This window comes from Manihot esculenta, chromosome 12 (genome assembly GCF_001659605.2).
Source record: "Manihot esculenta cultivar AM560-2 chromosome 12, M.esculenta_v8, whole genome shotgun sequence".
Lineage (NCBI taxonomy): Eukaryota > Viridiplantae > Streptophyta > Magnoliopsida > Malpighiales > Euphorbiaceae > Manihot > Manihot esculenta.
This window is the reverse complement of record NC_035172.2, coordinates 8,571,530-8,633,946: the sequence shown is the minus strand read 5'-3', so window position 1 is coordinate 8,633,946 and position 62,417 is coordinate 8,571,530. Positions and strand designations below refer to the sequence as shown.

Sequence of the window (62,417 nt, the reverse complement as noted above, 5' to 3'; positions counted from 1 at the left end):
ATGTATGTTTATGTGATGTTATGTTGAAGGTTTAAGCTAGTTTATGCATGTGGGAGAGTGTATGCATGATTGGGAGAGAGCAAGTGAGGTGTTGTGTAGTTTTGATGGTTTTGGCTTATGAGGGTCATAAGCTCTCTATGCATGCTCTATGATGTTCTTTGTTGGAGTTTAAGTTTGTTTAAGCTCCTTTGTGTATGGTTAAGGGTTTATGCATGTTTTTAGGAAGTTGGGTGCTTCTTTGGGGTGTTTGGAAGGTTTGGGAGGCTTGAATGCATAAGAGGCTGAGTTCTGGATGAACTCAGGTTCGGCCGCCGAAGGTAGTTTCGGCCGTCGAACCTGCCTATGGATGCATGGATTGGCCGCTTAACCTTGCCCCCGAAAGTTGAGTTTTTGGCTTGAAAGCAGACTTTCGGCCGCCGAAGGAAGGTTCGGCTGCCGAAAGTGCCTGACTTTCGTCTCTGGAGAGGGACTTTCGGCCGCCGAAAGTGCCCGAGTTTCGTCTTTGGAGAGAGGGTTCGGCCGCCGAAGGTGCCGCCGAAAGTGCCCTGTCCAGCCTTTTCATGGTTGTTTTCTATGCATGTTTAAGTGATGTTTTAGGGGGTTTTTAGGCAGTTGCTTATGAGTTGTTTAGAGTGTGTTTGGCACCTCATTCGAGTCCACCTGTGTAGGATCGGACCCGAGGGACCGAGGAGGCCATCAGTGTTAGCTGTTGCAGAGTCAGTTCAGCATCTACTAGAAGTGAGTAGAACTAAACTTAATCTTTTATTTTACGAAAATCAAATGCCTAAAGCATGTTCATGCATCATATTTATATGTAATAGGTTGATTGCACTAGTTATACGAATATGACGCATTGCATTATTTACTGTTGGTGTGGATGGACCAAGGCGACCCCAATAACCCTAGATATGTTATGTTAATGAAGTCCTGAGGAGCCCGAAGGGCCGGGCATAATGAAGTCCTGAGGAGCCCGAAGGGCCGGGCACCATGTTATGTTACAGTCAGAAGGAGTTTTGGTGGTCATGTCCATCCGTTATGTGAAATGTTTGTGCTGTGACGCATTTCATGAAAGCATGTAATTAATGAACTGTTTTCTTTGTTTCTACTCACTGGACTTTTTAGCTCACCTCTCTCCCTAAACTCCAGTGTTGCAGGTAGAAGGTCGATCAGGAAGTCTCAAGAGTTAAGACTTTGCTTATGTAATAGATTAGAGTTGTGTGGACATGTAATGTAAATTAAGATAATGTAATGTAATGTGAAGTAAGTAGAGTTATGTTTATGGATTAGTACTGTGCTTGGCCCTAAGACTTGGTTAGTCCCTATTTAATACATGATGTATGTATGGTTTTATGTTGAGTTGTGTTTGAACTAATCTTGTGGCATGTGTTGGTTACCACGCTAGAGTTTGATGAGGACCCTAGTGGAGGTCTTATGTTTGTGGTTTGATGCATGCACAGGTTAGGTTCTAGTTCTTTGGATGTGACTCCGGCTTGATGTATGTTGTGTTAACCCAGCTAGAGTTTTGATGAGGGCTCTAGTAGGGGGTTCTTTTATATTTTCAGTTATGTTGCATATAGGTCAAGCTCGGTATATACATCAGATGTTTAAGTTTTTTATGTTAAAGTGTTGATCATGTATGAGATTTGACCAGGTGATAGGAGGTATGTTTGGCTTGCTACGAGTCCCGGCGGCCTTAAGCCGATCTGGATCCTAGCGCCGGTGGCAGTTCGGACCGTTACAGAGGGGTATCGGTTTCCGAGTCATTCCAAAAATTGTATTAGATTAACAACTTTATTGTCAATTAAAACTAATATTTCAGTCCAATATACATAAAAATACGATATTATATTTATTGGAAATGTCACTTTTTTTTAATTTAATAATTTTAACGAAATTATTACTTTAAAATATATATATCATTTATAATTTATAAAAACACAAATATCATTAAGTTTAATTTTCTTTTAAATTTTATAAATGGTATTCCGGTTTATATATATATTATTTTGAATTTTTTTATTTTTTTATTAATATATGATATCACATAAAATTTAATTTGATTTTATAATAAAATAATTATTACTTTTATATTTTATAATTTTTCATTTTTTAATTGTTTCAAAATATTTCTATTTTCTTTTTAATATATAAACTGATTATTATAATTTTATTTTATTTTTAAATAATATTTTATTAATTGTTAATTTTTGAATTAATATTTAAAATATTTTAATATTTAATAAAATTTAATATATTTTAAATAAATAAATTATTTTTTAAATTGAAATAAAAATTATGAGATGATGAAAATAATACAATATTCTATTAAAGAAAAAAAAAAAGGCCGAGATATGATGGCGTGGAAAGAGAGGGTCAAAGGTGGAAACTGATGGGAGAGTTGGGGTTTATCTTTTATTCCACAGAAATTGATGCCCTAACTCATTCATTTGTTGAAATGGAATCAAAGTCAACCTCAACTTTTATGAATAAGACAAATACAGGTGGTTGTTTCATTTCCCCTATTTATTACCTCCCTCTCCTCCTCATTTCTCATGCATGCTCAGACCTCTTTACGGTTCGATTTAGATAGTAAATCAAATTGATTAGATTCAGAATTATATTAATCAATTGGTTTTAATTTTTAAATCTGATTAAAATTTTATACTAAGTGGATTATTTACGGGCTTCCGAATTAATAATTTGGTTCGATTTTAAATTTTTAAAATATAAAATCTAATAAAATTATTGTACTTAAAATTGATATATAAATAAATTAATTATTAAATAATTAAAATTAAGTTTTTTATTTTAAAAATATTATTTTATTTTTTTATGTACAATTTGCTTATTTATACAATTAGCAATTCTATAATACTCAATATTTCTATTTTTTTTTAATTCAATTTTATCTAAATTTTTTACTTTCAAACTTTTTCAGATTAAAATTGAATTGCTCATATAAAATTTGAATTTAATTAAAATTGGAATTGAAATAATAAAAAATTATAATTATAATTGTAATTGCTTTAAAACTAAACTGAAACAAACAGTAAAATTCTTCAAAATTGTAATTATAATCATTTATCTCATCCAAACTCTAATCTCAATAATTCTCTTTTCTTTAATCTATCAATAAAAGATGGAATAAAGAAGAGAGAGAAAAAAGCAAATAATAAGATAGATTTAAGAAATTATATAAATAATTATTGTGTTTAAGATAAAAGTAAAAGTAAAAAAATAATTAATACTCTTTAATATTCATAAAACGATCAATAATTATGAATAAATAAAATTTTTAAAAATAACAAATAAAAGTAGATGAAGGAAATATTAAATTAAAATATTAACATTCATAGAAGATTTATAAAAAAATAATTAAAATATGTATTAATTTAAATGTATAAATACAAAATTTAAATGTTCAATTTAAAAATGGTTAATTAAGTGTATTTTTTTTATATATATATTCTATTGCTCCGCTTCATAATTTAAAGGTTAAAACTTTGTGCGTACATACCACTCTCTTCTCAACAAATTATAAATTTAAAAATTATTTAAATCAATTAAGATTTAATTATAAATTTTAAAATTATTTATGGAGCTAAAAATAATTATATTTTTATAAATATTATATATTAAATTTTATAAATAAAAAATTATGTTGCCAATTAATTTTCTATAGGCTAAATATATGTTTTACACTCAGATTTATGATAAAGTCTTCTTTTTATGGAAAATAGTATCCATTAAAAAATCGACTACAATCAAATTATAAAATAGTTTAAATATCGTAAAACATAGAAAATTAAGATTCAAAGCTTGAAGAATAAAAAAAAAAAAAGAAAAGATAAGAATCCAGATTTAAAACCTTAGATCCGTAATAAAACTTAATTCAGTGCTTAATTTGTTAGAAAACTCAAACTTCGTTGTTGCTTCTCTATCAAGAAATGTTGGTCACACCCCAGAGACTTGAAGAAAATCTAAATAGTAAGCAAAAAATCATAGAAAACTCACTAAAGCTCGAAAGAAATAGATCCAACTCAAGCAACTTGCAAATCTAAGGAGATGAGAACAGAGGAGGCTCCAAGAACCACATGCAACCTTAAGATCAAAGCTTATCATTGTTGGAAGAAAAACCTATCTTTCAAAGACCTCTAGGCGAGCATTCTTTTCTGAGTAAGGAACTTTGAAACTCGGAAAAAAAAAAGGTAAGACCAAAGACAAAAGCCATGGAGGGAGCAGGCAAGACCTCTGACAAAAGAGTTTAGGATCTTAATTAAGATTTAATTTCAATTAATCAAATTGGTTATGTGATAAAAATAATTACATCGTCTAAATTAATTTAAATCCAATTAAAATTAATTTAAAAAGTTATTACAATTATAATAAATTTAAAAATTAAGATTTTTTATTTAAAATTAAAAATTTAAATAATAAATATAAAAATTCATAAAATTGATATGTTTTTCGATTAATAAGCTAAAAAAAATTATAGATATGTTGAGTGTGGAGTAATTTATATGAATGGTACAATAATTTAAAAATTATAATAGTAAATTACATAACTTTGTTTTATAACAAAGAATCCTTTCAATTTGTATATAATAAGACAAAAATCTCATTTCACTTACAACAATAGATTTCTAGATTATTTTACTTATATAGTACTTATTAAATTAAAAATATACATATTTTTCTCTCTCATTTTTAATATTTAATTATTTTAAGTAAAAAACAAATTATTTGATTTTTTAAAAAAATTAAAAATTAAATAAATATTATATATTTGAATATATATATATAATAAGTGTTATATCAGCAAAATAATTTAAAAATCTTTTTTTATAAGTAAAGTGTTATTTTTATATTGATTAAAATAAAAATCAAAGATGTTTTATATTACAAAATAAAATATTTATATGTTATTATTATTCCAATTTGCGGTTGTGGGGAAAATGGGTCCACGTTAATTAATTCGCGGCTGTGATGAGAGAACTTTTTTCTCTCTCTAATTTGTGCAACGCAGCGTTTGACTTTGGTGCTCAAACTCAAACATCTAAATATCCCACACGCACGTACATTTTCCTCCATCTGCTGCACGCGCTCCCATGAAATAGCAATCCTCTTTAGCATGGCATCTCATGACATCAAGGTGTGGGACCGCAAATTTTTCACACCCCTTATGGAAAGTCACGCACACTCGCATCAGCGGAGCGTGACATGCGCAGGCCCTACAAGAGTAAGGAGCGAGTGAGGCATGAACGCAGTTAATGGTGTTTGCCATGCATAGCCTGAAATGCCAAAGTCTTATTTAATGCTGCATTGAGAGATAGGACCTGTTTGGCCCACCCATAACACTTGTTATCCCTTTCTATAAACCCTAGCCTTCAAGCAATTGCATTTATCGTCCATTATCCACCTTCCCAAGTCACATCTAGTTCATCATTTTTCAATTTCTCTTTTTTTTTTTTTTCATTTTTATAAAAAAATTCATTTAATTTAGCGATTAAATATAATTAATAATTGATAAATATCTAAATAATTAAATAAAATATTTTATAAGATTTAAAAAAAAAACTTATAATTTATAGACAATTTATATAAGAAATATCAATTGTTTTTGAACTAATTCTAAAATCAGATTATTTCTTATTAGCAGGTAATTGTTTTAACTTTATTTTTTTATTTAGATCATATTATTTTTTTAATTTATTAATTATATTTTTAAATTAAATTTTCACATTAATAAATTATTTAAAATTACAAAATATAATAAATAAATTAAAACTATAATAAATGATAATTGAACAAGTAATAATTTTTATTTTTTAACTTATAATACCTACTATTATATTATAACAATTAAATATATGCATGAAAAATAATTATATTTTAAATTTTTATTTTCAATTGTTACATATGTGATATATTTATTTTATTTTTTTTAATATAATAAATTGATATATTATCTTATTAATCATGTTAAATATCAATAATAATTACACATGATTATAAATTATACATCAAACATATTAGTTATAATTAGTTATCAGTTATAATCAACCATCTTTTTGCTATCTATTAATTATTAGCTATTAACAGCTATCAGTTATATCAAACACTTAATTCAAACAGACTCTTAGTCCATCAATTAGTAGTGATATTTATATATTTTCTCTTAAAAATTTATATTGTACAGCGTGAAAATAATAACCGCATTATTAATTTTTTTTATAATTTTAACATTTCGACACGGAATATTAATAAGAAATGTTGAGAATCTTATCACACGAACCGTTTAAATTTTCTCACACCGATATTGTATATAAATTAATATATATATAAAACTGTAAAAAATAAAATTTTATTAAAAAATTCAATCCAACAAATCAAATTATACCGATTCAATTTAAATTTTTTTTTTTTTTAACTATCGCTCCAATTCGGGTTAACTCCTATCCACTAAATTTGTCTTTGAAAAAAAAAATTGCTATAATATCTAGAAATATGGTAAGTGTAACTGAAATTAGGTAAGAATTTTTCTATAAAATTTTTTTGAATTTTATATTCTCATCTATTAAAATAATATAAAATTTAAATATACCATCACCACATAAAATTAGACCAGATAAAGTTAAAAAAATAAAAAATAAAAAAAATCATATAATTAGATTTAGCGAAATAACCTTTTTGGGAATATAAGGAATGTCTAAATGGACATATTACCTTTCCTTATAAGAGACATTACATTGAATTTTTCAAACATTTTTCGTCATGGAAATTCATATTTATATGGAATATATTTTTCAGACAAAGAAAATAATATCTTTTTATGGAAATAATTTATTTATTTAAAACGCAGAGTAATTGCAAAATCATTCTTTTCTCCTACAATATATATGGCAATTTTATTAATTTAAATTAATTTGGATTTTTACCTTTATCGTGACATAAATTCAGTCAATTTCAGTATTCCAAATATCGTTTTCTGCAAAAATTCAAAGGTCACTATTGGTGCCGTTGTTCTTTAAAGTGACAGCCCCGTCCACATAAATACATTTATTGTGTAAACATTTTCACAACTCCTAATTTTTATTTAAAAGTTTAATAATATCTTTATTTTCAATAAAAGATTTTTCAGTATATTATATTATCTATAATTCAAGTAAAAATTAATTTTTATGTGTGAGGGTATATACATTTAGTTACACTGAGTATATTATAAAATTTATTATTTTATAAAATATTTCATCACACATATCAAATTTTAGAAAATATAATGAAATTAACGTTATAATCTCATACTTCTTCACAATTGAAGAGAAAAATTATTATTTAATTTCTATAATATAAAAAAATTTATTTATTAATTTAAAAATAAATCAAGACAATTATAATATTTAAAAAAATTATTAATTAATTTTTTATTAATTTTAGCTAAAAAATATTAAAATACCTTTAATTATTTTAATTATTCACTTAATAAAAAAATAATTTTGAGAGGAAAATTTTCTTTCTCTGCATTTTAGTGTTAAAAATTCATAATAATTAATAAATTTTTTAAAATTTTAAAATTAATTAATAAATTTTTTTCATATCATAAATATTAAATTATAATTTTGTTTATATAATCAGTTTTGATAAATTTATTTAGAGCGATAAGTATTTGATTTAAATCGAAAAAATTAATTAAATTGAATTAATTTAGAAATTTAGTTTAATTTTTTATTTATTTTATTTCAATTTAATTTTTAATTTTAAAATTTTAAATTATTTCGATTCGATTCAGTTTTAATAAAAATATTAAAAAATTGAATCGATTAGTGATAATAATATATTATTTTTGATAATATAAAAAGATTAGTTTATAAGTAAGATTAAAATATTTTAATTAAATTTTATAATACTAAAAATAAAATGTAAAAAATAAAAAATTTATTAAAAAAAATTCAATTAATCAAATCAAACCGAATCAGATCGAATAAAATTAATTCTTTTTTATTTAATTTCAATTGAAAATTGATTTCATTCATATTTACAAATATTAAAATTTTAATTTTTTATTTATTCAATTTAATTCGGAACGAATACCCACCCGAAAGTTATCAACCTATGAAAATTGATTGTGGCATTAGACTTTTTTTTACCAAAGATGAGTAGTTAATTTATGTATTTATATAAATACAGTATAATAAATGCATTAAATAATTGAGAATAATGAATTATAATCCTTCAAATTTGTTTCCTTCTCTATAATTTTACATTGATATATAGAAACCCTAAATACATATCAACTTCAGTATTAAAGATGAACAATACATGTTGTATCTTTATTAAATTCACCTCATAATTATTAACAATCAATTGTTTGCTTTATTAATTTTTCATTAATTATATATGCTTTCATTAATTCATTATAAATTATGGAAAATGATGGATCCAAATATTGCTTCACCACATGCTATTTAATTCTTTTTTTTTTAAATTTAATTAATAACAAAATCTATATGGCAGGTCAATATGTATTCATAGTATTATTGGAAATTTTTCATATATAAATTCAACACATTAATTTCTATTTTTTTAAATATAATAAGATTAAATTAATAAAAAAAATTAAAGATAGAATTTTAGCCTATTTTAATATATGGGTTATTAATTTATCCATGCCTTATATATAATTAGATCTGCCATGTGCAATTTTATTTTTCTTTCATTAGAAAAAGAAATTGTCTGAGCATATGCATATGATTAATGATGTTTGAGTTCCCACTGTAATTGCTTTGAATTTCAATCCCACTAGAAGGAGTCAAAATTCTGTACATGTGTCTATCAAATTCAACATTTATGCTTTCTTAAAATGAACATATGGTTAAATTCAGATGTTTCTATTTGTCTTTTCAAAAATAAAAAATAAAAAAGTTTAATGGATTAAGTTGTGAGACCTTAATTTTTTTTAAAAATAATTATTATTAATGAAAAAAATTATGGGTCAGGAAAAGTAAAAAATATTTAATTATTGTATTAAAAAATGTATTTATTTAATTACAATTTTCATAAATGTTATTTTTATTAGATAATATGAAACCAACAAACATTTCCCATAGAAAATACAAGAACAAAACTCATAAAGGGAAAGAAGCCACAAGGAAATTTTAACTTCACATAGAAAAAAAGAAAAAAAAAAACAAAAACTTTAAATAATGGGAGAAATACAAGAACACTATCAAATCTTTACTAAAAATCATATTGGAGTTTATTGAAAAGTAAATAGTAAAAAAGTTCATTAAAGTGAATTAGTAAAATATCAATTGAATCAGTAGTCAAATAATCCTTAATTTTTTAAAATAAGTTATTTTTTTTTAAATCAAATAAATACTTTAAAATTTTTAAAAATAAATTAATAAGCACTTGATAATAAAATAAGCACTTGATATTAAAAAATAAAAAATAAAAAGAGTAGATATTGATTCAGATGGAATGTTCCTTTTCTATTATAATTGCAACCATGCTATGCTGGTTTTGATGGAAAATTAGGTATAAATATTTTATAAGTTAATAATATAAGGAAATAAATTATATTTGTTAATTAATGATTTTTTAAATTATTATTTGCTTAATTTTAAAAAAGTTTAAAAAGTGAAATTAGGTCCATTAGAAAAGGAAATGAAGAGAAATTAAATATGAATGAGATTGACAAAGTTGTATAATAGTCTTTAATTATTTGAACAAATAAATGTTTAAAGAAATTGTAAAATGAATTTTCTTCTAAGTATAGTATATATGTTTGAATTTTTATATACATCTTCATGGTATATAATTATTTTTTTTAAAATTAAAAAAATAGTATCATGAATTATTTTTAATGTAATTAACTTCTATAAAAATTTAAATTCAAAATCCTATAATATTAAAAATAATTTTAATATAATTAAACTGCAACTGTATTATATGATAAAAAATAAAATATTTTTTAAAAAAAGTATTATTTATTTTTTAATTATAATTTAAAAAAATAAAAAATTATTAATAAATTTATATAAATTAATGTAAATAAAATTGTTAAAGTCTAAAATAATTAAACTCACAGATTTAGTCTGATAATAAGTGGATTTGAGTAAATAGATCTCAGATTCCACTCCAATCTTTAATTTTTTTTATGAAGGGAGTAAATTTTTTTAATATTTTAATTTTTTTAAACTCATATATGTCGCATGTTACAAAATATAAAAAATATTTTTTTAAAAATTATTTTCTAGCAACCAAATTGAGAGTTAAACTCAAATCTTGAATGAAGTAATCTTCTCAGTGAATATGAAAGGAAAATTTGGTGAATAATTAAAAGGAAAAAAAAAAGAGAATGCTGCACCATTGATTTAGTGTTGGAATAAGAAACATAATTCTTAGTTTGTGGAATAAAAGAAATTAAGATTTTGTAGAGAAAGTTAAAAGAAGAAGATATGGAAATTAAAATACAGTATTAAGGGAGAGAGGGGGAGACCAAAAAATTTTGTATAAGTTTGGTAGCCGTCATTCGTTGCACCATCCACTCTCCCCCTATGGGAAAATTAAACAAACCAAATGCTTATCTCTCTCTCTCTTTCTCTTTCTCTCCCTTAGCAATTACACCTCTCCACCATTAAATGCTATTGCATCCTCTCTATACGCTCTGCAATAACTCCTCGCTGCCACATTTCCCTCCATCTGTATCCCTCTTCCTCCTTCCCTTTGATTCTTTTCTTCATCTTCTTCCTTCTTTCACCTTCTTCTTTTAAAAATTTTATTGTCTCTTTCATTTCTCTTCTTTCTCTCTCACCCTCGTATCTTCTTACCATAAAAGCTTAATTTCTCCAAAGCTGCTCAGGAAACCACTTAAGCCCACCTCAGAAGAGTGATCTCTCTCTTCCACAAGGTATCCTCAATACCAGATCTCATCGTCCTGGTTTTTTTTTTTTTTTCATTCTTTTGTAGGGTTCATCAAATTTCTGTATAACTAGGTTTTCACTGAAAGAGAGAGAGTGAGGGAGACGGATTCACACACTCTGGTCTCTATTTTTAGCACTTCTCATGGCTCAGTGGTTCTGCAAAGCTACCCATTTTCATTTTTGCAATTCTTCTTTCTTTTCTTACTGATTTATTTTCTGTAACCCTTTTCTTTTGCCTTCTTGGAGCAGATTTGGGCTAAAGCAAGAAAGGAAGCAGCCAAGGCAAAGTTGGATTCTTGGAGATCGTAGTTGAGCGTTGCGTATAATAATTATAAGTATTTGCATTTACGGGTGGTTTTGCCAGATTTTTTGTCTGTCAAAGGTGGTTTTTGTCAACTCTATCTTTTTTATTATATTCTGTGTCTATCTCTTACATTGGTACGTAAGAACAAGATAGACCTAAGAAAGAGAGAAACCCATTTCAACGGCAGAACCGAAAACCAAAGTCAGCTCTGTCTGCCAGAGAATCTATGCGGACCTTAGCCCCTCTAATCTCCTTATAAAGGAAAACTCCAAACTTACGGCCACTTGCTAGACTGAGAAGTGAGAAACCAGTCCATTTATCTTTTTATCCAGTTTATTAGGGTTCGTGGGTAACTGAAATATGCCAGCCGGAGTAATGATTCCGGCAAGAAACATGCCGTCGATGATTGGGACTAATGGGAGTGTTGGTGGGTTCGGATCAACTTCAGGGCTTTCACTTGGTCAGGTCTGCGCCTAATTATTCATGACTTGTTAATTAATCTCTCTTTGATCTAAAAATTTGCTCTCATTTGTTTTGCTATTGTGGGCTCAGTGTCTCCATCTTCGTTGATCTCGTTTTTCTTTATACTTAAAGCCCTTGTGTTGTACAAAGCAGATCTTTGTTTCCTCGCCACTTCTACTGCTGTGGAGCTTAAAGAAGGTTTATTAAGTCGGTGATTTAGGTCATTAGAAAATAATTTGACATTTCTGGCAAAATCCTTCTCGATTCTTGCAAAACGCGTCAAGTCTTTTGCTCTCTGCCACTGCACAAACACTCGCAGACACAGAGAAAAGAGAGATAACAAAGCACTATAAAATAGCTCCACAGCTTCATTTCATTTTCAAATGACTTCTGTTGACTTGTGTTTTTTCATCTGCAAGATCTAAATGTTCTGTTCATGTTAGATAAAGATTTCAAACTCTTATTTCCTTGACTAACACTTCACTACACACACACACACAAACACTGTTTATTTTGATGGGGAGGTGTGGGTTTTAGCCTTTCTTTTGAGTGGAAATTTTCTTTTCCATTCTCTTGTTAGATTGAAAAACCATAAGCTTCAAGAAATCTTAAAGATCTGTAGATATGTTCCAGCCAAACATGATGGACAGTCAGCTTCACCATCTGGATATGACTCAAAACACCTCCGAAAGCGATTTAGTTCGACTCAGAGATGAAGAATTTGACAGTACTAATACTAAATCCGGCAGCGACAACCATGAAGGTGCATCCGGCGACGATCAAGATCCACGCCCCAAAAAGAAGCGATATCACCGCCATACTCAGCATCAGATCCAAGAAATGGAAGCGTAAGCCAGTCTATTAGTTTCATCTTCATCAACCCAGTTCATATTTCTGGTAAAAATTTTCTTTTCTTGATATTAACACTTTCTTTTCTGAAATTCCATTTTAGTTTCTTCAAAGAGTGTCCACACCCAGATGACAAGCAAAGGAAGGAGCTAAGCCGTGAATTAGGGTTGGAGCCATTGCAGGTCAAGTTCTGGTTCCAGAACAAACGTACCCAAATGAAGGTATAACATCTCTCTGCATATAATCTTAGCCTGGACTTAACAAATTTGGAGGACGCTACGATATCTTGCTCTTTCCTTCAGGGGTTTACATTAGTCAAAATCCAATTTTGGTTTCTTTTGGGGATTATCATGTTCCCATGTTGTAAATCTTGATTTCTTGCAGACCCAACATGAGCGCCATGAAAATACACAGCTTCGAACTGAGAACGAAAAGCTTAGGGCTGATAATATGAGGTATAGAGAAGCTCTTAGCAATGCTTCGTGTCCCAATTGTGGAGGTCCTACTGCTATTGGTGAGATGTCCTTTGATGAACATCATTTGAGGCTAGAAAACACCAGATTAAGAGAAGAGGTAACGGAAGTTGAATAATTAACTACAATTAATTTTCAGTTTTAAAGCGTTACCTTTGTGGGATTTCACAGATTTCAAAAAACATCTTCTAATTTTGATGAATACTTCTTTTTCTTTACAGATTGATAGAATTTCAGCCATTGCTGCTAAGTATGTTGGAAAGCCTGTGGTGAACTATCCTCTTTTATCATCTCCAATGGCTCCACGACCTCTCGAACTTGGGGTTGGGAATTTCGGAGCACAGCCAGGAATTGGAGGGGACATTTATGGAGCTGGAGACTTGCTTAGGTCAATAGGTGGACATAGTGATGCTGATAAGCCCATGATAATAGAGCTTGCAGTTGCAGCCATGGAGGAACTTATCAGAATGGCACAGATGGGTGAGCCATTATGGATGAGCAGCCTTGATGGAACAAATGCTGTACTAAATGAAGATGAATACATTAGGATCTTCCCTAGAGGAATTGGACCAAAACCTTCTGGTTTTAAATGCGAGGCTTCAAGAGAAACTGCTGTGGTTATCATGAATCACATCAACCTGGTTGAGTATCTCATGGATGTGGTAAGGTTCATTTTCTTCCATTTCCTTAGATGTTGTTGCTTTTTGAATAAAGCCTAATTATTGTTGTGTGTATATATGTATGTTGGCTTTCAGAATCAATGGTCTACTGTGTTTTCTGGCATTGTTTCAAGAGCCATGACTTTGGAAGTACTATCTACAGGAGTAGCAGGAAACTACAATGGAGCCTTGCAAGTGGTAATATACAATTCTTTAAATTAATTATAACACCCTATTTATAACGGTCCGGTTAAAACTGATACTGATATTTATTGATCTTGAACTAGTCGTATTTAAATATTTTTCATTTCATTTTTCTTACCGATGTGATTTTTCATCCCACAAACGCTGAGACATTATATTTTTAGAAAAAACACGTGTTTCATTCTAGAGTAAGATAATAATTAGATCAACTAATTGCTCTATTAAGTGAGTTTAATATATCAAATTTGTAGTAAATTTTTTAATGGATAAAGGTGGAAATATATAGTTGTGTTAATGATGTTTAACTTTTAATTTGATTCATAGATGACGGCTGAATTTCAACTGCCTACTCCACTTGTTCCTACTCGAGAGAGCTACTTTGTAAGGTACTGTAAACAACATGCAGAAGGGACTTGGGCTGTGGTTGATGTTTCCTTGGACAACTTAAGACCTAGTCCGGCAGCAAGATGCCGGAGAAGGCCATCCGGATGCCTGATTCAAGAAATGCCTAATGGGTACTCAAAGGTATAAACTAATCTTGATGTTTTCAAGACTTTTTCTTCTCAATGGCATTATCCTCGTCTCTGTTAATTAATTAATTAATGGAATCTACCACAGGTTACATGGGTTGAACATATTGAAGTGGATGATAGAGGTGTTCATAATCTATACAAGCAACTAGTTAGCTCAGGCCATGCCTTTGGAGCAAAACGTTGGGTTGCTACCCTGGATAGGCAATGTGAACGGCTAGCAAGTGCCATGGCAACTAACATTCCAACTGGCGATGTTGGAGGTAATATTCTATGCATTATTACACTACTACATTTTAGGATTTCGACGGCCTATATTAGCATACCATAAAGACAACAATTTGATAACAATTTAAAATTATTATAAAAAATTTTAATTTTTACTTTATATATATTATAATACTTTAATAAAAAATTTATCTTATGTTTAATAAAATTATTAATTTTAGCTATATTTTTTATTTACGGTAAAAAATAAATAAAATATTGTTTTATTTTCGATAAGAGAAAAAGATATGATAATTTTCAAATTGTTACTATTGATATGTGGTTACATTTAAAGTATATAAGGTGACATTTACTATTGATGTCGTAGACATATTCTTATGGCAGCATTAACAGTAAATTTGTTAATTTGAATATAGCATTTACGAAATTATATAAGTATTCAAGTTAATCGTATGTCATAACGATTAGCTAATTTAATATTACATCTCCGATCATTTATATATTTTCATGGTTAATATTGATTTAGCTCGATTCATTTCTCAATAGAATTACCACTAGCAAAGCAGGCAATCTCATGCAATGGGGCGAAGTATATGTTTGTTATTTGTAAATACTAACTTATTGGTTGATCATGTACAGTAATAACAAATCAAGAAGGGAGAAAGAGCATGCTGAAGCTGGCAGAAAGAATGGTAATAAGCTTCTTTGCTGGAGTGAGTGCATCTACTGCTCATACATGGACGACATTGTCTGGAACTGGGGCTGATGATGTGAGAGTCATGACAAGAAAGAGCGTAGATGATCCTGGTAGGCCTCCTGGGATTGTGCTTAGTGCTGCAACTTCCTTCTGGCTTCCTGTTCCACCTAAAAGGGTTTTTGATTTTCTCCGTGATGAGAATTCTCGAAGTGAGGTATGTCCACTCCATCCTCAATTGCTTTGATCTTTGAAGTTGTTCTTTTTAATCTTATAAAATTTAAATATGAAGTTATATAAAGCTCTTTAATATGTTTAGCCTTATTTTAGGAGTGAAACTCTTATCCGAATCTTTCCATTCTTTATTAAATCAATTCGAATCGAATCAATATGATGAGTTTTAATATACTTAAATCTTATGATTTTTGATTTAAAATTTATGATTCTCAATTTGATTCAACTAAATTAAAACAATCAATAGTAAATCAAGTGAAATTCAATCCATTCTTCACTTTATTTAATCAATTATTTATAAAATATTTTTAAAATTTAAGATTTCATTTATTTTTATCATGAAAAAAGTATATATAATATTTTTACTTACTTATTTTTGTTCGATCATCCATTCTTTTCCTTTTTTTTCATTTTAGTTAATTTATTCAAAATTTATGATAATTTATATTAATAATATTAAAAATTTTTATTTTTTATTTTTTAATTATTTGATCAATTAAAATAAAAATTTCAACATATGTACAATAATAAACGATTTTAGAGTTTATAATTTATAGCATAAAATTATTATGCATAGAAAAATATGTATTAGTCCATTATAAAAAATATTTTTAATTATAAAAATAATAATTATATATTTATCAAAACAAGTGATCATTATATGATTTTTTTTGTTTTACTTACTTTGAGAATATATATTATTTTTAATTAATTTTTCAAATTATTTATCAAATTTTATGATTGAATTCTTGATTTATAAAAGAAAATTTCGATTCTCGACTGACAATTATAGCTATTAGAATTAAAACTTAGACTTCACAATTTTATAAACGATTCTAATTTCATTAAAATTTCTCTGATTGTATCAATTTCGATATCTCAAAATTCTTTGAAATAATCTGAATACTCATGTAAGTACCTAATTAGCATTTACTACATCTTCTATGCTACACTCTATCAAGCTTAGGAATTAAGACTTGGTCTACCTAGGAATCATAACATAGTTTTAGTTTTGTAGGAGAAAGGTCTGGCATTGAACCCATGATCTCAATCAGCAATTATCTACAACTGTATGAACTGTGCTAACCCCAATTGGTAGAATCATAATACAATTACAACTCATTCTGATTTAATTACAAATGCAGAAATATAATTAAAACTTTACATTAATACATGCATGAGAAACTTGATCAAAACTGTCAGTAACAAACATGAAAAAGAACAAAGGTAAAGCATTCTTAAATATCGTTACTATTATATATTTTTTTTCCCTAAATCCTGAAAGAATGCATCTAATTCCAGATTCATTCTCATACTTGCAGTGGGATATTCTATCAAATGGAGGAGTTGTCCAAGAAATGGCACATATTGCTAATGGAAGAGATACTGGCAATTGTGTGTCCCTTCTTCGAGTAAATGTAAGTGACACACAGGTACATGTATCTATTACCAATTAATTGAGCATCATTGTTACTTCTTGATTACTATTTCAAATCAACATGTAATTAATTGATTCTTCTGAAAATGTATCCGATTTTAGAGTGCAAATTCTAGCCAGAGCAACATGCTGATTTTACAAGAGAGTTGCACTGACCCAACAGCCTCTTTCGTCATCTATGCACCAGTTGATATTGTTGCCATGAATGTAGTACTTAATGGTGGAGACCCAGATTATGTGGCTCTCCTTCCTTCAGGATTTGCTATTCTTCCTGATGGAACCACCACACATGGAGGAGGAATCGGCGAATCGGGTTCTGGTGGATCTCTTCTAACAGTTGCTTTTCAAATTTTAGTTGATTCAGTTCCTACAGCCAAACTTTCTCTTGGATCGGTTGCAACTGTGAACAATTTGATCGCTTGCACTGTTGAGAGGATTAAGGCAGCTTTATCTTGCGAGACCGCATGAACTACAAAGTTTTATAATAATTATAGGTAGGTATATTTAATTATGTTTCGGAAAATTCTTACATAGCCCCAATTCATCATAGATCTAAGAGGATAACATATACAGTAGGATCCACGTGTTTGTCTCTTAAATTTATATGGAATTAGATTTTGTTAAGGTTTTATACCTTACCAAATTGACTCCCATAGGTAGAAATTCATATCTAGATCCGATTTATCATAAACTCATTATATAAGATATACCGTGAAATCGACATATTTATGTCTTGGTTCAGACGGATTAGGTTTATTAAAATTTTCTAGGTAAAAAACTCATATATATTGAGTTTATTTTTTGAATTTATAACCTACAATTTAGATAAGTTTAGAAATCTCACCTTATGGACTCGACTCTTTAAGTTTAGACTCGAATTATCATTAATTCAAGATATACTATATAGAGTGGAATCCATATATTTGGGTCTTGCTTGATGATGGGTTAGGTTTAGTTAAGTTTTTCTATGTAAGACAAGTCATATATATTCTTAATTTAACGCTTAATTTTGCATGCAAAATTTTGTTGCAGCTGTTAACTGAAGAAGGAAAAAAGAGAGAAAGGAAGCATGAGAACACAGGGGGAGATTTTGGCTTATAGAGAAGATGGAGAAGAGAAGTCAAGAGCGCACCTTACATGATCCTTAATCAATTTGGTGCTCATGGGTGGTTTTTCTTTTAACTGGTAAGGGAAATTAGGAAACTAAGCATGAGTACTGTTAGGGATTAGAGAGGTTCGGGAATTGACTTCTTCCAAACCCCAGAAGTTTGAAGCTAAGAGAACGTGTTGGAAACCTTGTTTTGTACGAGGTTTCTTCTGCTTTTAACATTGTAGCCTTTGTAGTTATCTAGGGTTTTGCTGTAGGAGTTTGCCTAACTTATGTCCTCTTTTTTCCTTCTTCATATTTGTTGTGTGTGTTTTTGAAGCATATCAGTAGATGGAGAACCTCGCCATCTACTGCTAAACATTGGCTTCCCTTCTTTTTCTCCTCTTTTAAGAGCTTTTGAAATAGACTTATTTCTCTTTATGTCTTATATTTTTTCCCTATTATTTTTTTATAATATATATATTTTGCAGTTATTACTAAAAATTAAAGCATGTTTTTAAGAAATTAATGCATGCAGCATAATTTTTAATTGGGCTACTAGAATTTTATTGATAAATAGAAAATTGATTGAAAATGAAATTATTAATTATTCGTAAAATTCTCATTTAAAATAGTGATTAGTTGACAGATTGATAAGGGTTATTTATGACCTAGCTTATTGGTTATATTCAAACCAAATACTTAAATTAAAAGCACTTTAATTTGAATTAATTCTATATTAATTAAGGGTAAATTTAGAAGCTCATTTTCCATATGATATATAAATTTATTCTGCAATTTAATATCCAAAGTCCATAATAAATTAAATGATACCAATCTAAAAAAATTCAGGTTATAAGCACTTGAAAGTAGAGTTGTTTAGTTTTTGGAATAATAAGTTCAAATATTAACTTTTGCAAATAAAATTATAATATTTTTATATTTATTTTAAAATAGTATATAATTAACACTGAAATAAAAATAAAAATACTAATATTTAAATAATAATAATAATAATATTAAAATATATTATATACTATTCTCGATAATAATATTATTTTGTGTCCAGCGATTAATTATATAATTTTAATTAAAAGAAGCATATATAATTAATATATAAAAATATATTATATTACTAACATGTAATTCACTTATGTAATTAAAATTATACAGCATTTTCTCAGCCCTGAGGAGCTCCTTAGCTTTTTACAATTCTGATGGACTTCCATGTATTTTTTCAGCTCTGATGAGTTTTTGAGCATTTTCTTAGCCATGATAAGCTCATTTACTTTTTATAACTCTGACAGGCTTCCTGCCCTTTTACAGCCATAACAGACTTCCGTGTATTTTTCCAGCCTTGGGGAGTTTTTGAGCATTTTCTCAGCCTTGACGTACTTCTTTACAGCTCTGACGGGCTTTTTAGCTTTTTACAGTCTTGACAAGTTTCCAAGCATTTTTTTAGTCCTTGCAAGCTTCTTGCAAACTTCATTTACTCACTTGGCAGCTCATCCTGCATTCATCCATCGTAAAAAATTCTCGCCTCCCTACAATGGGTCTTCTTCTTTTGTAAAAAGTTTTTAGATTTCTGAAAGTCAGTGATACATGCCTGTGATTATCTTTGTGAGATGGGACCAATGCTCTTGGTCGTGTGGCCTGACTCATACCTGTCTTATGGCTTGGGCATAAAATACCTTAGAAGCTTCTTGTGAAGCGGGAATAACTCCCCATTGGTCGATTTGGCTTATACTCGCCTTGCGGCCTGACATTAAATACCTTAGAAACTTTTTATGAAGCGGGACTATCACTCGATTGGTCGGCCTAGCGTATACCTGTCTTATAGCTTGGCGTATATCCACATTATTGCCTGACATCAAATGCCTTAGAAATTTTTTTATGAAGTGGGACTATCACTCGGTTGGTCGGCCTAGCGTATATCCGACTTATGACCTTATTTTAGTGGGACTAACACTCGGTCATCTAATCTAACGGATCCCGGACTTATGGCTTTGTTTAGTGGGACTAAGACTTGGTCTTCTAGCCTGACGGATTCTCGATTTATGGCTTTATTTTAGTGGGACTAATACCCAATTTTATGGTCTGACGGATTTTCGACTTATGGTCTTGTTTATATGGGTCCTAACGCTCGGTCTCCTGCCCTGATGGATTTCTGACTTATGACTTTGTTTTAGTAGGACTAACACCTTATTTTCTGACATAACAGATTCCGGACTTATTGGTCTAGAAGCTTTTGTTTATATTTTCGCGGTTCAACGCCCGGTCTTCTAGTCTGACAAATTCCTGACTTATTGGCCTAGAAGCTTTCGTTTATATTTCCGCGGTCCAACACCCGATCTTTTGGCATGATGGATTTCCAACTTATTGGCCTAGACGCTTTTGTTTATATGGGTTCGACGTCCAATCCTCTAGCCTGACGGATTCCCAACTTATTAATCTAGAAAGATTTGTTTATATTTTCGCGATCCAATATCCAGTCTTCTGGCTGACGGATTCCTGAATTATTAGCCTAGAAGCTTTTGTTTATATGTCTGGCGGTCCAATGTCCAGTCCTTTGGCCTGACATAATTTTAACTTATTGACCTAGAAGTTTTTGTTTATATTTTCAGGGTCCAACCCTCGGATTTTAGTCTGGCAACTGCCTTATGGCCTGGCATGAGATATCTTATTATGCGGGATTCAAGTCCGAATGACCTTGTGGTTGTTTATTGGGGCTAACACCTGAATGGCCGGGCGGATTCCCTCCTTACAGTTTTTTTTCTTATTTCTATGCTTTCATCCATCCAACGTTTCTAACTTTCATATGAAAAAAGAAGTTTGAAGAATGCATCATAGTTTTATAAAATTTTCATAAATCACAAATATTTTTCTAAGGATAAAATAAAAGACTCGATCGTCTAGCTTGACCGTTTTCAAAACTCAGAGTTTGACCAAGGAGTTGAACATTTGTGACATTTCCTTATTGCCACCCCCATTAACTCTCAATCCTCCTACATTGCCATGAATAATCCTTACAGGTTTATTGTCAGTGGTAGTATTGGGAATTATTACCTCAAGCTCGGGTTTTCCATCTTTTCTACTCTTTCTGATGAAATTTCGAAGTGTCATTTCTTATTAACTTTTCAATCTCATCTTTCAGCTGCCGGTATTCCTCCGTTGTATGTCCGTAGTCTTTATGAAAATAATAGTACTTTGTCTTATCTCACCTTCCAACTTTCTCAGGATTGAGTTTAGGAGGCCATCTAACTTGTCATTTTCTCTTATCCACACTAAAATATGTGTCCATGAGTCATTTAGAAGAGTGTAATTCTTATACTTACCTCGGTAATTCCTTCTTCAAGAGACTGGGTAACTTTTGGGTTCTCCCTCATCTCCTTACTTCTCTGAATTTTGGTCTTGCTTTTGGCTCGTCCTTTTGTCATCTTCTTAGTACCTTTTAATTGCTCGTATCAGCTTACAGTCGACATTCTTTAGAGCGTCGTTCGAGGACTCCCCTTCCTTTAATTTTTCTTTCCTTTTGAACTGTGTCTGGATTGTCCTTATCCAGGGCCTTGAGGTATCAACAAAGACTTCCTCCCTCCCCCAGGAGCCATGAGCGACGCCCCCTCCCGAGCTTTGCATTACTCGAAAGTAACATGTAACCTTCTGACGTACTGGAGCATTTGTTCAATACTCAGATTGTTGAGATCTAACTCATTGACCATTGAGGGCATGTTTTATCCACTGCCAGGGGTGGAAAAAATGATAGCATCCTCGTTGGTAACAACTTTAGCAACAGCCTGAGAACTTTCGGCCATGTCGAGAGAAAGGTGAGATTTCTTTTTAAGAGACAAGGAGATAAGAGACCGATCTTAATCCAAATGAATAGAGAGAATTCAATAGATCTCCTGACAGTGGAACCAAATGATGTTGTTGAAAATAAATTGATGACGTGGCCGGAATGGAGCTGTACTGTGATTAGTCCATTGAAGTTGTGTTGTGATTAGTCTACTTACAAGACAGAGAACGTGAGGTGGTTGGCACCTATGGCAGCCACTCTGACACTAAGTTGAAGAGAAGGGCGAGTATAATGTTTAGACCTTAAGAGTAGTTGTGTGAGAGAATAGCGTACTTTTACCTTTGTAATCGTTCTCCTTTTATACTGTAAGAAGATGAAAGTAAATTTAGCATTTTCTGATAATCCAGCGATGATATAACAAGCTCATTGGTAAGAGATTTTCACCGGCTAATTGGTCGAATATCCCGGAATTGTAGGCGTAACGGGAATATGTTGGATTGTAGCTGTTTAACGGTAGCTTCTTTATGGAGATTCGCCCTGAAGTTGAGGAAACGAGTCTGTCCGACCTTAGATCAACCTGTCCTGAAGTCGACCTGAAGCACTCGGATCTTTTTTTCTATGGATGGGACCACGTATAAGTTTATGGGATCCTTATCATGTAACCTTATCTTATAATGATATCTCACTGTTTATTTTGAATAAATTTCATGTAGCATCAATAATAATAATAATTATTATTCTTATTATAAAAGTACATATATAAGCATGTAAAAATAGTGACAATAATAATAATTAATTAAGTTTAAATTATATATATAAAGAGGCAGAAAAATGATACTTTTAAAGGTATATTCAGAGGTAGGGTTGTGCATGGTTTTTGGAGTCTTGAACTGATCATTGGAGTTTAAAAAAATTGATGGTGTAGAAATCGAACTGAATTTATTCAGCTATTTGGTTTTAATTCTGATTTTTTATTAAGAATCGTATCGAAATTGAACTGGAATTATAACGAATAATTGATTTATATATATATATTTTTAAATAATTTATAGTGATATTATAATTTTAATTTCAATAATATATTTTATATATCACATAATTTCAATAATTATAATTTTATTTAATTATTAAATATTTCTTACTATTTTATTTAATCAATTTAAATAGTTTATTATAATTTATCCTATTTAAATATGTTACATATATATACTAATAGAATTATACTATTAAAATATAAATTATTAAGATAATTATATATATATATAGAATTGTTATTATCATCCATATATATAATAACAATATAAAATTAGTATACTTTTTAGTTATTAATCCATTATTAAATATTTATTGAAGTATAATTTAATTAGTTAATTAAAATTTATTCTATTTAAATTGATTATATATATACACACTATTCTAATATTAATAAAATTATATTAATAAAATATAAATTATTAAAATAATTATATATAGATTGATATGCATATATGTATTTATAATTATTATATATTATTAATAATTATATATATATATATATATATATATATATATATATATATATTATATTTTAGTCACTACTCAATTATTAAAGATTTAGTATAATTCAACTAATTTAATTCATTAATTATATTTTATTTTATTTAAATAGATTATATTAACATACTATCTCCATGGTAATAGAATTTATATTAATAGAATATAAATTATTAAAATCAATTAATATATATGCATATATATTTGTAATTATTATTATTATCCATATATATAATTATTAATTAGATTATATAATAATAAAATATAATTTAATAAAATTAAAAATAAATTAAATTAAAATAATTATGACTATTTTAAAAAAATAATATTAAACACTATAAAATTTTAGATATTATGTAGTTTTATTTTAAATTATGTAATTTTGTTATAAAAAAATAATAAAAAAAACTAAACACATTTATAAAATATAAGAATGATAAAAACTCTTAAATTGGAGTTTATTTCTTGCGGAAATATTGTAATAAAATTTTTAATCTCTATTAAAACTTAAAAAATTTTATTGTAATAAAAAGATTATATTATATTTGATTATTTAGTATTTTTATATATTTTAAATAAAAATATTATTTAATATTATAAATATTTAATATTATTTTGAAGTTAAAATTTGATATTTATTAATTTAATATAAATAATATTAGAACTGTATTAAAAGTATTTAATTATTTTGTTTAAATTTAAATTTTATTACAGAAATAAAAAATTGTATCGAAATTAAAATAAAAAAAGAATCAATCGAATCGAAATAAAAAATATATAAATTATACCGAAATTATATTAAAATTTAATTTTAGTTTCAAAATATTTAAAAAACTAACTTTCGGTTACGGTTTCTACAAAAAAATCATCGTAAAACTGAAACTAGCACCCTATTTGAAGAGACATGTATTTAAAGAATAATCAAGAATAATAATAACGATCAGATATATAAAGTACTTATAAGAATAGAGAGTATTGAATAAAAAAAAATTAACAATTTACTATATTTTATATTTATATTTAATATTTTAAATTTTATATGATAAAGTTAAATTTTTTTTTTAATTTGTTACGATTATAGTTAAGAGTAATAAATTGAATTTATAATAAATTATAATATAATTTCTAAAATTTTATATATTAATAAAACATACAATTTTTTAATATAAATTTTATATTGAAATTAAATATATTTTATATTTACTATATCTAATATTAAATATATTTTTTATATTTAAAAATTTTATTTCTTATTAATAATATTATAAATAAAACGAAATGTTATATATTTTAAATTATAAAGTTTTATTTTTTTACATATTTTATTTTTTTTTAATATACGTAATATTATATAAAAATAAAACTATAGAGTGAATAATGTAATTAATAAAAAATAACATTATTGTAATAAAATATGTATTTAAAAAACTATTTTATTATTTAAATAGAACTTTAAGAATTTACCATTAATTTATATAAATTCAATTTAATTCTGCTATAATTATGGAACCATTCAAAATTTAAATTATTGAATATAAATATGAATTATAAACCTTTAGATTTTTTTTTATTAATACTCATAAATAATTATAACTATTTATAAAAATTAAAATTAAAATAAATACTATAAAATTTATAAAATATAAAAATATTATAAATATTTCAAAAAATCACAAATGAATAGGGAATATTTATCATCTAATATTATTTATGATTGAGAGAGTATTTATAAGGGTTTTTTTTTTTTATCAAAAGAATATCACAAATCACAAACTTGATTCTAATGGGTTTTATTTATCACTTTAACGAGTCGGTCAGTACATTTGAAAAGTTTAAATTCAAACTCTGACTAAATTCATTTCAAAAAAAAAAAAAAAACTCTGATTAAATTATAAATAAATTAAATAGAGTTTCTTAGCCAATTTTTTTTTCTTATTATGATAGCTAAAAATTTTATTATATGATAATATATTAAATATTTAAAATATTTTAAGATTTCATCATTATTTTTTTAAACAAATTCCATCTTTATTTATTATATTATTGTTATTTATAATTTTAAATATTAATAATTTAATCAAATATTTATAAAGTTTATATTTAAGTTATACAATTTGGAGTAAAACTATATAGTTTTGCTATTAGTACGAAGAGATATTATTATACGGTCTCTTAATTACAATAGCCAATTAAAAAATATTTAAGAGATATATTTTGTAAAGATGCGAAATAATAATATATATGTTATAAGATTTAATATGAAGAGAGAGAAAAATAATATAAATAAATATTAAAAATTAAGGAAGAATTTAAAATTATATCACTTATATTATTTTATAATATTATTTAATTATTTTTAAAATATTACTTAATATTTATTATTTAGTATTTATTATTTTATATTAAAAACATATTTAAATTTATTTCTATATATAATGATAATATTAACTTATTTTTTGTTACAAATTTAAAATGAATTATAAATTATTATATTTTATAAATATGTATTTTTATAATGATTATATTATAATTTTAAATAGCTCATTCTTCTTATTTCGCAAAAGTCAATCCATTGTAAATAAGGAGACTGAGGACTATATTATGGATATGGACAAAAATTTTATAAGTAAAAGCAGTTCTAATAAACTTGATGAGAAGATTGTAGCCCGAATAAATGATGATGCTAAAAAAAGAAAAAGAAATACTAAACATAACGTTGTTACAGGTTTTTCTTTCTCTCAACAGCATGCCTCTAACAATACCCTGCGATTGTTAATTTGACAGACAACAGTGAAGCAGCTCATCCCGTCAAAGGTCGGGATAGCGAAAAGCAATAATCTGTTGGAACGAGGACTCGGCAATTCTCGGACAGTTAATGTATTGAAGGATTTGGTTACTAGTTACAAGTCAAACATTTTATTTTTGATGGAAGCAAAAACTTTTAGTTCTTATATGGAATTTTTTCGTAATTTTTTATATTTTGATAGTTGTTTCTCAGTTAATAGACAAGAATTGTGAGAAGGTCTTTCATTAATGTGAAAGAGTCATGTGTCTGTTTCTGTAGTTGATTTTTCTTCAAGTTTTATTTATTCAGTTATTTCGGAAGGTAATGTTCAATGGAGGTTTACTGGTTATTATGAGTTTTCGGAATCACAACGATAACGTCATTTTTGAAACCTTATTCGAGTTTTATCTCGTAGAAGATCTCTTCCGTAGTTTTGTTCGGGAGACTTTAATGATTTATACTTGAGAGATAAGGAGTTTTTTTGTCAAATTATCTTATGCAGGGGTTTAGACAGGCACTTGAGGGGTATTTTTATCAAATTATCTTATAAAGGGGTTTGATTTTGAATGATCGTAAATCTTTATTAGACTCTAAAATTGATATTTCTGTTAGAGAGTTCATCGTAATACTACTTTAACTGCTCATACTTTGATCAGAGAATATATTAGACGTAATCGTTTATCTGTTTGCAATGATATTTCTTTTTTGTTTGATAAAATTTTATTAATATAAGTAGTTTTGTTTTTTTAAAAAAATAATAAATTATATTTTAAAAAAATTAACATTAAAGTAAATATAACTATACATTTTTAAAATACAAAATTTATAGTGGAAAGAGAGAGAATAGTAAAATTGCCGATTTTATTCTCATGTTATTAGATATTTACTATTGATTTTACATTTTAAAATAGATAATTGTTTTATTATTTAAATAATTTTAAATTAATAAATTATTCATATATCACCTAAAATAATTTCAATATTTATCATTTAAAATTAATGATGTTTAATTTTTTATTTATGAGTTTAATTAATTTTATTTTTGTAATTATGTGGATAATTATTAAAAATTAATAATTTTGATAATATTTAAATTAATTTTTTGAGATAAAATTATTAAAATAATAAGTTTAAATATTAATTAAAAATGTTAAAATAATTATCATCCTATCATATTATTAGATTTAAATTGTTAATTTTTTAATTTTAATTAATTTTATTTGATAGTTAATTAATATTAAAATATATTTTAATAATTATTATCTTAAATTTTTAACCTTGATGCAATTTGTGCATTTGAAATTTTGATTTTTTTAACACATCTATTATTAAATTTATAGGTTTTGATATATATAATAATTAAAAAAATTAAAATTTTTATATACAAATATTAAAATAATAAATTTAAATATTATTAAAAATATCAAAATAATTATCACAGTGTTAAAATATTAGATAATAAATTCAAATTTAAAAAATACAAATTGTAAGATATATGAAATGTTTATCAATAAATTAATAATTTTAAAAAAATAAAATAATAAAGTGATTATTTTAATTTTAAATATTAATATTATTATTTAAATACTTAAAAATTTAAAAAATATTTAAAAGAATAATCTTATTAAGAAATGTATGAAAAAATTTTAAACAAATCATTTTTTTATAAAAAATATTTGATTATTTAAATTTAAATAAAATATTTAAATTTATTATGATAATAAGTAATTATATATTATAAAATTAAAATTGTAGTTTAAGTGAATTAAAAATTATATTTTACTTCTTATAACAAATTCTAAAATATCATGTTTTAGTGAAAATAAAAAAAAAAGAGAAATTTACTTTTTAGTCCCTGAGGTTTAACGTAATTAACACTTCTGTCCCTCTATTTTGGCGACCCAACACTTAAGTCCCTCACTTTCTCTTCCGTCCAAATTCGTAGTCCTTCCGTCCATTTAAACCATTTGGTCAAAGAGTCAAAGGTGAGATGTGATAATTTTTTCCAAAAATACCCTTCTTTCAATGTGAAATTCCAGAAGAAGAAGAAGAAGAAGAAGAAGAAGAAGAAGAAGAAGGAGAAGAAGAAAGAAGAAGAAGGAGAAGAAGAAAGAAGAAGAAGAAGAAGTTGCAGAAAGGGTAAGAAGAAGAAGAAAGAAGAAGAAGAAGAAGAAGAAGAAGAAGCTGCTGCAAAAAGAGTAGGAAGAAGAAGAAAAAGAAGAAGAAGAAGAAGAAAAGGGTTAATTTTGTCAATTCACGTGTCCCAAACGGCTATTTTGGACGGAAGGACTACGAAGTTGGACAAAAAAGAAAGTGAGGGACTTAAGTGTTGGATCGCCAAAATAGAGGGACAGAAGTGTTAATTACGTTAAACCTCAGGGACTACAAAATAATTTTCCAAAAAAAAATTAGTAGCTTTTACCATTGCAAATTTAGAATTTTATCTAAAAGCAATAAATGGGCTGAATTGGCTCTCTATTTTTATTTTTACACTTATTTTATTTTTTTATAATTTTATTTTTTTATTATTAAAAAAATTTATATTATCCCGAGTGTGTATCTATATAAATACAATATTTTTATTTATGAGAAATAAGTTTTAGTTTATTTTATAATTTGTATGGAGATTTAATTTTTTTTAAATATTAAAAAAAATTATCTAAAAAGTAATAACATATTACACAAAATAATAACTAATCAATTGTAATTGAACGCAAAGAAATAACATTTTTAATCTCTAATTAAGTTTTTATCGTGTTGATTAATTTTTTTAATATTATACAAAATTTTTATTATAATCTTTATTAAAGTAAAAAAAATATTTATAATATTGTATAAGTGAATTTAGTTTAATGTTTATTAATTTTAAATTTTGTATAATTAAATTACTTATTATACTAAAAATAATTTATTAAATTTAAAAATTTTAATTATAAATATATATTATGGGGTCTATATTTATTTAATTAATTATAAATATATAATTAAAATTTAAGTAGATAATAATTTTACTATTTAAATTAATTGAAAGTTAATAAAATTTAAAATTTATATATATTTAAATTTATAAGTGGAGGATAATTTTATAATTGACTCCCGATGAGTGGAATTCAACGTCAGTGGAAAATTCATTCAGTTAGAATCGGTAAGGATTGGCTAATTAAGTTGGAATCTGGATCACGAAGGACGATCTCTCAAATGTCCTATTTAGCTCTAAAACACAGGTTGCTGACATTGATTATTTTGCAGGAAAATCAGGAGGATATGGTTGTCGGCACTTTTTTTCCACCATCAAACTCAATCTCAAATATGATCTAACTCTAATTAGAATGAAATTCATAAATAAAGGTTTTGATCTCTATAATAATAATAATAATAATAATAATAATAAGAGAGCAACAATATTTAGGAATCGAATAAATATTCTATTCGTTCGAATTCTAATAAAATAAATTTAAATAATTATAATTGAATTTAATTCAAATTTAAAAAAATAATATCCGCTCAAAATTTATTTTGAATTCAAATTTTATATATAAAAATACCTACTATCCAAATTTATTTATATAAATAATTAATTTAATATAAAAATATATATTATAATAATATTTATAAAATTTTTTTATACTTAAAATTTAAATATTTTTACAAATATTAAATTTTTTAAATAAAAATTATTAATAAAAATTTTTTATATAATTTATTAATTAAAATATATAAAATTAAATGGATTCAGACTTTTTTTCAAATAATAATAATCAAAATTTAAAATGAATCCAAATAATTTAAATAATAATAATTGGACTTGAAATAAATCTAAATAATTTAGATTAATTTTTTATAAATTCGAAATAAATTCAAATATTATTAAATAAATCGATTTTCACATCATATTCTATCCCCAGCAACATTCTATTTGAATTGGAACTGGCCCAGTAAATATGAGGCCCATGTATTACACAACTCACCTCTACTATCCCACATCGATTTCTACTAATTCAATTTTGTCTTTATATCAGAAATCCTAGCGTATGACGAACGTGTTCGTAGAAAGGAGAGATGGTTGGCATCTCCCCTGACAGGGACGGGAACAGCCTTCGGGCTTCCCTGTTACCTACACATCCGGTTAAGGCTCCCCACCCTTCTGGGTGGATCTCTAACCCAATTTTTTTACCAATTCTTTTTTTTATTTTTATTTTTTCCCTCTAAATAAACAACAAAAGCTTTTTTATTTAAAAAAAAAATAAATCAAATTAAAAGTGATCATTTACATTTCATCGACTTCTACGGTTAATTTTGTTTAAAACAAAACAGTTATTTTATCGCATAAAATTAAAAAATATGATTAGTTTTTGAAAAAGTTTTGAATTAAAATTTATTATATTTGTATTATAGATTTTATAAATTTATATATAATTAATTAAAAATGACATTTTAAAAACTATAAGAAATATCTATATTTTAAAATGTAAAGTTAATAATACCGCTTTATAAATAATATAGTAAAATTCTACTTCTAATTTTTTAAATTTTACTTTTAATTAATAATATATTATTAATATGATATAATTTTTATTACATTAATTGGTATAAAAATATATTTATATTTTTGAAACATTAATTTTCATTAATTTAATATATTTTCCGCAAAATGTTTAGTTTGCAAAATAAAAATTATTTATCCTAAATTTATAATAAAAAATATATATTTTTCATAAAGTTTAATTTATTTTTATAATAGAATAAATTTATTTTATTTAGACCAAATAAAATCTCCTGTATGAATAATGTGTTATTCTCACCGCTCTATAATATTTTATCTATTTTATTTTTTTATAAAATTAATTTTTCATATTAAAAATATTAAATTTTATTAAATATTAAAAAATATTTCTTGAAATATATTTAAAATAAAATAAAATTATAATAGTCTATTTATATATCATTATAGTGTAAAAAATATTGAATAATAATTTTAAAATAATTAAAAAAATAACAAAATTATGAAGGTATTATTATTATTATTATTATTATTATTATTATTATTATTATTATTATTATTATAAAAACAAAGACTTTGATTAAAAATAAATAAGAAATAGACAAATAAGTAAGAACTGCAAATGCCCCTACCGCAGCAACTCCTCTGGGAACTGTATTGCCTGTGCTTTGCTTTGTGGTCGATAGTGCGTTGCTATAGGAAGGCACTGCACCTCAAGTCCAAGATGTGATCGACGAAGCCATCGGTAAGCTAAGTGGAGAAGGCCAACAAGTTGGTCGATGACAAAGTAGTTGAAGCCCATGAAGGAGAGGCAATGCTTCATTGTTTAAATTCTTGGCAATAATTAGGTATTTATTTCCTTTAATTCAGTTTTCATTATTATTTTTTTTAATTATTCAATATTAAACCCAACTGTAAGATGACCCAAGCAATTGGCACTGGAGATGTCCACTTAATTCCCCCACTAACATAAGTTTTTAGATGTAAGAGTATACACACCTATCCAATCTAAAGTTATACGTTATTTGAAATTAAATAAAAATTTATTTAAAATATAATAAGTTTATATATTAGTATGATATTTTAATTTAATTAGTTAAATGCATAAATTTTAATTTATATATTCAAGTGCACATGAAAATTTTAAAATTTTTCATTGCTTTATTTTTTGAATTAAAAAAAAAAGAGAAATAAAAAATTAATTTCTCAAATTTTACAGAGAGATGAAACTGAGAAAATTGCATTTCTTAAGTTACTACAACCCTAAATATTTCTCTATAAAATTAATGAGATATGGATAAAAAAAAACTTCTTGTTTCCATTTTTCAGGAAGAAAAATTGACTTCTTTTTTCCTTCTCTATTAATGATTTATCCAAATATAATAAAGTAAATTATTTTTCGCAAATAAATTGGACATTAACTTCATTTTATTTTCCTTGTGTGCTTAAGATCCAAACAAAGGATTAAAGTATTTTTGAATGCCAATTTGAGGAGCTAGATCTATCCATTGTCAGTTCCTCTCTGAAGGATTTGCAAGTTTTGAAGTGCAATTCCGTCACTGAATGGATTCAAACACTGTACATATGATTCTTCGCTTCAGTACCGAAAAGGGCGTCTTCAGTCTTGATTCTGGGAATATGAATCTCTTAAGCCGCAAGTCTTAATCTTGGAGCCAATCTACATGAACAATTCAAAGAGAAAATCGTTGGTTCATCCTCCTGAAAGTATAAGCCATGCCCAGACTTTAGAAATACACGCTGCAAGTATTCAGATGTACAGAAATTTCCTTTAAATTCTGTATCTCTTCTTTCATGAACCGCCCCTTTCTGCATTTTTGCTTTCAATCCATGGTTTAATAGTGTACTAACCTTTATCATTTCTTCTGAGGAAAGCTCATCTTATCATTATTGCCGGCTTTGTACATGCAAAATATGCATGCTTTGTTGAATCACCATCAGCGCTTGGTGGCAACTCTTTTAACAAATTGCAAGAAGGCCACATCACAGAAATAACCTCGTTTCGTTTCTTGACGGGTTGAGATTGGATTTGGATAATCTAAAGACCCTAACAGTCAGATGCAATTCAAGTCAAACTGAATTTACTAAATCTGATGTGGCCCGTTGATTTCTCTAAACACAGCCTGTTTCTCTCTCTATATGTCTGTTTTAAGAAAATTACATTTTTTCTGCTTCTTGCAGTTTGACAAATCACTGAAAATGGAGTTGGATGATTTGGGAAGAAGACTAACTAACCTTGAAATTACAAGCTTGGAACCTCCAATTTCTGTAGTGGGACGCACCCTTCCCAACTCAAACTGCCACGAGGGCAATACAGACTTCTATCTCAGACATGCAAGACTTGAAGTCCAGTAGGATTCAACTGAAAGTCTAACAAGACCTGAAAGAAGTTTTCAAACTTTTTTTTCCGGATAATCAAGATTTTTCAAACTTCTATTTTTTGATAATCAAGATTTTCATTGAACTAATCAGGGGGTACACCGTACATCAGCAGTGAGAAGGGAGAAAGCAGGCGGAACATCCTCAACCCAAACCTGCATGAACTCATCTTCACAGGAACATTTCCTGATCTATGGACAAAAGACCAGGAACAAACCAAAAAATGGGAGGACAACATCAAATAATCCATAAGAAGTGCACCCAACTCATTATTTTGAAGAGAACCAGAAACCAACACATCGACCAGCAGCTTGCAATCCATCTTAGCCTTTTCAAACTTAAATGACTTGTTACATAAAATAAATAAATAAATAGAAACTTAAATGACTTGTCAGATGTTTTTCTTAGGCTTGGCCCAAGAGATGTCTAAGCATTCTGGTTGGCTTATTAGAAGGAAATTATAGCAAAGCTACTAGAAGGCATAAGTATTGTTTGTAGTCTAGGCTTCATCGGTTTGAACACAAACTTCTATAAAAAAATATCTTTGGCATCTTTTGGTGTTTGAAATATTCAGAAAAATTGGTAAATGGAATACATTTTACTGGTTAAAGAGAAAATTAAGCTATTATCTAGACTTAGAATCTTATCATGACCACCAAATTTTTTTAGGCATGAATCCTATTAATTCTCTTTGTTTTTGAACATTGCAACCAAACAATGAAAAACAAGTTATTTTCTTAGATACTATTTTCAACCTACGAATTATTTTCCGTAAAATAAATGGAGGCTAAACATTTTATTTGTAGACACAGTTTTCCAGCATTTCCCACATACACAAGCACATACAGCTGAGAATGCATAATCACGCTTCATATCAGAGGAAAAATTAAGAAAAGATTAAGTTTATTACCTTGAAATTTCTTGGGAAATACTCATCCTTCAACGAAAGTGCATTCTCCTTCCGAAACTAGGATTAAGTAATAGCAACACTAGACGAAATTTCTCTGTGGTAACATTTTTCCATCAAAGATAATCCCCTTCAAAATTCCAACTTGTTAGATTTTTAGAAGAAGTCCTAGCGTATAAGCTCCAAATTCTGAGGGGAGACACAAAATCCTTGGCATTTTGGTACCTTCATGATTAACAAGCAATTGCTACAACTATAATGATTGGCTAAAAATAGAAATTCTTGAGATCAACCTCAAAGTTATTATATAATGAAGCCATCTGTGGAGTACACAAGACTCTTGTCATAGATTCTTTACTGAAAGCGACAAATCCATGCCCAGTTAAGCATTTTCACCCAGTGCAGAGAATTTCACAAGGCATAAAAAACAAAAGTGAAATAAATAATAAAAAGTATAAAAAATATTCATAGAAAAGCTTCTTCAATAGATTAAGCTTAAGAAAAAAAAAATCCCCTCATAATCAGTCAGTCAATAAAAGAGAAATACGTAAAACGATCTAATATCACCAAAAAATAAAAATTCAGAAAATTTGTGTCTCAAACTCTCTTCTTCCTGGGCAGTAAAGGTCTCTTGCCCATGGAGGAAATACTCTTAGCAGAGACTGGCATCAGCCCACGTAGAATTGCTAGAACTCCAAAACCCATGAAGGGTGCATAAATCATCATCAATTTGTCCGATGCCTTGCCAGACCCCATTAACTCAGCTAATACAGCACTCTGAGATTAAGATTTCCCCAAATCACATCAAATCAATCACCAACACAATATTTGAACCCGTAACATAAAATTCAAAGGACACAAACTTACCATAGAAGTCAACAAAGATGAGCCATAGATCAAGCAGGTGGTGTTAAACCAAGGCTTGGAAGCCAAAATCCCGTATAAATTAAAAAGTGCAAGAGGCCATTGAAAGAGGAGCTCGAGCCAAATAAAGCCAACGAAGAAATGTGGCTTCTCAGACATGAGATAGTCGCCGTATTCTTCGCTGTACCAACTCTTCAAATCGATCAAGACTTCTGGGAAGTAGCTGGATGGGAGACACGTCTGCGCGTCGAGTAACGGAGCCGCCACCGCGATCACGAGGAAGAAGAGGAGGAGAACGACGTCGATCAGCGTCGTAAATGCGCCCATTTTTCAGTCTGGTTCTAGATGTAACTTGTAGAAGAGAAACCTGTAGATTAGAATAGATCGTAGATCTGGGAACGAGTATAAATATGTACGAGGAACGGCGTCGTTCAAGGGCAAGCGAAGGGTAGGATCCTAGGGAACGAGGCGTTTAAAAACGGTCGCTAGAATGAAACTTGAAAAAACATAACAAAGCCAAATATATATTTAACATTATATTATTTTCATATTAATATTTAAATTAAAACTTTAACTTATTAATAAAAATCGTAACATTTAAATATAAATTAAATATATTATTAATAATTTATAAAAACAAATCAAAAATAATTTACCTTATTACTAACTAAAATCAAAATTTTGCTAATTAGATATTTTAATTTTTATAGAATGATAAAACTATAATTTCAATTTATAAAAATTGATAGCAAAATCAATAAAATTTAGAATATAATAAATAATATTTGTAATTAATTTTTATTTTTTTAATAAATTATTAATAATATAATTAATTTATATTTAATTTTTTATAAATAAAATCTTCATTGAAGTCGAAAGTGAGGTGTCCATCCAAATTTTAAAGAGAATTAGAAAATATCATTTTATTTTAAAAAATATTTTAAAAATCACTTTTATTTAAAGATTCTAAAATTGAGATTTATCATGTAAGAAAGGTGTTAGTACTCTAAATTTAATATTATGTTTAAATCAATAATATAAAATAAAGTTTAAATTATAATATTACTTTTTTTATTTAACTAGAAAATAAATTGAAAATTTTATTTAAATTTTTTAATGTCTAATTAGATTAGAGATAAAAATATTAGTGTAGATAATTCAATCTTCAGTGATTTTTTACTCTATTTATTTTTTATTTTTTATTTTTAAAATAATTTAAAGATTTTTTTAGGAAAGGGTATAAATTTTTATTTAAAAATAAACTTTTAAATTTTACAAATGGACAAATTTTGAAAAATAACAAGATTTTAAAATTAAATATTTAAAAGATAAATTTGCCTATGAAAATTAGAATTTGCTTGAATATAAAAATTTGACTTTTGAGTCCGTTGACATTTACAATTGCTGAAAATTAAAATTAGAAAGATTAAATGTGAAAAAAAAATCATTAATATTTTGAGAAAATAAATTTTAAAATTAAGTCATATTGTAAAAAGTAGAAGTCGTTTTAAGAAAAATGAGAAAAATATAAATTATTTATTTATTTTGATAAGAAGATGCACGAGAACTTTATTTTATTAAAAATATATTTAAAAAATTAAAATTTAAGGAAAATACTTTTAGAATATTTAGGGAAATGACTTATTATTTATTTGAGAAGATAGTTCTAAATTAACTTACGGGAAAAAGACATTAATTATGATTTTTATTGCATTAATTTACCGAATTTAATTAAAAGGAATAAGATATGTTTTATTGAATAAATTAATATTTAAAAAGGTGGATGTGTATTTCGTTATTATTAATAAAGCTCAGATGAATAAGTAATTTTTAATAAAAATAAATTAGCTTGGACGAATCAATTAAAATTTTGGTTAGATTTTTTATTTTTCGTTTGGATTTTATTTTAAAATTTTTAATTATTTAATTCGATTCAATTTTGATAAAAAAAAATCAATTAAATTGAACCAAATCAATTAATAGAATATTATATTATTTTTTATAATGTAGAAATATTATATTATAATTATAATTAAAATATTTCAATTAAATTTTAAAATATTAAAAATGCGGTGTAAAAAATAAAAATTCAAATCGATTAAATTGAATCGAATCGAACTGGTTTAATTCAAATCGATATCTGCCTAAATTGATTTAATTTAATTTTTATAAATACTAAAATTTTAACTTTTGATCTATTCAATTTAATTTAATTTTGAATCGAATCATTCATCTCTAGTTTAATATGTCCAATTAGGCCCCTAATTGAGAAATAACCATTACCTTTCACTTAGAGAGTTTGGATCTAATTTTTTAATTGTCTTTGGATCTTCTAATGGGTAACTTTGACTTGTTCTTGATTGATACTTTATTATAAGGTCTTAGGAGCTATGGGGTGATGGTGCTTCAAATCCAATACGTTGTGAGCATGGGATATCACTAGTAATTTGAGTCCCTCTTACAGCGGATGCAATTGATTTTGAACCATATACATATTTAACTGAGTTGGTCCCAAACATTTATACATATTTTTTACAAAAGAAGTTATCATTTGGCAAACACACAATTATAATATCAATTATCAAATTGACTTGACTAAATGTTTTACGCTTGTGTAAATATTTCTTATAGATTCAGAAATCATGACTCCAAATCCTTATTTCACAAGTCTTATATCTCTTTTAATTTATTGTGCATTTTGATTGGTTGAAATATCATTTTCGGTATCATAAGGGTTTGAAGGCTTATTTTTTTTCCTGTATGCTTGAGGATGCAATGATCTTTCTTGGTCTTCCCTTTTTTTCCTAAAAAACAAATGTATTTAATTACATGAATACACACTATAGCCTTAATTCAATATCCTTATTTGGATATGCTCTTTTATTGCATCCTGACTGAAGACAATGTTGACAATGCATCTCCATACCCTTCTTACTGGCTTTGTCATTTTTAGGGTTCTCACTTGCATCCCTTCCTATTTCTCTTTGGTCTCCCTAGCAATTTTTTTAAATTCAGGAGGCAATATTCCCTACATGAGCAACTCTTGTTAACTAAACTAACAACAAACCCATTCTCACACTGAAACACTTGAAATTGATTCCCAACAGAAGGCTTGACACTGCAATTTTTAGTGCCCAATTTTAATGATTATATTTTTCCTGATTATTGGGCAAATATAATCTTTACACTTTAGACATTCTTCATACTTGTTATACATCTTAGCCATCAAACAAGATCTAATCTCTTCCAATATTGAAATAAGAAGCATAGTTCTTTCTTGGCATATGTATGAACTAAAGGTTTCTGCTAAGTTTGATGTTACCATATCACACTTTGGCAATGTATTGATGAATGCTTTTCAGAAGACTTTTGGATCTTACTTCATAAAATTTTCATAAGTCTTTCAATTCAAATCCTCTAATATATGAATGTGTTTCTTGAATACAGCTTCATATGTAGAATATACTACCTTCCAGAATAAGGACTTTAACTCCTCCCCTTTATGCATTTTTTTCCAATTAGCATAAATATGCCTCACACAGTTCTATGCTCTGAATGGGAGACCAATTCTTTAATTGCCTTTGCTAAACCCAGGAATTTGTATGAAAAAAAATTATTATTTGAACTTTAACTATAAAATTATAATCAGATCACTAATTATCATAAAAATATGTACCTTTTGTTGGCCACTCACTACTATTAGTCCCAGACCATCAACTATATTGAGATCTTCAAAGAGCAACTCTAGGAACCATTTCCAACTTCTCATTTTCTCCTTCTACCACACACGAAGAGATTGGAAACATTTAATTGTTTCTGTCTCTACCTACTATACCTAGTAAGGCACCACCTAAATCAGTTTTCAAAAAGCACCCATCCAAACATATGCATGGTGTCACGGTTTCAGATTTTAAAACTGGTCTGGAACTGTGCGACACTTGGTTTGAACTCCTTTCAAGCAAGTCAGCCAAGCTCTCTACGTATCCACTTGAACAAAGGAACGTCAAGGTTAGGATCTCCTACTCCATTCTCATAAAAATAAGAAAAAATCATAGTTATCAAGCAAAAATATCATGATCAGATAATCCTAGCGATACAAGCATATCAACGAGCAACCAAGCACAAAGATTTAGTGAATGAGCTATTTATTTTATTTCAGGGACAAAACAATCATTACACAATCATAGCAATAACCCTCTCTCAACTTGCAGACAAGGGGGAACGCCTGCAAGAAAAGGAGACACAATCCAGAGACTCAACAAGCCTACGGTGGCCAGCTGGACCCAGCTAGTCACTCCCCTCTAAAGAGCTTTAAGAACAAGTAGAACTATGATAGGAGGAGACATCAAAATGTTTGAGGTGACACCCCTTAATAAATAAAAAAAAAAGAAATTATAAGAAACTGGCACGGCCCTTTACTTGCTATGAATTTATACTAATTTTTCCCAACATTGCTTTTAGGAAACAACATTATTGGAAAAATTACATTTTAGCATCCAAAACTCTATGACCTTGACACATGGGCTGCATCACTCTAAAAATTCCTTTCTTAAATTAGAAAATCTAATATAAAATCTTTTGAAAACAACTGCCATTAGTACCTTTAGCTTTTATAAGCAACTTAAACTTGCCTTCTTTATCCACTTGTTATAATTCAGCTTTATAAGACCATAATTTGGTGTAATGAGCTTCCAAATTACCCCTTAAAATTCCTATACCCTTTGTCCTTGCTCTATAGTAAACCATTTGTTCACTGTTAATGCATACTTTTCTTGTAAATTATTCATCATGGATGTGATAATATATTCTGAATCCCTCCTCAATCTTGGTAAAAATTCTTTTACTACCCATTCTGATTTAGCTAGGCTATTAGTGAGACTTCTATAGAAACAATGAGCACCATTGTCCCTTCTAACTTATATGTCATTTCACCTCTAGCCTTAGCAACATAGATTGATCATGGGAAGCTTCCATGGCATTTGGCTTCCATTCTCAATTGATTAGATTTTAACCACCTAATATTATATCTATTAGCAATTCCATATCTTGTGATGCATTCCTTGAACTGATTGGTATTCTCAAATATCATCACCACTTTAAAATTAAATGTAGTGTGATCACTCTTTGGATTGCATCTAATAACTTTTTTCCTTTTCTTTCTCTCATAGTTGGTGTCATTTTAAGTAAGTGATCAAGCATAATTTAGCCACATTTTTATTATATTTATTATTGCTTATTTACACATTTTTCAGCTTAATTTATGGTTTTTATCTTGTTTTTGTAGAAAAGGAAGAAATCGGAAAACTGGAGAAAAAGTGCAGAAAATGACAAGAAAAGTGATTGGGTCAGTAACTTGGCCAAATCACTGCCCAGATCAAGCTAAAGCAGAAACCTGAACTATCTCACAGGAGACTGATTGGGTCAATGAATTGGCCAAGTCACCCGAGGGAACAGAAACCCGGAGGCAACACGCAGAAATGATTTGGGCATGACGATTTTCCCAAATCAAGCGGAGGAAGCAGAGACAGAAAGCTAAAAACTGGATTGACCCACAGAAAGCGATTGGGGCAGCGATCTGCCCAAATCACCGCCCCAATCACATTGACAGCAGAAATTGACAGTAGAGGCGGGAAAGTGCAGAAATTCAAGATTTAAATAAAGAAGTCCTAACCCCTCTCAAACACTTCAAGTAGGGCATCTCAAAGAGTCACTCTCAAGATAGACCTCCTCAAGAAGAAGATTTATTCACAATTAAAGAAGAGATCAAAGACAAGGACCAATCCAATTTAGGATTCCAAAACCTAATTGGATTGGGATTCCTCAACTATAAAAGGAGACAGCCCAATCCAGCAAACATATCTTCTCTCCACAGCAGAAATTCTACAGAAAGCACAACAAGCTTGTCTCCTTTCTTTTCTTCTTTCTTTTGTATTTTTGTCCACCATGAGTGGCTAAATTTATTCCTTTCTAGTTGAAGTTGGAAAATTCAGATTTGTGATGAATTGGGAGATTTAAATCTCCATTGTTAAACTTCTATTTATTTTCAATATTTATGCAATTTTATCTTTCTATAATTGTTGCTTTGCTTTTAGAATCAATTTAGGCCTATTGCTTTTAATTGCTTGAGTAACAATTGTTTGAATAATTTAGGTCCGTAATTGCTTAGATTATTTAAACACACATTTAATCAAGTTGCATAATCTAAACTTGACCACGCGGTTGGCAAGGTTAGAATTAGGTTTCTCTAAGTCTTAATACAGTTAACAGTTGTTCGATGCTAAAAGCCACAAGGACGTTCCTTGGCAACTTGTTAACTAGTGTTTGATTAGCGAACGTTTCCTAATCAAACTAGAACTAAGGAGGAATTTGGATTGTGAGAAGCGTCTTCCACATCCTAAACTAATTTATTGAAATAAATAGGAGTGTTAAAGAATCAATGATCAATTCTAAACAATCTGAAATATATCCATACTTCAACTAGAAGCTTTTCTCTTATTGATTTACTCATCTTTAAATTATTTGCTTTCTATTATTAATTAGCTTTAGTACATCTTCAAAACAAAACTCCCTTTTTATTTTTGCTATTTACTTGCCTTAGTCATTATTAGGAAGATATTTGGTGTCAAATCCCTGTGGTTCGACCCTATTGCCACTATCTGCAATTTATTTTGTTGGTTGATAATAGATTTATTTTTTACGGCTTCGACAACCGCTATCAAAAATTGGCACCGTTGCCAGGGATTTGATCTAACTAACGTATTTTCCTTTTATGACCAGGGCTGATCGTAAAGAAGTTATTCTTTACGATCCATAAATTGAACGCACTGCCAAGACCTTACAAGCATGGCTACGGTAAGTATGTCTTTTCTCTCTTCTCAAATTTCTGAACTAACCTCTATTGTGAGAAATTATGGTATAGGTCAAGCTCAACAAGTTCAACAACTTCAGCGAATCAGACCATGTGGGATTTGCACATATGTAGGACACCCAACTGATCAATGTCCTACACTTTATGAGGATTACCAGCAAGTACATTCCTTTGGAGGATTCAATAGCCAGCCAAGACATGATCCCTACCTTGATACATATAATCCAGGTTGGAGGGACCATCCAAATTTCAGTTATGCAAGGGCCAATCCATATCCAAGCTATCAGCAATGGAATCCAGCCCAAGCTGCACCTCAAAAGTCCAATACACCCCTTGAAGAGATTGTGAAGTCCTTAGCAAATACTGTGCAAAATCTTGAGCAACAAGTGAGCCAAATGGCCATTTCAATTAGCAAATGGGAGTCACAAGGGAAGCTACCATCCCAAACTGAGATAAATCCAAGACAAAATGTTAGTGCCATCACATTGAGGAGTGGAAAAGAGCTGCAAGACAGCAAGGCTGAGAAATTAAAGAAACAGGCCATGGAGGAGAATCTGCCAGAAAGTGATCAGGGCTGTCGATATGCCCAAATCACTGACCCAATCGCTAGGCAGACTGAGCTGCCCAGCAGTGATCTGCCCAAATCGCCAGACAAGGCAGAATTCGATCTGCCCAAATCAATAATCCAGGCAGAGTCCAGCTCCAAGCAGACCAAGGCAGACCAGCAACCAATGGAAAATTTTAAGGTACCTCCTCCCTTCCCAAAGAGATTTGCAAAGTCCCAAAAGGAGAAAGAGGATAAAGAAATACTTGAGACACTCTGCAAGGTAGAAATCAATATTTCCCTATTAGATGCTATGAAGCAAATTTCAAGGTATGTCAAGTTTCTCAAAGAGCTATGCACCAACCGAAGGAAACTTACTGAACGTGAAAATGTAAGTGTGGGGGAGTGTGTCTCAGCTGTCATTTAAAGAAAACTTCCAACCAAATGCAAGGATAGAGGAATGTTCGCTGTTTCATACAAAATAGGCAACGTTGGGATAAAGAAAGCCATATGTGACCTTGGGGCTTCAATCAATGTCATGCCCCTTTCCATCTTTAACTTGTTGAATGCAGGCACACTCAAGGGCACCAGCATTGTGATCCAATTGGCTGACCGATCCGTCGTCCATCCCAAAGGAGTGCTAGAAGATGTGTTGGTACAAGTTGACCAATTAGTCTTCCTAGCAGATTTTTATGTGATTGACATGGAGGAGGATAAGGGCAAAATCACCTCTGACATCCTACTTGGGAGACCATTCTTGAGCACAACCAGAACAAAAATTGATGTGCATGATGGCACATTGACCATGGAGTTTGAAGGGGAAGTTATCAAGTTTAATATTTATGATGCCATGAAATTCCCCAATGATATTTCTCCTGTTTATGGCCTTAATATAATTGATGGTTTAAGTCAAGAAATTTTTGAATTTGATCTAGAGGACACACTCAATGCTGACTTATGCAGATTTGAAGAGACAGACATCAGCAGCACCAAGACAGACCAAATGGAGTACTGTTCATAGCTGGTTGCAGGTGATTTGCCCAAATCACTGACCAAATCACTAGAGCAGACAAACAGGACAGACAGTGATCTGCTCAGATCACCTGAAACAGCACCAGATGATCTACCCAAATCAACCAGCAGACAGCAGACAGTAAACCATATCAAGCCCAGGCCCAGGCCCACAAAAAAAAAACTCAGAAATTCAACAAATTCTTCCAGAGGCTCCAAAATTGGGTAGGTGAGTTTTATTCCTTTTATTTAAATTTTTACAATATAATTTATTTTCTCTACCTTTTAAATAGTGATTTTGGTGATTTGAGAATAAAAAGGGGATATGTTTTAGTTAGATCCAAATAGTGAGATTCTATATTTATTTTTGGGATTAATGATTTTCTTGGGTTGATCTAAATAATATATATAGGTTATTGAGTATTTTTGTTGATTTGGATATTTTTGGGAAGTCTAACTATGCTGAAATACTGCTAATTTTTTTTTTAAAATATATATAAAAATATATTTAAAATTTCGTTTTTTACGTTTGCTATTATTATCCTAAAATTTTTTTTAATTTATTATTTGATATATTATTTTCTTTTTAAATTCTAGGAGAGGATCCAGCTTTTGGGATAGTTAATAGGAGTGCTCCTGCGACCTAGGTTGTTTTATCCCCCAGTACTGGTGAGTGGATAAATATATAACACTAATTCTTTTCTTATATATATATTCATATATGTATTTTGGTTATTTAAGTTAGGAAAGGATAAAGATAATTTATATTTCTTGAATAAATGAAAATTGAATTCAAAGCACAGCTGAATAAATAGCCGATTACACTCTGTATATGCACCGAACAGATAACACCTTGATGACAGGTGATTTATTTTCAGCATGATATATATTTATATTGTCTTTGGGACAACGCTTGATATACAGATAGCCTTTGGGGTGTATGTCAGGTGGTCACCCTTTGGGGGTAGCTCTGCACATGTGTATGACCAACATTTCTTAGCTCTTGGGCCAAATTTGTCATTATAGAGCCTAAGATGCCAGCATTGCTCTCAGGCTGTCATTATTTTATCACACCTGAGATGCCAGCATTATCTGCAGGGAACATATTATGAGTGTATGCGGATTCTATTTTTCACAGTTTATTTATATTGATTGAATTAGATTGTATTTATTCAGCTGACTTATTTTAGCTAAATATTTGGTACAATTAAGTACCTAAACTTTATCTTTTCCCCTTTGTTATTTATTTATCCGCCACTGAGTATTTTGTACTCACCCTTATATTTTTAATATTACAGATCCTTTTGGGTGACCCACTTTTAGCAGTTTACATCTCCTAGTTTTGTCCTTCCTTCCACTTCGTCCACTCAGAATCTAGTGAAGGTCGAGCCAATCCTAAGTCTCTTGTAACTTCTTTTTTTGTAATTTTTGAGGAATATGTATAGATTGTATATTCAAATGCTGGATGTATTTTGTTAGTGCAAATCTATTATAGCAGGTTATATATATTCATATGTATAATATTAGGGGAAACTCTGTCAGTTTTTCGAGTCATATCCATCTCTACAGATTAGAGAATGGGTGTGACAAACCAGCTCAGCCCACAAGAAGAAGAAAAACTCCTAGAAGTGTTGAGGAAGCACAAAGAAGCAATTGGGTGGACCTTGGAGGACATAAAAGACACCTCAAGACCATTCGGTGGAGGCTCATCTCACCAAAATCGAAGACAGGATGCAACACATGGAAAGCATGCTGCAGCTACTGGTGGACCATTTTCTGCCCCACCACCATGACAGACAGTGATTTGGCAAGTGATTTGCCCAAATCACTGGCCAAATCGCCCACAGATCAGGCAGTCCCTTTCCTTCTCTTTATTAATTTTTTTTCATATAAATGTTTAACCATTGAGGACAATGTTTGGGATAGGTGTGGGGGTATTTACTGTTAGGTTATATTTTTTTTTTTCCGTTTACATTATCTTTTTGCTTTCTTTTTGTTTCTTTTTGCATCTTTTTGCCCCATAAACACACACCAAAATTTTTTCACACATTTTTCACTTTTTGCACACACACACACAGAATTTTGACTTAGCTTTTGCTCTACTCAGCATAGATAACAAGGTTAAAAGAGCTTCCTATCTCATGACCCCATTGGTTTTCCACCCCTTTAAGCCTAAATTGAATCAATTACAGTGTGCTACCTTCACTTATGAAGTTCTTTCCTTGAATTGAATCCCTAAATTTGCTTTGGTCAAGGGAAATAAAAATATAAATACATGCAAATAAAAAGTTAGGTGTAACTCCCTAAAAACTGATTTGCCCAAACTGTCATAAAATGAAAAAGAAAAAGACCAGCATAAAAGCACAAATCAAACCTGTTCCAATGGTCAAATAAGCTATGAACAGAGCTAGTAGCCACTTGAACAAGTGACTAACTGAGTAACCGGGGGTGGATATCACCAATATGCACCTTCGCATAAAAAGGTTAGTGACTTTTTCAGGCAAGAATAAATAAATGCTGCTGAATAAAAAGTGTGATTAAAAAGAAGGGCAAGTCACTCTTAGAGGTTGCATTGAGCTTATACAAAGAGAATAAACATGATTGAATAAAAAACCTTTCTTTTGACCATAGTAGGTGAGGGGAAACAAGGAAAAGAGAGAAACAACCTTGGTGCATGTACTCCATACTGTAATACTTCAATCTAGGAGTCTAGGGGGGACTGATTAAGTGACACTTAGGCTCAAAAGAAAAAGGAGCTTGATTGACTAAGTTATTTGTTGCTTGAGGACAAGCAAAAAGCTAGGTGTGGGGGTATTTGATCAAGCATAATTTAGCCACATTTTTATTATATTTATTATTGCTTATTTACACATTTTTCAGCTTAATTTATGGTTTTTATCTTGTTTTTGTAGAAAAGGAAGAAATCGGAAAACTGGAGAAAAAGTGCAGAAAATGACAAGAAAAGTGATTGGGTCAGTAACTTGGCCAAATCACTACCCAGATCAAGCTAAAGCAGAAACCTGAACTATCTCACAGGAGACTGATTGGGTCAATGAATTGGCCAAGTCACCCGCAGGAACAGAAACCCGGAGGCAACACGCAGAAATGATTTGGGCATGACGATTTGCCCAAATCACTGCCCAAATCAAGCGGAGGAAGCAGAGATAGAAAGCTAAAAACTGGACTGACTCACAGAAAGCGATTGGGGCAGCGATCTGCCCAAATCACTGCCCCAATCACATTGACAGCAGAAATTGACAGCAGAGGCGAAAAAGTGCAGAAATTCAAGATTTAAAATAAAGAAGTCCTAACCCCTCTCAAACACTTCAAGATCAATCCTAGGGCATCTCAAAGAGTCACTCTTAAGATAGACCTCCTTAAGAAGAAGATTTATTCATAATTAAAGAAGAGATCAAAGATAAGGACCAATCCAATTTAGGATTCCAAAATCTAATTGGATTGGGATTCCTCACCTATAAAAGGCGGCAGCCCAAACCAGCAAACATATCTTCTCTCCACAGCAGAAATTCTGCAGAAAGCACAGCAAGCTTGTCTCCTTCTTTCTTTTCTTCTTTCTTTTGTATTTTTGTCCAGCATGAGTGGCTAAATTCATTCCTTTCTAGTTGAAGTTGGAAAATTTAGATTTGTGATGAATTGGGAGATTTAAATCTCCATTGTTAAACTTCTATTTATTTTCAATATTTATGCAATTTGATCTTTCTATAATTGTTGCTTTGCTTTTAGAATCAATTTAGGCCTATTGCTTTTAATTGCTTGAGTAACAATTGTTTGAATAATTTAGGTCCGTAATTGCTTAGATTATTTAAACACACATTTAATCAAGTTGCATAATCTAAACTTGACCACGCGGTTGGCAATGTTAGAATTAGGTTTCTCTAAGTCTTAATGCAGTTAACAGTTGTTCGATGCTAAAAACCCCAAGAACGTTCCTTGACAACTTGTTAACTAGTGTTTGATTAGCGAACGTTTCCTAATCAAACTAAAACTAAGGAGGAATTTGGATTGTGAGAAGTGTCTTCCACATCCTAAACTAATTTATTGAAATAAATAGGAGTGTTAAAGAATCAATGATCAATTCTAAACAATCTGAAATAGATCCATACTTCAACTAGAAGTTTTTCTCTTATTGATTTACTCATCTTTAAATTATTTGCTTTCTATTATTAATTAGCGTTAGTACATTTTCAAAACAAAACCCCCTTTTTATTTTTGCTATTTACTTGCCTTAGTCATTATTAGGAAGATATTTGGTGTCAAATCCCTGTGGTTCGACCCTATTGCCACTATCTGCAATTTATTTTGTTGGTTGATAATAGGTTTATTTTTTACGGCTTCGACAACCGCTATCAGTAAGGTATTTCAAATCCATCATCATTTGAATTATTATATTCAGATGCATATCCATGATGTCTATGCTCATTCTCAACACCAATTATTTCATCCAAACTTAAGCCATTCCCATTATTATCATCTAATTTGTCAAACTCATATATTTTATGCATTGCTTGAATGAATTCATCATCATCTGTACCATACTCAGAAAAAAAACTCTCATCAATTGATTTTTCTTCCTCAGTTTGCTAATGTGAAATGTACTTTATATCATCACTATCTTCATCACTAAATGTTTCAATTCGTGCATCATTAATTGTAGATCCAATGGGTGCTTCAACATTTTCATGAATATTATTCTCATTCACCACATCTCTACTGTTAGTCTTACATTCAATGAAAAGCTTTAAAAATTAAAATTTACTCCCTCTTCTCACATTTGTTTAACATTATCATTAAACACTAAAGTCTAGTATTCTCAATCCCCTTTAGATTTATAATATCCGATTTTTTTTCACTTTATAAAAACTCAAATCCATGCATCGGTTGACAATGTCTTCAAATTTTAATACTGCACAATTAGTCCAGCAACAAGGAATAACAAACCCCCTATATATTTTATCAAAGTACCCTTAGTAAACGTACCACCCACATGCACTTCAATCGGGAAACTCATACATATAAATTTCAAAGAAAAAACTTAATGTCTATATAAAAAGACAAACTAGTTAAGAATATATTAACATATCTACTGCTATTTTACAATAAAACATAAATATCAATTTTAAGTTTGCTAAATCACATTGTGAATAATAAACATGTTATCCGTGTTGCTTTTCCTTCAAATAGCTACTCCATCCTCCTTTGCCTCCTCTACTTTTCATCATGCACAGATGGTCTCTATCATAACATAATGCTTTTTGTCCCTTCTATTGCCGGTGAGATATAGTGGTGGACCTCTTGATGCTATAGTAGATGAAAATGGATTTGTTAAAAAAATTGCATATTAAGAATTTATTTTTTGATATCTGTTAATTAATTAAATGATAGTGGACTAGTTAGCTGGTAGATGGAGAGTTTCTTAATTAGAGTTAAGTTTGGGTTAGTTATTTGCTTATGTGTCATTAGTTTATAATTTAATATATAGAAAGTGCCAACTAGGATATCAAATTTGGGGATTTTTAGATTTACTAAAATACGTAAAGATTGGGCTAATTAATCAAAACTAAAAAAATTAAATTAAAATATAAATTTGCATAAATGTTGGGCTTTTTGGGTCAATTAACCTATTTAAATTAAAACTAAAAGAATTTTAAGCAAAAAATTAAAATTAAATGATGAAATTAAAATACTATTGAAATTGAGAGGCTACATGAAAAAATTACTTGTAAAATATTATTGAGACGGATTTATGCAATCATTGCAAAAAAGCAATTATATAATGCGAAAACTTCTTTGTCATCTAAAACTCATATTTTACTATAATTATTTTCATTGTAAAACATTTGCCGATTTGTTTTTAAAAATTTGCGTCGCAATTGAGGAAAATATTTAAAGGCTAATACTAATTTTATTGTAAAAAGTACCTATTAATAGATCAAATATATGCTTATATAAAATAAAATAAAATAAAATATATGTTTATATACATATTTTATATTAACTCATTAAATACTTGAACTAAATTTATAATATACTGAACACTTAATTTATAAAAATTATAACAATTAAATAAAAATTAATATTGATAATTTATTAATAATATAAAAAAAGTTGAAAATAGTTTGACTTATTCTAATAGTATTTGGAATTTTATTAATTATATTTTAAATTTTTATAAAATAATATAAATATTTAGTTAATTTTGATAATTTATAAAAATTTATAGTACAATCAGTAAAATTTAAAATACATTTCTATAATATGTATAATTAATTTTTATTTTTTTTCTCAAATAAATTTATCAATAACATAACTATAGCTTTGCAGAGGAGTAGGAGGATGTGATCAGATGGAAGCCCTCTCAATCAAGAAAGTATACAATTTTCAGTGCATGGCAGAAGATGAGAACTTGTGGAGGAAAGGTTCCTTAAACTAATACTGAGAAGAAATGTAATATAATGGGTGAAATTTTACATAATTATTTATATATTTTTGTAATCATAATTATGTATATTTTGATTGATTCTCCTTAATTTTATAGACTTTTATGATACAATTTTTAGTTTTATTTTATTATTTGATATTTTCATTTAATATTTAGTATTTTTATGGATTAAAATAAATCAACGAATAAAATAAATACTTTGAAGAAAAATTGAAAAAAATTGGAGAGATTTGAATGAAATAAACAAAAAGATGGGCAACTCTGTATTTTGTTTTTGTACCATGTTTTTTTCGGAATGAAATTTTAAAACTCGAATTACACTGTGAAAAATATGGATAGATCCATATTTTTATAGTCTATTTCATATTTTGCTTCTTTCTACGCGTAACACTATCCATCAATATTTTTATAGTCTATTTCATATTTTGTTCCCTTCTACGCGTAATACCCTATGTTTAGGTTAGAAGACCTAATTCTAGGTTTTCCCATATGGCTAGAGATTAGGAGTTTTTAAGGATATAAATACATTTTAATTGAGAGACATAACAGACTTTTTGCCCACTTTTAAATACGTATATACGATATAAATCACAAAAAATTTAAAAAAAAAAAATTGAGAAGATTTAGAAAGAGAAATCCACGTATCTAGAATTTTTTGTTTCTCTTATTCTTTTGATTTATTATTCATAATTATTTTAGCATGATTTTAAATAATTTTTTAATAAAATTTATTCTTGAATCTCGAACATAAACAACTAAATTTCTTTGTCAAAAGACTTATGTTCAATTCTCGCAATTAATAATTTTGAGTAACTATGAAATAGGATTGAATTGAGAATTGAATATGACAGAAATATTAATTGGACCGAAAAAGAAGATTTAACTTGTAAAATTAATCATAGTGTTTGAAAATTTAATTAAGTATTATAAGATTATTTAGTTGATTAATTTGAACTATGTAGATATTAGAATTATTTATTCTAAATTTGGTAATTAAAATTAAATTATTAATCAAATAAATTAATTGAATGAAATTAAACTATATTGTATTTAATATTAATTGTTCATAAATTCTGTCTTATTACAATTTTACGGCCTTCATGATTATCGGTAGTCTACATAATCATATTTTAATACTTAATTTCTAATCTATGTGGATACGATTCCCACTCATTCCGACTCATTTTATTATTTTGAAAAGATTCCACACACTTGAATATCCCTGCTGTCGTAATACCTAGACATGGGTTCATTTTATGGCTTGGAATTCAAAATAAACTTGCTGTTAACTCTAGATTATAATGGAGGATGGAGGATGGAGAGTGACTCTAATCGTAGTCTGTGCCAGAATGAGGAGGAAGCTGTACAACACCTTTTTTTTAGATGTGCGTTCTCTACAGAGGTATGGAAAGCTGTCCTTGAGAAGTGTGGGTTGACGAGATCGGTTTTAAGCCGGAGAAGAGAGATTAGCTGGCTAAGTGTAAGAGCAACAGGGAAGGGATTGAAAGCATCTGTGAGAAGAGTAGCATTCAATACTACTGGATATTATATGTGGCAGAAAAGAAATACTTGGATTTTTTGGCCAAGTTTCCATTAATGCAGATATTATGGTTCGTAAAATCAGTGCCTGTGTGAAATTGAAGCTAATGAATGAAGGGAACTCAAAAAATATTAATGATATTAAAAAAAAACATATTAATGAGAATTCATAATAACTAAAAGTAATATTTAGTTTATCAATCAAAGTAATAACAATATTTCTCATTTTTAATTAATAAAATAGTTGATGAATTTGTCAATACTTGATTGTGAATATAAAAGAAAATTTTAGCTTTAAAAACCAAAAATAGAACTCTTAATTTTTTTTTTAAAAAAATTTACCTGATTAAATAAGAGTAATTTGTAATATATTTTTTAAATTTAATAAAATTTATAATTTAATTTTAATGAGAAATAATTTATTCTAAATATTAAAAAATATTTTAAGAAATTTCTTAAAAATAAGATAAAATTAAATAAAATTATAATAATTAATTTATATATTATTATAGTTTAAAAAATGGATAATAATTAAAAAAATAAAAAAATTATGAGACTGAAAAGGTATAATAGAGACTTTTTTGAGAGGGTCAATTCTATAAAAATTTATAAGATATATAGTATGATGGAAGTTTCTTTTAATATTTCAAATTACCTATATTATAATTAAAAAATATAAATATATTTTTTAAGGGTTGATAATTAAAATAAAATAGATTAAAAGATCATTTTTTTAATTTTTTTCAACATTAATATCTTAATAAAGTTTAGCTTAGTTAATAAGAAAAGAGAACTTTTGTTCTTATCTATTTGTTTATCTAATCATCTATTTGATAATCCTATTGACTAAAGCACTAAAAGTTTTGTTTGGCTTAATTTGAAAATCAGGCTGAAATGAAATGATTGAAAATTATATATTCTTATCTTATCTCTTTTTTTTTTAAATGTATAAAATAATGTTATTAAATATTTTTTTTATTCATCAGCCATTTTTTCATATTTATTTTATGGTTTTTTTTAGATTAATTTTCACCTGAATTTTCTTTACTTAAATATTAATACAAAAAAATTTAGATTTGTAATATCAAATAAGAAAATACAATTCTACTGTAAGAATTTTATTTTTATTTTAAAGGAAAACAAAATATAATAAAAAATTAAACTTATTTTTTATGCTCACTCAAAAAATTAAATAAATAAAAAACCAAAATACCAAATTTTAACAATAATTTATACAAGAAAACAAGCATTTCAGATGATAGCGTGAAATTTGCAAATTGCTGGCCATAAGGGAAAGCTTGTGGTTGGAAGCAGAAACCTAAATCCAGGAAATTAAAAATGAAATATTTCTATTTTTATAATTTAGAAATAAATAAATAAATAAAATATTTCTATATTCCCAAAATACCCTTAAGGTGCGAACAGATGGGAGCCGGCAATTTGGACCATTGGCACATAATGCATGGATAGATTAAGTCAATTGTCCCGTTAAAGTAGTCATATTGAAAGGTAAAGGTAGTTATTTTATAACCGAAAGTTTTCAAATATTATCCATTATTGCAAAAATACCCTTCCTCCCTTTAAAATATTAGCACCGCTGCTCCGCTGGCCTCTGGTTTTTTCTCTCGTGGCCAAATAGAACCATCCACGAACTCTTCACTCTCAGGGGTCAGGCTCAGGCTCAGGCTCAGGCCATCCTTTTCTCCTTTTTGGCAACCAAACACAAGCCTCAAAACGACAGGAATCGTCTTCCTTCTTCTTCTTCTTTTTCTTGCAGGAGCTATCAGGGAGACGATAATTTAATTATGGTTCGTTTTGGTCTTAGGAAGAAGCTTCGACGTCGGGTTTCGATCCTCAGGCGATGTATTCTTCGTATATGGAATCAGATTCTCATGTGTTCTTTAGGTAAGCCAATCCACTATCGGATGTTGCCTCCTCAGCCTTTGCCTATCTCCTCCTCGTCCGAGACCGCCTCCAGTAGATTCGCTTCTGGAATCATCACTCCGTCTTCTACTCCTCCTCCTTCGACAACGATGACGGCGCCGACAATGTGTGATAACCATATTAGTAATAATAATTGTAACAGTCATAGTAATAACAAGGATTCCGATTTGGTTGCTTTGAAGATCAGTCTCCTCGGTGATTGCCAGATTGGGAAAACCAGTTTCCTGGTAATTAATTTATTTTGATTAATTATTATTTATTATAAATACTGAAAAACATTTAAAAAATTGATTAATTAAAATATAAATGGATGAAGGCTAAGTACGTGGGGAATGAAACAGAAGAGAGAGGAATGCTGAAGGATGGAATTCATATGATGGATAAGACATTATTGGTTAAAGGTGCTCGGATTTCTTATAGTCTCTGGGAAGTTGCAGGTGAGTTTTATTTTTTATTTTTTCCAAGTTTCTTATAAGAAAAATTAATTATTATTTTATTATTTTGTGATTATGATGCAGGCGATGAAGGATCTAGCCAACAAATTCCTCTGGCTTGCAAGGATTCTGTAGCAATTTTAATCATGTTTGATCTCACAAGTCGTCTCACGTTGAATGGGTCTGTTTGTTTCCTTAATTATCTTTTTTTTTCCCCCTTATTAATTTAATAGATTAAAACGATTATTGGTTTTGCTGTTGAATTTTTTTTTGTTTAAAATGATTTCTAGTGTTATAAAATGGTACCAAGAAGCAAGGAAATGGAACCAGGTAGCTAAAACTCCTCTCTTTCCAATTTCACATGAGGTTAAATATTTATATCAATATTTATTTATAACTAAAAAAATATATTGTATGGATCTAAAGTAAATATTTAATTTAATAAATTATTAAATTTATTTTCATATAAATGTGAATTCTCTGTAATTCTATTCCTATTTGTTTTCAATAAATAAATATGGAATTCTAATTATAATGAATTTGGTTTGGATTTTTTTGATTTTGTAGACTGCAATTCCAATAATAATAGGAACCAAATTTGATGATTTTATTCAACTTCCCATGGATCTGCAATGGGCGATTGCAAGCCAGGTAATATTTCTAATTTAACCTTCTAATTTCTTAGTATATTGAATTATTTTATTTTATTTTATTTTAAAACTAATAAATCGAACTTGCCTTGAAAGTAATTTGCAAAAGCCAAAAATACTGCCAACATGGATCACGTGTTATTGTATGTAGAGAAATAAATAAATAATAGATTTGTCTATTTGTGATAAAGAATTGTGGGACAACAACTCATGGAGTGGTTTCTTATCTTATCAATTATCAAGTTTGAACTAAAAATGATTGAACTGACAGTTTCCCACTTTTTATTCCTTCAACTTCCATCTGGGTTCTTTTATCTGCGTGCTATTAGTCCATATATATGTATATTATTTCAAAAAAAAAAAATAAATTTACTAATAATAACGCAAAATGTCTTATTATTATTAAAAAATTTATTTTATACATAGCTATAATTTAATGTGTGGAAATACAGAAGAGGAAAATAATTTTAAAAAAAATAAAAATAACCATTTCTAAAATTTTCACTTCGAATTAGGGAGAAAATAATAAATTTTTTTACATATAAATTTTTGATGATTTTTTAAATATAAAACAAAATTTTAGTTTCCGCAAATAATTTCTTTCTCTCTGTTCTTCTCTTTTTCTAAAAAAAGAAAAATTAAATTCTCATCTCATTATTTTGTCTTCTATCTAAACAAAAATCATGACTATCAACGCAATTAATTTTAAAATCACAATTTGTTTCAATAATTTTGAAACCATAACTATTTACTTTCTATAATTTCAAAAATAATAACTATTCAATTCTTGTATGAATAGTTAATTATTAACAATTTGAAAAATAAAAAATTAAATAATATATTTTTAAAATAGAGAGATTAGTTTCTTAATTTTATTATACTGTATAAATTAGATAATAATTTTTTTATTTATTATTATTTTTTAAATAAATATAAGGATAGAAGGATTGTTTTATATTGATTCAATTTATCGGTAAAACTACATAAATGTAAAGATTGTTAATTTATAAGTATGGTGCTCTCTGTAAGTTATCTATACAATTCCTTATTTAGCTAAAAACTCTTATAAATTGTTGATACCTAGTGAAAACCCATATAAATATAGTTAAGTGTTAAAATTACTACAAAGATACTAAAAAGTATGTGATAGAGTTTTAAATTTAATGAGAAAAATATAATAAAGTACTTATCAAACAAGTTTATAACTAAAAGTAATATTTATAAATATCAAAATCAAAGGTTGGTCGATATTATTTGTTCACTGTACGCAGAAAGGAAGCATGATTCTTGCATATTTTTCAAGCAATTCGCTATAATTTGCACCTATAAATAAGTAATTAATTGCAATTTTTTTACACTTTTTTATTTTATTTGTTTAGATTGCTCATTAAACACCCTTTAAATTTTCATAATATATATATATTGAAATTGACTAACATATGTAGAAATTTACGTGTGTAGGCAAGAGCATACGCGAAAGCTGTGAATGCAACACTATTCTTTTCAAGTGCAACCTACAATATTAATGTAAATAAGATCTTCAAATTTGTAACAGCAAAGCTCTTTGACCTGCCATGGACACCTGAGCGAAATCTCACTATTGGAGAGCCTATAATTGATTTCTAAAGAGGGTAGAAAAGTCTTATTATTGCTTAGTACATAGCAAGAAAATAGCCTCTCTTGAACTCCAACATCAGCAAAGTAAGATCACAGAGTCAACCGCTCACTGGGATTTTTATTTTCATGTTATTCCAGTGATTTTTGAGGAGTTGTTTCCTTCAGAATTCTATTAGAGGCTAAGGGGGGAAGAGTGTCTTTTTTTTTTTTTGGGTTTTTTTTATCTTCTTGTATGAAATAACATTTGTTGATGCTCAGCAATTGTAAAACAATTTCAAAATCCTAAAAGAAGCAAATTTTTTTTATTAAAAACAAGCAACAATAGTTTCGCTTCTCCCTCTCCAAGCAATTCCATTTCTTGCTATTTATTTGGTTATAGTCAATATCATGGTTTATGACTTTAAGCCTATTTGGCATTATAGTTCAGCACTCATGTAGTGGTCGCTTTAGCTATTAAATTTATAGTCAATGTCATGGTTTTGCTTCTATGAGTACGATTTATAATGCTTTAATTTAGCTCTTAAATTTATTGATAATTGCAAATATCTCTAGCTGTCAAATTGATGGTGGAAAAAATTTACATAGAAGAAATTCATTAGTTTAGTTTTAAAGGCACATTAAAATATTTTATAAAAATTTACTAATTAATAATTATGTTAGTTTTAATTGTCAAGTATTTTCATTATTTAATTTATGTGAAATAGAAAAATTTATTGATTAATGTTTATTTTTATAAAAATATTTATTAATTAATTTCGCTATATTAAAAATATTTTAAATTTTTTTATAATATTTAACAATTAAAATTAATAAAAAAATTAATTAATAAATTTTTTAAAATTTTAAAAAATTTTAATATATATATTTTTAAAATTAATAGATTAATTAATAAATTTTCATATTATTTTCATACTTACAAGAAGTTTGTAAATAAATTTCAGGTAAAAATTGCGCGTATCGATTTTAGAGTTTCGGTGAAGGTCTTCTAATTTTTTTTTTCTAAGTGTACTTTCAAAATTGCTAAATGTTTTAAGTTCATTTCTTGCATTATTAGGATATTTAATTTAACTTATTTTTAAATTTTTATCAAATTAGTCTAGACATTTCAATTTTAGACTCTCAACTAAAAAATGAAGAAGTTTAATTTCTTATTTTTAGCTAAATTTCTTAATTTTCTTATTGAGGTCAAAAATCAAGAACCAATTTCTTTTTTTATTTATTTATTTTAAAATAGCACAACTCTCTCACATGACAATACTAAGAGAGTGTTGGGTTTATTCTTTTTATTTAACCGTTAAGCTTATGAATTTTCAATCGGTTAATTTTTATATTTTTTTGAAAAAATAAGAAAACTTCATTAATTCAAAGAAAATATAGAGATAATGGGAGGATGAGAGTTATCAACTCAAACTCCTTGACCCGACTTAGAATGAGCCGATATTGCTAGAACATGAGCGAAATCATTTGTAGATTTATAAACAAAAACACACTTTGCTTCCTCAAAACTAGATAGAAGCAGTTTACAATTTTGAACCAAAAGGCCAAAAAATGATAAATCATCCAACAAAGCACAATTAACTGACATCACAAGTACCTGAGCATCCAATTCGAAAAGGACTCGATCCCATCCACACTCTTTAATCCAGCTCAATGTTTTTCGAAATGCCATAACTTCAGCACACTTTGTATCTATCTGGCTATAAAAAGAGCCTGCTCTAGCAGCCACAAAACTCCCATCATCATTTCGGATTACACAACCGAAACCTACCGAACCTCGTTGCAAGCTTAAAGAGGCGTCAATGTTCACCTTGATCCAACCGTGCGGCGGAGGAGACCAGCCTGCGAGCCGAATCAATAATGGTGCTTACTGAGGAAATAACATGGGCTGCTTTCAATTGCTGCAAAAAATTCAGAGCCATGAAGAACACACCACTCGCAGTCTGACCCTGACCCTTCCATACAACATTGTTCCTGTTTTGCCATAAAGCCCATAAGATCATTAGCATAAGGGAGACATTTTCCACAGAAGCAAAAGAGAAGGCTAAAGAAAACCACTCATTTAAAGAAGATGCATAAGGCGCAGGCCAACTCAACGGTGAGCTTAACCAGTAGCTGCGGGCAAAAGGACACTGAATCAGGATATGCAAGACATTCTCAGGGGCTGCATGACACAACGGGCATGAAGGATCAACCGGAACTCTCTTGGACTGAAGCATGCACAGGTTGAACCATGGGACAGGGTTGAGTTTTTAATGTTTACAGGTTATGTTTGATCATGTATGGAATTTTACAGGTACCCAGAGAGTATAGCAGGCTTGCTACGGGTCTCGGCGGCTTTAAGCCGATCTGGATCCTAGCGCCGGTAGCGGTCCGGATTTCCGGGTAGTTACAGAAGCGACGAGAGGCAAGGGACAACTGAAGAGAAAGTATAAAATAAAAGTCAAGATTTGTTGTTTTGGTATCCCGAAAACCCAACCCTCCTAACTTTTAAGGAAGTTGTACTTGACTCCAAAGAATAAGATTAATCTTATTTCTATTCCTCCCATTTCCCCAAATGAACTATCTACAAAGCTTATCAACTTCATCATAGATGTAATTACGTAAATAAGTTGACTACATAGAGTATGTCTGGATAGCTAAAAGAACTAATTGTGTGAGAGTCACCCTCCCTACAATAGAAAGTTTGCTCGAGTTTCAAGCTTCAAGTTCTTCCTAATTTTGCCAATAATTTACTAGTACATATTCATGGTCACTTTCAAGTGTAGTAAAAGAATTCTAAGGTATTTACCTAGGTCTTCATTAACTTTAAACCCTAGTTTGTCACTAAAATCCTCTTTTGATTGAGCTTTCACATTTGCAAGAAAGAAAATCCGAGTTTTATTTTTATTCACCCTTTGACTAGAGTTGGCACAAAACTTTCTAACACCTTATTAATAGCATCAACTTGGCTGATAGTAGCCTTTGCAAAAAGAAATAGATTATCATAAAAAAAAAATAGGTGAGTCAAAGGAGATTCTTATTTACTTTGATAAATAGGCGTCCACTACCAGTTGTTGATGCCCTTGCTGATGCCACGAGCAAGGAGTTCTACATAAAGAATAAAAAGTTAAAGGAATAGCAAGTCTCTTTATACCAACTTAGCAACTGAAGAGAAAGTATAAGGATAGTCAACTTTATAAATTTGAATATAAATTTTGTCAATTAATCGGACCTTGAGGCGAGCAGCAAACCCATTAGGATTTACTTTCATTTTAAATATCCATTTACACCTAATAACTCACTTTCTTGGGGACAAGAAAACCAACTTTCAAGTACTATTAGTGTCTAGGGCTATCATTTCATCTTCCATTGTAGTATGCCAACCAAGATGAGATAATGCATGAACAATAGTTCTAGAGATTGAAATGGAATTTAAAACAGTGGCAAAACAACGAAATGAAGAAGATAATTGATCATAAAAAATAAAAGATGAAATAGATAGGTGCAAGTACGTTTACATTTGTGAAGGGCAAAGGGAAGAAGATCTAAGTCAGACTAGAAATTAATGGTGGGAACAAGGTCCACCAACGAAGGAGTAGGTAGAGGATTAAAGTTAGAGTCCTCTAAGCATTTAAAATAATCATGAACAACGGAAGGGCGACTTGACACATGAACTGAAGGAGCAAGAAGATTCTGAGGATGAGATAGAAAATGAATAGTGTATACTGAGAGATTATTTTTCTCCCTTGTATATCATAAATAGATAACGGTGGAAAGATTGGAGTAGACTAAAAAAATGTTACATCAAAAGACATAAGATAATGATTAAGTTCATGAGAAAAATAACAATACCCTTTTTGAATTTGAGAGTAACTAAGAAAGACATATTTTAGTGATTTGGGTTCCAATTTAATAACCTGTTGACGAATATCACGAATAAAAGAAGTACAACTAAAAGTATGTGGTTCAATAAAAAATAAAGATTTAGTGGCAAACAAAATATTATAAAGGATATCACTATGAAAAACAGAGGAAGGTGTGTGATTGATCGAAAAATAAGCAATAGACACAACATCAGCCCAAGAATTTTCATTTGAAACAAGAGAGTTGACTGTTTCAAAAAGATGCCGATTTTTATGTTCGACAATTCCATTCTGAGGAGTATCAACACATGAAGAGTGATAAAGAATCTCGTTTTGTAATAAATAAAATTAAAATTTCCTAAAAAGATACTCTTTAGTATTCTCACTTCATACAATCAAATAAATACATTGAATTGAGTTTGAATTTTAACATAGAAATCATAAAAGCTAGAAAATAATTCTAAATAATTCTTCATTAAAAAACAAACAAGTAGTACGAAAGAAATTATCAATAAAAGTAATAAAATACTTGAAACCAGACATAGATAGAATGGGATAAGGACTCCAAACATTTAAATATACCAACTAAAAAAAGAACGAAGTCTATTTATTAACTCGAGACACTATAAGTAAATGATGATATTTAGATTAAATTGATATAACTCACAATCCAAAATAAATAAAGACTGAAACTGTGGATTTAACTTCTTTAAAGCAGATAGAGAAAGATACCCCAATGGATAGTGAACATCAAAAGGAGTTAAACTAGTGGCTCCAAACATACAAGAGATCTCGATATTTGCTTATTCAAGATACAAAGACTCTCTGACTCACGTCCTCTACCTATAATATATTTTGTTGAAAGATCTTGAAACACACAATGATCAGAAAAAAAAAGACACAATGGTTTAGTGCATGGACGAGCTTATTGACATAAAGTATATAAAAGGAGAACTTATGTAGGCATAACATATGGGATTGGGGATGGAAAAGGGTTGGGTATTTTTTAGTACCCGATTCGACCAAATCCTAATAGACCAAATGTGAATAGTTATAATTGGATTTGGAACAAGTTCAGATTTGAAAAATAATATATGCGATGGGTTTGGATCGAGATCGAGTTCAAGTTTTATATATAAGAATACCCATTAGTTAAATCCATTTGTATAAATAACTAATTTAATATAAAAAATATATTTTTCAATAATATTTATAAATTTTTTTATACGTTTTTATTTAAAAATTAAAATATAAATATTTTAAAAAAAATTAAAATTTTTAAATGAATATTATTAATAAAAAATATTGTTATGCAAATTATTAATTAAAATATATGAAATTAAATAGGTTTGGATTTTATTCAGATAGTAATAATCGAGTTTGGAACATATTTGGATAGTTTAAATTAATTTTTAATCGAATTTGGAGCGGATTCGAATTTGAGTAGACTAATTTTTGCAGGTACTCTACCTATTTATATACATACTTGGGATACAGAAAGAGAAGTTGACTCATCTGCAGATATCAAAATGCCCTGATAAGGAAAAGCCTTAATTGCCATGTGCACCATTTATAAGTATTGATTCTTATTCCGAAGTTTCAAATATGTCTTCTTAGTATGCTCGGATTCACGAAATACTAGCAAATAATTCCACTAGAGTCAGGGGTAGGAACTGCTTCCCCAGGATGTTGAAAAACTTTACCACCAATAAAACCTCCCCTATTCATGCCTTGTTATTCTGTCTGCCACTATTATTGTGGCTAACAAGTGCACCAATAGTGTATGAAGGAACATGAGAGAAAGATTATGTATGCAACATTTTAACGAAAGTGATAAAGGACTATTTAGACTCCATCAGGAGTTTTCAGAATTTTTAACCAATATCGTTTTGTTAAGACGAAATAAGAGAAAAGATAGGCTAGAAGACTAAAAATCTTATTAAAATTTCTAAAAGATTGAAAAGCGGGTTTCTAATAGCCAAGGGAGGCTATTTATAATAGAAATAAAACCCTAATATGCAAAATTATGAAAATACCTAAAATATCCAAAAAAATAATTAAAATGCAAAATTGACCTCCGAAACGATAGAATTTTTATATCGAACTTTGTGACCGGCCTATGGCTCTCGTCACACTTTTGAAAGTCGTGCGTCTCGAAATTCCCTTTCTGAAAAGCTATCGTGGGTCTCTATCGGACGTCGGTAGTAAAAGTTAGGTCCGGTCCAAGTCTGCCGTAAAGTCCAAGGCAATTGCTCCATATCAGAAAGCGTCATGCAACAATGAAATTTCAAGGCCAGAGAGAATATGAGATTTAACTATCTAAAATTCTGGAGAGAGACCTGCAAGGAAGCTTGTTACAACCATTTACTCTCGTTAGACTTATTGAGTTTTCACATCAATGCTAAGGAGCATCAAGATATTAAACTCCTTATAAACTCTTTTAAGATTCATAAAGTATGTGGTGAGTGTTCGATAATATTTTCCAGCTTGATATAATACCTTACACAACTCATAAATAGGGGAATTAATACCTTTGTCCAAGTATGAAAAGTCTAAATAATCCATTAATTCCTTAATAAATTCACGGTGATTAATAAGTATGATTATCTCACTATGAATGAAATTTCATATCTACAAAAAT

At 28.7% G+C, this 62,417-nt stretch overlaps 3 protein-coding genes and 1 non-coding gene across 9 annotated transcripts; 3 read left to right on the top strand and 1 right to left on the bottom strand.

Moving 5' to 3' along the window:
- The first annotated feature begins 10,552 nt into the window (after window positions 1-10,552).
- On the top strand, window positions 10,553-18,535 carry LOC110628483 (homeobox-leucine zipper protein HDG2). 6 transcript variants are annotated; one of them, XM_021775160.2, is made up of 13 exons: window positions 10,553-10,912; window positions 11,175-11,694; window positions 12,325-12,539; window positions 12,644-12,761; window positions 12,925-13,113; window positions 13,235-13,675; window positions 13,769-13,870; window positions 14,201-14,401; window positions 14,495-14,669; window positions 15,274-15,545; window positions 16,885-16,995; window positions 17,103-17,498; window positions 18,033-18,535. In XM_021775160.2, the coding sequence occupies exons 2-12, from the start codon at window positions 11,590-11,592 to the stop codon at window positions 17,466-17,468; spliced, it is 2,295 nt and encodes a 764-aa protein (XP_021630852.1). In that variant the 5' UTR covers window positions 10,553-10,912; window positions 11,175-11,589; the 3' UTR covers window positions 17,469-17,498; window positions 18,033-18,535. The 6 variants fall into 6 exon arrangements, with proteins under 6 accessions (XP_021630852.1, XP_021630853.1, XP_021630849.1 ...); XM_021775161.2 differs by having other exon boundaries at window positions 10,555-10,912; window positions 16,885-16,980; window positions 17,103-17,494; XM_021775157.2 differs by having other exon boundaries at window positions 10,555-10,912; window positions 17,103-17,494.
- An 11,703-nt stretch (window positions 18,536-30,238) lies between these two features.
- LOC122721430 lies at window positions 30,239-30,370 on the top strand. The gene has a single exon (XR_006348109.1). It is a non-coding gene; the product is annotated as a U6atac minor spliceosomal RNA (small nuclear RNA).
- A 4,097-nt stretch (window positions 30,371-34,467) lies between these two features.
- On the bottom strand, window positions 34,468-35,257 carry LOC110627434 (sigma intracellular receptor 2). Its single transcript, XM_021773735.2, has 2 exons — window positions 34,871-35,257; window positions 34,468-34,780 (listed from the first exon to the last, which is right to left on the bottom strand). Exons 1-2 carry the CDS (start codon window positions 35,192-35,194, stop codon window positions 34,601-34,603), a joined length of 504 nt encoding a protein of 167 aa, XP_021629427.1. The 5' UTR covers window positions 35,195-35,257; the 3' UTR covers window positions 34,468-34,600.
- Window positions 35,258-52,901: 17,644 nt separating this feature from the next.
- Window positions 52,902-56,241, top strand: LOC110627953 (septum-promoting GTP-binding protein 1). The gene is made up of 6 exons (XM_021774373.2): window positions 52,902-53,460; window positions 53,550-53,670; window positions 53,752-53,848; window positions 53,958-53,997; window positions 54,235-54,318; window positions 55,779-56,241. The coding sequence occupies exons 1-6, from the start codon at window positions 53,095-53,097 to the stop codon at window positions 55,941-55,943; spliced, it is 873 nt and encodes a 290-aa protein (XP_021630065.1). The 5' UTR covers window positions 52,902-53,094; the 3' UTR covers window positions 55,944-56,241.
- The last annotated feature ends 6,176 nt before the right edge of the window (window positions 56,242-62,417 follow it).

Excerpts from the sequence above, each read along its gene's own strand:
- LOC110628483 (XM_021775160.2), top strand. The coding sequence starts at position 11,590 with ATGCCAGCCGGAGTAATGATTCCGGCAAGAAACATGCCGTCGATGATT. Across the intron at positions 11,695-12,324 it reads CAGGGCTTTCACTTGGTCAG|CCAAACATGATGGACAGTCA; the intron begins GTCTGCGCCTAA and ends GATATGTTCCAG. Across the intron at positions 14,670-15,273 it reads TCCAACTGGCGATGTTGGAG|TAATAACAAATCAAGAAGGG; the intron begins GTAATATTCTAT and ends GATCATGTACAG.
- LOC110627434 (XM_021773735.2), bottom strand. The coding sequence starts at position 35,194 with ATGGGCGCATTTACGACGCTGATCGACGTCGTTCTCCTCCTCTTCTTC. Across the intron at positions 34,781-34,870 it reads CATCTTTGTTGACTTCTATG|AGTGCTGTATTAGCTGAGTT; the intron begins GTAAGTTTGTGT and ends TCTTAATCTCAG.
- LOC110627953 (XM_021774373.2), top strand. The coding sequence starts at position 53,095 with ATGGTTCGTTTTGGTCTTAGGAAGAAGCTTCGACGTCGGGTTTCGATC. Across the intron at positions 53,671-53,751 it reads TAGTCTCTGGGAAGTTGCAG|GCGATGAAGGATCTAGCCAA; the intron begins GTGAGTTTTATT and ends ATTATGATGCAG. Across the intron at positions 54,319-55,778 it reads AATGGGCGATTGCAAGCCAG|GCAAGAGCATACGCGAAAGC; the intron begins GTAATATTTCTA and ends TTACGTGTGTAG.